Source organism: Helianthus annuus, chromosome 16, assembly GCF_002127325.2.
Source record: "Helianthus annuus cultivar XRQ/B chromosome 16, HanXRQr2.0-SUNRISE, whole genome shotgun sequence".
Lineage (NCBI taxonomy): Eukaryota > Viridiplantae > Streptophyta > Magnoliopsida > Asterales > Asteraceae > Helianthus > Helianthus annuus.
The window spans coordinates 184332247-184404335 of NC_035448.2; the positions used below are offsets into that span (position 1 = coordinate 184332247).

The window sequence follows — 72089 nt, forward strand, 5'->3', positions numbered from 1 at the left end:
TGGGGGTCGATTCAAACTTCCTGTTTCGCTTTCGCTTAATAAGATACTTTGTACACTCGGAGTTTGACCCGTTACTAATGCCCATTGATTTGATGGTAAAGCATTTACTTGTGAAGATGTAGATACTGGAGATTCGGCCCATGATGGTGATAGACTTGTACACGTATACTTTCCACTATCAGGAGCCGGTGTACCCCACCATGAAGGAGTAACACCAGAACTGGTATATTTTCCACTGTCTGGAGCCGGAGTTCCCCACCAACTCGGATTCATCTTTGATAAGAAAAATAAATTCTATGTCAAAGTCACGAAGGATGATGGCCACCCGAAAGATCACACAGCCGAAGGATCCTGTCCGAAAGATCTCAAATCACAGAAACTTGTTAACAATAAACTGACCACAATTGAAAGATCAACTCTTGTTCGAAGGATCAACAGTACTCGAAAGATCACTGTTGTATCTCGAACAATGGTTTCGAAAGATTCAAGAGCTCGAATGATTCCCTTTTGAAAGATCCTTATCTTTCGAATTAAATATCCTTATCTTTCGTATAGCTGACTTTCGAAAGATCACACTTGTTCGAATGATCAACAGTGTTCGAAGGATCACTGTTGACTTTCGAGCACTGGCTTCGAAAGATTCAAAATCTCGAAAGATTCACACTTGAAAGATCCTTATCTTTCGAGATAAATCCCTATCTTTCGGACACTTATCTTTCGAAAAGATTCCTTTATCGAAAGATATGTTTCAAACTTCGAAGGATGGGTCGAAGGATGATGATCTTTCGTGCCTTCCTTGATCGAAAGATGGTCTTTCGATGTCGAAGGATATCTTTCGAGAGATTCTGACACAACTGATGTTGATGTGATAGGTTGGTGAAAAGGTGATGGGTTGGTAAGTCAACTTTCGGCAAAGAGTATGGCAGGCTGACAACTTTCCCACCAACTTTGAAAAGATTGCCCAAAAAGGAAAAACCTTATCTTCAAACCAGTCACAGGAATATTGACCGGAATATGGCCGGAAATTACCAACACACTCAAAAACAAGTTTTTAAGTTACCCAACCCACTTACGAACACTCCCGGTAAGTTTAAAACACGTTTTCCAGTTTAAAAGGGTAGAAAAACCAACAAAAACGGGTGTTAAACCAAGTGTTCAAACACACACCAAGAACTTGAATAACCCGGTTTTAAACAAGGTAAAGAGCCAAGCTCTGATACCACTTGTAGGTCCCTATCCGGTGGATGACGAACCTCAAACCTTGTTATACTAACCCACTAGCGAGTGCGGAATCCAAGCTAGCAAGCAAACCGGGATTAAACAAGTATGAACACAAGCACACACGGGTTCACCGATTAACACAACTTGTATTAATGCCAATGAAGGTTTCGGTTACAAGCACAATGTTTACAAACCTAACTTGTAAACTCTCAAAGTGTGTGTGTGTTTTCTGGACAGAATGCTCTCAACAATATCTCTCGGATGTGTGTGTTCTGTCTGTGTGCCTCTGCTGAACTCAACACAATGCATGGGTATTTATACCCAGCTCATGATGTGCAGTCCGAAGGATCCGATAGATGGTCCGAAGGATCATCTATCGAAGACAAGTCACTCGAAAGATCAGCAGGGACCTCGAAAGATCATCTTTCGAGGTCTAATCATTCGAAGCATATCTTTCGATGAGATCGAAGGATCCACATCATCCTTCGATCTCTTATCCTTCGAGACAGTACATCTTTCAACTTTTACCAACTGTTGTCCAAGTCAAACCGGAGGATGGTTGACTTGGTCAACTTACAACACAAGAACAGGACATCGTTTACATCGTGACCGAATACAGACAAAGTACAGACACAAGTGCACCAACAACAACCACATGTGATGATGAGGAGGGAGAAGGCTATTTGCTAGCTCCTGCTTCTCGGTTGCTTCTTAAGGATGAGCCATTAAGCGTTAGGCCCTTTTTGCTACTCGTGTTGGATCCAATCTTGGTAGACCCATGGCAGCACATAAGCAAATGGTTCCAAAACAATGATGTCACCCCCTTTCACACAGCCCATGGGAGGATGTTTTGGGATCTAGCAGGCCAAGAGCCGAAGCTTAATCAGTTATTCAATGAAGCAATGGCTAGCGATGCAAGGCTTGTTACAAGTGTTATTCTCAAACATTGTGGAGGTGTTTTTGAGGGGATAGAATCCATTATCGATGTTGGCGGTGGTACTGGGACTGTTGCCGAAGCTATTGCCAAAGCATTTCCCAATATTAGGTGCATCAGCTTTGATCTTCCTCACGTAGTTAATGGTTTGGTTGGAAGTAAAAACTTGAGTTATATTGGTGGAGACATGTTTGAAGCCATTCCTAAAGCTGATGCACTTTTGCTCAAGGTATTCTTAATATTTCACATTTTTTTCTACTTTCATGTAAGCGTTAGTTCCTTTTTGACAAATAATCTCAACCTTTTGAACCAAACTTTTAACAATTACTAATGGTGTACAACAACTTTTTATTATGATTTATGAAAAAAAAAAAAAACTATAAAACAGTCGATCTTACACGATAGGAGTGATGAAGAATGCATAAAGATACTAAAGCAATGCAAAGAAGCGATTCCAAGCAAAGATAATGGAGGAAAATTAATCATCATAGACATGGTCGTAAATGTCAACAAAGAAGAGAATGAATTACTTGAGACTCAACTGTTGTTTGATATGCTTATGATGAGTTTAGTGACCGGAAGAGAGAGGAACGAAAAAGATTGGGCAAAGCTCTTCGATGACGCAGGCTATACAGATTACAAAATAACACCGATATTGGGGTTTAGATCTGTTATCGAAGTTTATCCCTAAGTAAGTTACATTTCTTCTTAGCATGTTCTTGTTAATCTGTGGTTCTTTATCAACTTCGTCGTTCTTCATCATGTTTCATCTTATTACTATTAAACTCTTGACAATATTTGAGGGTATGTGATTTATGCTTGTGCACAAGGCCTCAAAATTTTAAGTAAATTGTTAGCAGAGAGCCAGAGAAAGAGCTTGGTGGCCGGTTTAGAGATTGTTGTCAATGTCATTTGGTATGAGATATCATCTATAATGAATTTTCTTTCCAAGCATTTAGAATCAAACGATATGATAATTGATGATTTTATTGAAAAATCAGATAGTTTTATTTCTTGATTTAATACTTTAGGCAGTGTTAAGGAGATAATATATATCACCAGTGGGCGGCAGACTCATAATTTTGTTCTTGGGTCTAAAACTTTTGAGGGTTGTTTATCTCTAAATATTATTTTTCCCAGTCTAAGTTGGGTTGGGTCGTAATAAAAAAATAAGATCAAATCTAAAAGTACATAATAGGAATATGTCAATTTTACTTGGAAAACGTATCGCATTTCCTTCCTGAGAGGGTATTTCTTTTGTTCCGTTAAGGAATAGAAGGAAATCTTCAACAAAAATAACAATAACAATAATTGTTGTTGTTATTACAATAATAATAATAATAATAATAATAATAATAATAATAATAATAATAATAATATTATTATTATTATAATTATTATTATTTGTATTACATTACTTCATTTTTTTTTTCAATCTAGCAAACTATACAAAGTAATAATTTATTCTATTCACATATGGATAACCAATCAACAAACGTTGTGCTTGTTTTCCGTATGTTTATCAACTGTTTCGATATTTTTAGGTTCTGATTTACTTAAAAGAATTAGTAATAACCATAGGTAATTTGGTAGAAACCAAGACAAGCCTAGTTATTTTTTACCAAATTTTAACATTTTCCATTCTACAAGGAGGTGGGTGATTTTATATGATAATGTGACGTTATAGTCATATGATTTTTATCGATTCTTTTAAGCCTAACTAGTGACTTTTCCCTCGCGCTTCGCGATGGAATTCAGTTGTTCGTTACGGTACCAGTACTCGCTATAGTAATTAAAAGAGAAAACCTTACATCGATCGAAAAATAATAAAAATAAATATGATGTTGTTTAGTTGATATCCGTTCGGTTGTTTGCGTTTTTAGTTTTGTCAACATTGACCGAAAAAACATGTGTATTAGTATCGGTATTTATTTTTATTGTTTTGGCTTTCGATAGACTGACGTCGTATCGCTACCGTACGGTGTTAAACTGAACAACATCGGTACCGGTATGTTTCTTGTTTGAAAATTAATATCGTATCGCTACCGCAGTGAACCGGAACGAAACCAAACGAACAATGTTGAACATTAGTTCGGTACCGATATTTGTTTATACAATGTTTTCTTTCAATAAAACTGACACTGTATCACTATCCTACCGTACTGTATAAAATCAATACAGATACCTGTATTCATTTTTATGGTTTTCGGTTTTGAAAATAATTCACTTATACGACTCCGTATGCGATGATAAATGAATATATGTACATGTACCGTGACAATCTGAACCAATCGATATCATTCGAACAACATCGTTGCAGCTACTGGTGTTTGTTTTTATACATTCGACAGATGTAAAACACGTGTTGAATTCATACCTAGTGCATGTGTTGTACCGCTACTGTAACAATTAGTATCCATACAGATCTAATGCCCGCGGAATGTTAAAAAAATAAACATAGACACGGATTTAGATTTTTTTAAATTAACAAACGCAAGTTGTTATTGTACCACTACTGAAAGGAATCGTATCGATACCGATCCAATGCCCTCGGAATTTAAAAAAAATAATAAACATAGATGCAGAAGTGGATTTAAAAAAAAAACAGTTAACAAAATCTGAGTTGTTAATTATACCCTTGGAATGGTATTGGGTTTTGCTTTGTCAATGAGGCTATGATTTTGAGGTTCATTATTTTGAGCCTATGGTTCCCGCTTATAAACCATAATAGCTTGTATATTGTTGAGTTGTAAATTTTGAATGCATTAGGGTATTGTAGCTTATGTTTTTTTGTGGATAATGGAGACATGGTGTTATAATTTTGTATTGTTTTGTTGTATATTACTTGAGTAAACAAGCCTTTCTTTGTCAACGGGCCTGCGATTTTGATGTTCATTGGTCTGAGAATACGTTCCTACTTATAAAACGTAGCAACTTGTATATTGTTGATTTGTATGTTTTGTATGTATTGGGGTGTTGTACATATATAATGGTGTTTCGTTCTTTTATGGTTAATGGTGTTGTACTTTGGTATTCTTTTATTGTACATATGTTGGGTATATAACCCTACAACACTCATTTGTGCCACTTCATGTGTGTCGGTCATCAGATTTTTGGTCATTGTTCTTGAGCATCGTTTTTAGATGTTGTATATTAGTTTGCTTATGTAATGTTAAAGTATATTGGCGATGATGACGTTGTTTCTTGGTGTGGCAACTAAGATGGCTTCAAATAGAAAACCGGTTGTAGCCAAGTTTCTAAGCCTCACTACTGATATTTGCTTTGCTTTTTGGAGTTTCTTATTTGAATTTAGATTTGCCAGCTCAAGGGCGATGATAAATGATTTGTGATAATGGTTCTAGTGGCTAAGGCAACTTGAAATAAGCTTCTAGTTGCACTGATATTGTTTATGAGCCTGTTGATTGAATACTCATAATAATTTTGCTTTATTTTACATTATTAATTGACCTATTATCTTATTTAAATGATTTTTTATCAGAATGTCGACTTCAAATCTTCAAATGAGGATCAACAGGTTTTTAAGCATCTCCAAAAGATATTGGAAGATGTTAAAGAGTCTGATCGTCGGATCACCGCTCAACGAACTGACAGAAAGAATGGCTAGCATTCGGAAAAAAAACTAGCGGAGTTGTAGGTTTCCATTAACACGCTTCACACACATTATGGACATACGCATTACATTAAGAAAATAGACTAGGGCTTTACGTATAATTAACTTTAAGTGTTGGTTGTAAGTTTTTGTACTATATTATTATGCAATCGATGGTATGCTTTTTATTTAACTTAGCATTTTTAGGTTCTCTTCACCACACAGACATGTTCCATCCACTTCCATCCTCTTCCAACCTCTTCTCCTCTTCTCCCTCTTCTCCCTCCGCCACCACCATCTCCACCTCCGACCTCCTCTGCCACCACCATCTCCACTCCGACACCATCTCCACCTCCGACACCATCTGCTCCACCTCCACTCCGCCACCACCTCCGCCGCTCCAGCCCCAAATCGACATCACCTCCGATATCTCTGCTCCACCTCCACTCCGCCACCACCTCCGACATCATCATCAACATCACAAACAAAACCCCCAAATCGAAAACCCTCATCATCATCAACATCGATCGCAAACAAAACCCTAAATCGAAAACCCTCATCATCATCATCATCGACATCTGGAACGAAGAGAAAGAGAGTTCGTAGAGAAAGAGGGGGCGGTGGTGGTAGGTTTTGATGGCGGTGGTGGAACGAAGAGAGAGAGACCGTAGAGAGAGAGAGAGGGGGCGGCATGAGAGAGAGGGAAATAAGAGAGAGATCGGCGGTGGTGGTGGGTTTTGATGGCGGTGGTGGTGGTCGACGTGGTGGTCGACGTGGTGGTGGCGGATGGTTGTGGTGGTGGTGGTAGATGGCAGAGAGAGAGAGAGAGAAGAGAGAGAAGAGACAGGAGAAGGTCTGTGGTTTTCAATGGTGTGAAGAGGTTTTTATGTAAAAAAAAACAAACCCTCTTTTCCTTGCAGACTGCAGACATTTGGTCCACCTCTTCTCTGCAGATGTGGTGCGCAGACTGCAGATCTTTTCCTGCAGAAAAAACAAACACCACCTTAGTATCTACCATAGCTTGAACTTAATACTAGTTAAGTATAAATTTATTTAGCATATGGGTGATGATCTTGCATAAAAAAATAAGAATTCAAACCAAAATTTTATTTTAAATCAGGAAATATATAGATTGGTGCGCATTTTGATATTTTAGCATGAATTGACAAGGTGGTTTGTCCTTTGGTGTACGTGTTGCAATTCACTTGGTCAGGTTTGTTTGTTGCTCTTTTTGACTTTGTAGCAATATATGCTTTAAGAAAGAAGCGTGTTTCCGTCTCTTTAATTTAACTACTAGCAATGTAGCTTATCCTATAGCAATCGTTTTTGTCGAAACATTGTGGCAAATGGAACATAGCGACAGTGTTCCGACACACTACATTGGTGTGAATAACACTGTCACAAATTTAGGTACCAACAACTTTGCAACAAAACTATGACATGAATAAAGCGTCGCTAAATTTGTGACAACCATTTTTAGTTTTCTACAAAATTGCGACAACGTTTTCACAAAACCTGTTTTCTAAACAAATAAGAGCATAACACTTTGTCGTAAATTTGTCATAATCTGCAACTAACTTGCGGCAAATATTTTTTTAATTTTATAATTAATAATTTACAAATATTAACAAATAAAAGATAATAATTGATAGAAACATTGCACTTTGTTGCAAATCTGTCACAACTTGTGACAATTTGGCAGTGATATTTATTGTTTATTTTTTTTAAGTTAACTTACTTATATAACAATTAAGAAAACTGATATATTGTTGTCTGCAAAATTTTCGGAAACTTTTTTAAGCTTGCGACAAACTAGTATTTTGTGGCTAGTTTGCTGGAAAATTGTGGTACATTTTAGGATTTTTGTTTTCTTTTCTTTCTTTCTTTGTTTTTTATTTTTTTTTGTCGCAATGTCATGGATAAATTGTCGCAAATATTGTGGGAAATTTGTTGAAACTTTTAGTTGTGTTCTAATCACCTAGATAACAATACGGTTGAAGGCAATCTTCTTGGGTGTGTTTGTGGTTTTCTTGGCGCGCGCTCGAAATGACAAATTATTTGATAAATAGATCAAAGCCAGCATATAAAGCTATCAAGTTGAACCCATTTGTATAGTAACTTTAATAGTTGGTGGTAATTACAAAAATGTCACCTTGTCTTTTTGAGTTTTCCTTCAATTTGTATGTTTAGTATGTTAAGATTATTTGTATTTGATCTTTTGCCTATTTCTATAATCATCTGCCATATTTTTATTGTTGGCTCCTTGCTAGTAGCTTGTTTTTAGTAAAAATAGGCCGCCGAAAAATAAAAAATCTGAATAATAATATATCAACGTACCGATAGAATGGAATTCCTAAGAAAATCCAAATAACAAAGTAAATAAAATAAATATTAAAGTCGGAAATAACATCATATCATTTGATGAATTAACACAAAAAAGTCTTAGTGTTATCACAATTCAAAGAGAAAGAAAAGGTCGGATCGGACTTGTAACATTATCATAAATTTTAATATACTTTGTTTATAACATTAAAAAACAATGTCCTTCAGAAATTTTTATATAAAGGTATCAAACCAAAGTTTTGTTAAAAAAAAAAAACCTTTGTAGCCCATAAAAAGTTCTAAGCAGATTTTAACTTTTTTACACATAAATGTCACCTAACCTTTTACTTATAAGAATTTTAGTTCACACGACTTTTGTGAAGACCCGGGGCAAACACCATACCTTGTTATGTTATGCAGCAACTTGTGGGAATCCAGAAACCATGTTGATTGATGGGTTATTCTGGTGTACATTCAAAATTAATATAAAACAAATCAAGAGCTTCTTGGAAAATGTAAAATTTGTACAAAAAAAATAGAAGCCTCATATTGAGAACTCAATAGTAAGCAAAATCTATTTTCCCTTTTTAACCAAACTATCACACATTTCTTGGCTTTCTACGGCCCATTGAAGTGAAGTCACTATTGAGCTGATACATTGTTATCAAATCCAACTCAATCTCCTCACATGTTACTCTTTATATGCGGGATCTAATTAAGGTTACACCACATCGATCAATTTGTCCATCACTATTCACATACATTACAAGAGAAGAGAGGTCATGGCATTACAAAATGACGAGCAATCTAGTGTCTTGCTTGATTCTCAAGCTCACATACTGAACTACGCCTATAGCTTTGTAAGGTCCATGTCACTCAAATGTGCAATTGAGCTAGAAATACCTGATATCATACATCGCCATGGTGTACCAATGTCCCTCTCAGAGTTGGTTGATGCCCTCCCCATCAACAAGGAGAGATCTCAATATGTGTATTGATTGATGCGCATACTTGTGCACGCTGCTTTCTTTTCTATACAAAGTTTACCAAGCGTTGATCGTGAGGAAAGAGAAGGCTATTCGCTTACTCCTGCTTCTCGCTTACTTCTAAAGGAAGAGTCATTAAACATTACACCACTTTTCCTAGTCTTTTTGGATCCGATAATGTTGGATCCATGGCAAAACATGAGCAAATGGCTCCGAAATGAAAATGATATCAACCCTTTTCAAACTACCCATGGGAAGATGGCATACGAATTGGCGGTTGAAGATCCGAAGCTTTACCAATCCATCAACGAAGGAATGGCTAGTGATGGAAGGCTTGTTGCAAGTGTCATTCTTAAACACTGTAAGGGTATTTTTGAAGAGTTGGATTCGGTTGTTTATGTTGGAGGTGGGACTGGGACTTTTGCGAAGTGCATTGCGGAAGCTTTTCCCAATCTTAGTTACATAAACTTTGATCTTCCACAAGTTGTTAAGGGTTTGGAAGGAAGTAAGAACTTGAGCTTTGTTGGGGGAGACATGTTTGAGACCATTCCAAAAGCTCAGGCAGTTTTGTTCAAGGTATTCATTCCTTACTACACTTGTCTTCTTACTTTAAAATCATTAATCATCTAGAATGCATACATGTTCTTTAGTTTTGGAGATTCTTTTTCATTCCATGACAACAATAATTAATGTTGATTTTTTTGGGTCTACATATTCACACACCTTAATGCCTATTTCCACACCCTTCAAGACGCCTCGTATAGACCTATACGAGGCGTATAGGGTTTCTTTTCCCGACCAGCTTCTGCACCTCGTACAATGTCACATCAGTCACATCAGACGGGGAGTCTAGGCCTGTACGAGGGACCAATACGAGGGTACTTAGACGCCTCGTATAGGTCAATACGAGGCGTCTTGTTGACCGATTTGACTATGATGAGACTATGTGTCTGACATGACTTAAAGGCATACGGGGAGTAAAGAGCTATACGAGGCGTCTATATCTCACATAAAATGCAACATACAGTGCATTCTTGGTCCACACCCGAGCATTCAACAAACACTCACATTCACACATTCTGTTTCTTCTTGTATTTATTCGAAAGACACTCTTGTTGTTTGTATTTGCATTCTTATCATCCTGGAGTGTTGAAATGCCATCATATTGGGACGGCAACTATATCTTCGGGCAATATTCTAGCGACAACTGGAGGCACGAAAGCGTTCTGGTAACAGTTATTAGCTTAAATGTTTTAATTACTTGTTGTTTTAGTTTATTATTTACTAATGATGATACGGTTGTCTATTTTGGAGGAGTCTGGCGTTCCCGATTCTAATGAGCAAGAGGAGGTTGTGTCTAGTATACAAGGAAAACAAAACAGCCTGTTTCTAGATTTGAACAAGCATCCTCCTGTTGATGAAACAGCCCCTGTAGATGACTCATACCATGCTAGTGGATACGGAGGAAACGGTGGATACGGAGGAGACGGTGGATACGGAGGAGACCGTGGATACGGAGGAGACCGTGGATACGGAGGAGACTGTCACAGCCCCCGATCCCTTTCTCCCGGGAACGGGCGGCCGTGAGCCAGTTTCGGTGGTATCACATTTTATTTATCCAATTTGGCAGCGGAAATTTTCATCAGGATCGTAGTTAGGAAATATTTTAATCAGAGTAAACCACCACATTTTATAACATTAAACATATGGGTAAAAACCCAAGTTTTCAATACACACGTTTCATAGGAATACATCCTATTTATTTGAATAAAAACATCCATTTTATTCTTAGGTAATTTTATTGCCACTTTTCCAAGCCTTCAGTGCTGTCCAGCTGGCTTCTATTTGGCTTTCACATTTTGTTACCTGAAACGCGTTTTAAAAACATTTTGTCAGTGGGAAATACTGGTGAGTGAATCCCAGTTTAATCAAGTTTAAGTAAAACCAATTTGCAGTATTAAGGGCACATCCGCAATTACATTTGTATCCAAGACATCACAATTAACATCAGTGGTACGGTCATACTCAACTTATGGGATGTTACCACGCCAGTAACCCATTTTGTATACAAAACCCCAACATACCCACTATAATTGTATTCTTTACAAATACTCAATAACTGCTTTGTATATATGTAATTAAGTGAGGTTTTGTAAAAACAGTAAACAAAAAGGTTTACAAAAGGTGGATCAACTCACAAAAATGAGTCTATAAAAAGAAGGATCAACTCACATTGCTGTTTTAGGTTTTCGTAAGGGTTTCCTGGAGATAATCTATAAATTACACAAATGCACGTGTGTTAGTATAATAACCCATTTTAACATTAGTAATACCCTCCCCGAGACGGCATTCCAATGACTACGTCGGGCAGAACCACGACAGCCGTTACGGAACCCTAGATCAATCGGGCAGCGTATCTAATACGTCTCCAGGGGTTATAATACTTACATCGTAGCAGAACCTCGCTATTTTAGGGGGTATTGGACTCGGGTATAATGCCCACTATTTAAAAGCTAGAGAGAAAGAAAGAAATTTGAGCGAAACTGACTGAAGGCCGTTGCCCTCTATTTATAGTTGTGAAATCGCGTTCCCACGCGGCCCGCGTGGAGTTTGGCCAGGCCTTACGCGGCCCGCGTTGACCCAAAGTCAACGTATAGCTTGTTCCGGTCATCATCTAGGGTTGACACGAGTTGGACACGTGGCCGCACCGGGTCACGCCACAATTCCGGACACTCGCGGCCCGCATGGACTTAACCCACCATGTACGCGGCCCGCATCAACTTGTGTTTTAGGAAAAGTCTGGTTAAACACTCTCGCGGCCCGCGTTAACTTGAGGTGAGGCCCTACGCGGCCCGCCTCAGCTTAATAATTATTGTTTTTATATAGTATAATCTATCTTGGGGCTCGGTTTTCACATACGGGGTGCATATAAAGACAAGTTGATATATTTACAATATATATTAGAGTGTCAGAAATATTATGAGGATGTCGGTTTTACCGAGGGTTGTTATATCCTCCCCACCTTGTTTTAGAGCTCGTCCTCGAGATCTACTGGAACAAGTGTGGATATTTCTTTTGCATTTCGGATTCAAGCTCCCACGTGTACTCGGGTCCTCTTTTGGAGTCCCACTTTACTTTGACCAGAACCAATCTCTTATGCTTGAGATTTTTAACTTTCCTATCTTTAATTTGTAGAGGCTTCTCCACAAACTTGAGTTGCTCATTAACCTCTATATCCTTAAGAGGTACTACGAGTGATTCATCAGCTAAACACTTTTTAAGATTGGATACATGAAACACATCATGTATTCCTGCCATTTCCTCTGGCAGTCGTAGCTGATAAGCTACAGGTCCTATTCTTCGGATAATTTCAAAAGGTCCAATATACCTGGGACTAAGCTTTCCTCTTTTGATGAATCTTACCACTCCTTTCCAGGGAGAGACTTTCAATAACACTTTATCTCCCACTTGAAATTCTAATGGTTTGCGTCTGTTATCAGCATAGCTCTTTTGGCGATCACGTGCTGTTTTCAGTCGTTCCTTGACTTGAATGATTTTATCAGTTGTTTCTTGTACTATCTCAGGTCCAGATAATTGTTTTTCCCCAATTTCTGCCCAACAGACTGGGGTTCTGCACTTTCGTCCATAAAGTGCTTCGAATGGTGCAGCATTGATACTTGTGTGATAACTGTTATTATAAGAAAATTCTATTAAAGGTAAGTGTTCGTCCCAGTTACCTCCAAAATCAATTACACAAGCTCTAAGCATGTCCTCCATTGTCTGAATTGTCCTTTCGCTTTGTCCGTCCGTTTGAGGATGATAAGCTGTGCTTAGATTTAACCTGGTTCCCATTGCTTTTTGGAAACTTGACCAAAAATGAGAAGTAAAACGGCTATCTCTATCAGAAACAATTGATAAAGGAATGCCATGTAATGAAACAATTTTATTTACATATAATTTGGCTAATTGTTCCATACTAAAGGTTTCCTTCATTGGTAAGAAATGAGCTGACTTGGTTAATCTATCTACAATCACCCAGATTGTATCATTACCTTTCCTTGTTTTAGGCAATTTGGTAACAAAATCCATTGTTATCCATTCCCATTTCCAAACTGGTATTTCTAATTGTTGTAACAATCCTGAGGGTTTCTGATGTTCAGCTTTAACTTGTGAGCAAGTTAAACATTTAGAAACATAAGCTGCTACGTCCTTTTTCATTCCTATCCACCAGAAATTTTTCCTTAAATCCTGGTACATTTTATCACTTCCTGGATGCATCGTATATTTAGACTTATGGGCTTCTTCTAATATACGGTGACGTAAATTTCCTAATTTAGGTATCCACATTCTCTTTTTATGGAACCTCCAAATTCTATCTGTTCCTTGTTCTAATTCCTTAATCATTCCCTTTAACTTTTCAGTATCTTCCTTGATTACTGATTTTTGTGCTTTTCTAATCTGATTGTTTAAATCTACTTGTAGATTTAATTTAAGAGAACGTACCCTTTTTGGTTTTTCGTGATATTTTCGACTTAAAGCATCAGCCACCACATTGGCTTTTCCTGCATGATACTGGATATCACAATCATAATCACTAAGCAATTCCATCCAGCGTCTCTGTCTCATATTCAACTCTTTTTGCCCGAAGACATATCTTAAACTCTTATGATCTGTGAATATGGTAAACTTACTACCATAAAGATAATGTCTCCAAATCTTTAAGGGCAAAAATTATGGCTCCTAGTTCCAAATCATGGGTTGAATAATTTCCTTCATGACTCTTAAGCTGTCTAGATGCATAAGCTATAACCTTTTGACGTTGCATCAATACGCATCCATAACCTAATTTAGAAGCGTCACAAAAGACTACAAAGTCTTCAGTTCCTTCTGGTAACGCTAGTATGGGTGTATGGGTTAATCTTTGCTTAAGGATTCTAAAGGCTTCTTCTTGTTTTGGTCCCCATTCAAACTTAACAGATTTACAGGTTAGCTTAGTTAAAGGAATGGCTATTCTAGAAAAATCTCGAATAAATCTTCTATAATAACCGGCCAATCCTAAGAAACTTCTAACTTCAGTTGGTGATTCTGGGGTTTTCCATTTGGTAATTGCCTCGATTTTCGTTGGATCTACATGAATTCCTTCATGGTTAACTAAATGTCCGAGAAATTGTACCTGTTCTAACCAAAACTCGCACTTTGAAAACTTAGCATAAAGCTTTTCCTTTCTTAATAAACTTAAAAGTAAGTGCAAGTGCTTTGCATGCTCATCTTTACTTTTAGAGTAAATTAGAATATCATCTATGAAGACAATTATGAATTTATCCAAATATGGCTTACATATTCGGTTCATCATGTCCATAAATGCGGCTGGGGCATTGGTTAAACCAAATGGCATGACAGTAAATTCATAATGACCATACCTTGTTCTGAATGCGGTTTTAGGAATAACCTCTTCCTGTACCTTTAATTGATGATATCCTGATCTTAAATCGATTTTAGAGAAAAATCGAGCTCCTTGAAGTTGATCAAACAAATCATCGATCCTCGGTAATGGGTACCGATTCTTAATCGTGACTTTGTTCAATTCACGGTAGTCAATGCACATACGCATTGATCCGTCCTTCTTTTTAACAAATAAAATCGGCGCTCCCCATGGCGATGAGCTTGGCTGTATGAATCCCTTTTCCAACAACTCGTCTAGTTGTTTCTTCAGTTCTTGCATTTCAGCGGGTGCTAAACGGTAAGGTGCTTTGGCAATCGGTGCTGTTCCGGGTAACAGATGAATTCTAAATTCAACTTCCCTGTCTGGCGGTAGTCCTGGCAATTCTTCTGGAAAGATATCTGAAAATTGGGATACTACTGGGATATCTTTTACTTCTTTTCCTTTAGTGTTAGTAATTATTGAAATCAAATACACTATAAATCCTTTTCTTATACAACTTGCAGTTTTCATCACAGAGATGAATTTAGTGAATCTAAAAGGTTTATCTCCTTTAATTGAGATCTTTTCACCTCTTGGTGATTTTAATTGAATTGTCTTTTGATCACATAAAATACTGGCTTTATTGGCTATTAACCAATCCATTCCTAATACTACATCAAATCCAACCAGATTCATTGGGTAAAGGTTTGCCATAAATTTTTGATTAAAAATTTCTATTCTTGCTCCCTGCAAGATTTCAGAAATCTTAACAGTTTCTCCATTTGCGGTTTCCACCAGACATTCTTGTGGTAGTTTAGTTAATGATTGATTTAGGAGTTTGCAAAACGAAGTATTAATAAAACTTTGGTTTGCACCAGAGTCAAATAATACTTTAGCAAAAATATCATTAACTAAAAACGTACCAGCAATAACGTCTGGAATCATCCTGGCTTCCTCTGTAGTTAGCACGAATGCTCTGGCATTTTTAGGATTTTTGTTGGTTGCAGCTGGAGCCAATTTCGGACAGTTTGTCCTAATGTGACCTTTTTCCCCACAATTGAAACACATTCCATTACTGGATTTCTTCTTGCAATTCTCTTCCTTGTGTCCTGGGGCCTTGCAAAAATTACAGTAAGTAGAGCATCTTCCAGAATGCTTCTTTCTGCAGGCTTTGCAGTAGGGTGCAGAGGTAGAACCTACATTCCTACGATTGGAATTCCCAGAACGGAATTCTTGAGTAAGCCTTTGGGTTAGGTTTCTCCTCTGATCTTCTTCTCTAGTACGGATTAACTCATCTGTCAAGGTATTAGCTAGTTCTACAGCTTCCTCTATGGTTTGGGGTCTAGCTGCCTTGACTACATGTCTAATTTCTCCAATTAATCCCCAGATGTAACGGGAGATTAACACTGGTTCAGGTGATGCAAGGGTAGGTACTATTCTAGCATATTCAAAGAATGTGGTAGTGTAACCCTTACTATCTACCCCGGTCATTCTTAGATTCAGAAACTTATTTGCTATCTGTTCTTTTTCATTGGGAGGGCAGAATTTCCTTTCTACCATGTTCTTGAATTCTTCCCATTCCATATTATAAATCCTATCACTTCCTCTGGATTGGAGGATAGTGTTCCACCATTCTAAGGCTGCATTTTTAAACAGATTTGAAGCAAACATTATTTTATCTTCTTCAGCACACTTGCTTATTTTCAGAACTGCCTCAGTTTTTTCTATCCAGCGTAAAGCTGCAATGGGTCCTTCATTGCCCGAGAATTCTATTGGTTTGCAGGACCAGAATTCTTTGTAAGAACAACCATGTGGCATGGTTCTTCTTCTTTTGGGAACGGGCGCTTGAAGTATGGGTCCATTGTTCACGCTGTTTTCGGGTTCAGTTGGTCGCTTACTGCTATGCTTACTTTTATTATTCGCTTCCTGAACTGTTTGAATAATAAATGGCATCGCATCTATGATTCCCTGTGCCACAATATGCTGAACGGCACTATTATCCATTTGATTTCCGTTGTTATTATTGTCCGAATTATCATTAACCACGTTAATGTTACTCTGGTTATCGTTATTCAGATTTTCTTGATTTCCCGCGTCGGCCATCTGAATTTTAGACATTTACCAAATATTAATATCACAAATAATACTTATATATAGCCAATCACATGACACGCACTTTTTAACCAAAAGCGTCGAGCATTGCGACTTTTACTCTTTTTATATAGTATGCATCAGTACACACCAGTACAGAAATAAAAATTACAGTACCGACTGAAATGTAAAGCTACAATACTAATAGTATGCATCCGTAGTTTTTTTTTTTTTCTAACACATACACACATATATATTATTATATTATTATTATTATTACTGTTTCTACCATCACCTTCACTGATATGGATTCATCCAAAAATCCATATTACGCTCATCGTATTTCCATACGAGGCGTTCTCCCACCTGTCGCATTCTATCACTGCTTTCTAAAATTTCCTCCCCAAAAGTCCTAAGTTCCTGGACATTTTCTGCACTCATTGGGGGTGCAGGTTCTAGGACTGGGTTTGGAAACTGAGGTACGGGTTCCTGATACGGAGGCATAGGGGCTTGGTACGGGTATGGATTTTCTAAAATTTCCCTAACATATGCGTCACTAATGTTGTAGGGATCTTGAGGATCTAACCCTGGATAAGCTCCTAAGTTGGGTATTGGCACATTTTCCTGAATTGGGTTTTGTTGCACGTAGTCCCGAACATCGTCCCACCAGGGGTCGTAGTTGTTTGGGTCTAAAGGATCAGGTGCAGGTACCCTAGGTATCTCCTCCGGGTTGTACTCAGGTATTTCTATCTGATCTTCTATTTCCATGGGTTGATCAGGATTTTGTGGTTGTGGTGCTAGCATTTGTTCCAGGTTTGGGTCAGCAGCAGTGGTTGCTAAAATATGGATATTAGCGATACCCCTATTGAGCATATCCTGATTATAAGCATCAGTTTCTCTTTTTGCTGCGGCTAACACTCGCTGTTCCTACAACTTTTTCATTCTTTTCCTACGTTCGTGCGCTCCCCTACTGAACCATCCCCTCTTTTTCTGAGGAAATGGCTCTTCAGACTGAGCCTTAAACACAAAGATCCCTTCTTCTGTGTCAGCAGAATACCCTGAGAGGGCAGGCTGAGAAGAGGAGGTGCCTTCGCTCCTAGGCGAACCAGACAGTTGACGATAGGCGTCAGAAGGTCCTTGGTCACTCATACTGTAAACTAACAAATAGTCAGATAACACATAGCAAGAAATACAATTATACCCGTATTTCCATAATTTATTTCCTAACACTTTGAATTTTGATGTCAGCAGAACACTTCTGTGGCTGAATCAGTGGCATAGCTCTGATACCACCTTCTGTCACAGCCCCCGATCCCTTTCTCCCGGGAACGGGCGGCCGTGAGCCAGTTTCGGTGGTATCACATTTTATTTATCCAATTTGGCAGCGGAAATTTTCATCAGGATCGTAGTTAGGAAATATTTTAATCAGAGTAAACCACCACATTTTATAACATTAAACATATGGGTAAAAACCCAAGTTTTCAATACACACGTTTCATAGGAATACATCCTATTTATTTGAATAAAAACATCCATTTTATTCTTAGGTAATTTTATTGCCACTTTTCCAAGCCTTCAGTGCTGTCCAGCTGGCTTCTATTTGGCTTTCACATTTTGTTACCTGAAACGCGTTTTAAAAACATTTTGTCAGTGGGAAATACTGGTGAGTGAATCCCAGTTTAATCAAGTTTAAGTAAAACCAATTTGCAGTATTGAGGGCACATCCGCAATTACATTTGTATCCAAGACATCACAATTAACATCAGTGGTACGGTCGTACTCAACTTATGGGATGTTACCACGCCAGTAACCCATTTTGTATACAAAACCCCAACATACCCACTATAATTGTATTCTTTACAAATACTCAATAACTGCTTTGTATATATGTAATTAAGTGAGGTTTTGTAAAAACAGTAAACAAAAAGGTTTACAAAAGGTGGATCAACTCACAAAAATGAGTCTATAAAAAGAAGGATCAACTCACATTGCTGTTTTAGGTTTTCGTAAGGGTTTCCTGGAGATAATCTATAAATTACACAAATGCACGTGTGTTAGTATAATAACCCATTTTAACATTAGTAATACCCTCCCCGAGACGGCATTCCAACGACTACGTCGGGCAGAACCACGACAGCCGTTACGGAACCCTAGATCAATCGGGCAGCGTATCTAATACGTCTCCAGGGGTTATAATACTTACATCGTAGCAGAACCTCGCTATTTTAGGGGGTATTGGACTCGGGTATAATGCCCACTATTTAAAAGCTAGAGAGAAAGAAAGAAATTTGAGCGAAACTGACTGAAGGCCGTTGCCCTCTATTTATAGTTGTGAAATCGCGTTCCCACGCGGCCCGCGTGGAGTTTGGCCAGGCCTTACGCGGCCCGCGTTGACCCAAAGTCAACGTATAGCTTGTTCTGGTCATCATCTAGGGTTGACACGAGTTGGACACGTGGCCGCACCGGGTCACGCCACAATTCCGGACACTCGCGGCCCGCATGGACTTAACCCACCATGTACGCGGCCCGCATCAACTTGTGTTTTAGGAAAAGTCTGGTTAAACACTCTCGCGGCCCGCGTTAACTTGAGGTGAGGCCCTACGCGGCCCGCCTCAGCTTAATAATTATTGTTTTTATATAGTATAATCTATCTTGGGGCTCGGTTTTCACATACGGGGTGCATATAAAGACAAGTTGATATATTTACAATATATATTAGAGTGTCAGAAATATTATGAGGATGTCGGTTTTACCGAGGGTTGTTATAGAGACCGTGGATACGGAGGAGACCGTGGATACGGAGGAGACCGTGGATACGGAGGAGACGGTGGATACGGAGGAGACGGTGGATACGGAGGAGACATTGGACATGGTGGATATGGTGGATACGGTGGATACGGTGGATACGGAAGAGACGATGATCATCAGCAATTCATTTCCACGGGCACTCCTTACGTTCATCAAAACAATCCGGACGTTGGAGGATATGGTGGATATGGTGGTTATGGTGGATATGGTAGATATGGTGGTGAGGCACCTCCCATTCTGGACAGTCCGTACTTAAAAAAGCAGGTATAAATTCCTATTTTGTTATTAATATTTTATTATTATTATTATTACTTTATTATTATTATTATTATTTTATTATTATTATTATTTATTATTATTATTATTATTTTATTATTATTATTATTATTTTATTAATATTGTCGATGTTACAGGTTTTCAACTCTTTAGATGAACTAAAGAAACGGATACAAGACCTAGCAAACGCGGATGGTTTCGTTATTGTCACCCGTCGATCAAAGAAAATCGGGGGAAGAACCGGGAGGGTATGGCTTGAATGTGATCGTGGTGGTGAGCACCAGACTACAGCAACACTTAGAAAAGCTAGAAGCAAAAAAAACGGTTGCCCGTTTTACCTGCTGGCTGTCCGAAACCACCCGTATGAAACCTGGGAGATAAAAGACGGAACAATTGAACATAACCACGAACTTTGTGAGGACCTGTCGGCCCACGCGTTTGTGCGAAGGTTTACTCCAAGCGAAATGAAACTGATCGAGCAGCTGACAGCTCAAAACATGGAGTCGCGCAAAATATTTCAAACGATAAGGAAGCAGGACCCCAACAGGTTTCATGTTCAGAAAGACGTTCAAAACGTTGTAGCGAAGATTAGAGCCGAACAAAGACAAGGATTGACTCCCATGCAGTCACTAGAAAACGTGCTGATAAACAACGACTTTATTTACGAGACACGGGAGGAACCCGGAACAGAGATCGTAACAGAGATCTTCTTTCTTCATCGGGACTTGAGAGTCATGTGGCGTGCATTCCCCCACGTCATGCTGATCGATGCGACGTACAAGACAAACATATACAATATGCCCTTTATCCAGATTGTTGGTATGACGCCTACCAACAAATCGTTTATTATTGCGCATGCCGTTGTTAGTAAAGAACGGGGTGATAACTTTGTGTGGGTGCTTGAGAGGGTTAAATCAATGTTGGATGAATGTATGGAGCCACATGTGATTTTAACAGATAGAGACCTAGCCCTTATGGGCGCGTGTGCTAAAGTATTTCCAGACGCCTCCAGGCTTCTTTGCAGGTGGCACATACAACAGAGTGTTATGAAGCACTGCAAGGGTGCCTTCACAGACGAAACTGGAAGAAATTTTTGTCATTCTGGGGGACATTGATTGAGTCTCCATCCATACCCATCTACGAGTACCACTTGCGCAACATGCGAAAGCGACTTGTGGAGTGCAAACGTTCTAGTAAGTTTTTCTAATAACATACGACTCACCTATGCAAATTTTATTAAATTATTTTTACTTTTTAGGAGTCTTCAAATACGTGTACGATAACTGGCTAAAAGACTATAAGGAGATGTTCGTCTTTGCGTGGACTGATAAGAGGCGCAACTTTGGTAATCGTACCACAAACAGAGTTGAGAGCCAACACGCCAACTTAAAGAGATACGTCCTAGATAGGAGCTCGCTGGACCGTGTAGTTGGTTGTGTCCGGGATATAGTTGAGACACAGTTCGGTGAAATAAGGAAGACTTTTCGGGAAAGCATCGAAAAAACAATGAAACACCACAAACACCCGATGTTTCAACACCTACTTGGAAAAGTATCCCATACAACCCTTGACTTGTTGCATGGAGAGGCAATTAGGAAACGAGATGTCTTGGAGCGCTTTCATTCATCATGTGGTTGCCAAATGTGGCACAGCTGTGGGTTGCCCTGTGCTTGTAGGATAGAAAAGTACATGCGTGAAGGTAATAATTGTTAAACGTACAACACTTGTGTGATATATTTCCTTTTTTTCATTTTACTTAAACAATGTTGTTTTTAACCGTGCAGAGTGTCCGATTCAACTCGAAGACATAGACGTCTTCTGGCGGAAACTCAACTTCCAAAGTTGTAAATTGATAGACGATGACGTTGACGTGGTCGAAGAGCTAAATATTGTTAGACAACAATTACAGTCGCACCCCCCAGCTCAGCAAAAAAGCCTGATGTCAAAGATTAAAGCGGTGTTGACTCCAACGAAATCTACCAAGAAACCACCGGTTGTCCAACAAAATACTCGTGGCCGACCAACAACAAAGCAGGTACAACAAAGGTTGGACGAGGCCTCTCGTATAGATGAAGAATTGAGGAGAAGCTCCTTCGGTGATGCAAACACGTTCATGACAAAGTAAGTACGATAAACCTCGCCACAGCTTGTACGTTCCATCACAGGTCTCTCAACAGTCGGTTATAAGGTCCCAAAAACCCAAAGCGAGCCTAAGTCGTTCAAAGAGTTCTAAGAAGAAAGAGACACGAGATGATCACGGTTTTCCTTTAATCATTAGGGACGAGTACGTGGGAATCATCGAACGGTTTGTCACAACCCAACCGATGGCGGAAACATCGGGATGAAACGAAGTGTGTATAGATTGCTAGAGACTTCATAACACTATGTGACAATATTTAATTAAATTCAAATTTCATTGCAATAGCTAAATTGTCATACAACATTTAAAATAGAAATAACAACATTGTTTCAACAAATGACATAACAACAAAAGATAGATAAATTTAGGTGTGTATCTAGTCCACCCTAAACTTGTTCCATCAATCATCCATACTTCAATAATCAACCTGCAACATGTATTAAAATAGAGTTTCAATGCAAAAGCAAAGAGCGAGTATACAAGTTTGTCTACTTAGCATAATAGAATAAAAACTCATATCCAATATGAACATATTAAAATAGTTTCAACCATGCTAGTTTACGCAGTCCAAGTGATAGCCCAAGTTTCCAATGCGTTAAAGTACCTAACCCAAAGTTTCACGGGAGGTTAATATGTCTCCTCCTAACAATACCCCAAAGACTAACGGGGAGGTGCATTACCCCTATAGCGCTACCATTGTTAAGGCGGAACTACACACAAGGATTAAACGTTCACATAGCACAAAATAGTCTCAAGTATCACAAGTTTCATGTTTCATGTTTAAAAGGATAGAGCATGTTTCAAATAAGTTTCAAGTGTCACGTGCGTTTAATATAGAATACATGTTGCACCCAAAGTGTTTAAAAGTAAAATGGGTTCGAGTATACTCACGGTGGTTGCAAGCTTTCCTACTTGAAATCCCGCGAGCGAGTTTGGTGGATGGATTAAGTTGGAGCACCTAGTCCTTCTACACAAGGAAACGTAGGTGTGTGAGTTTGGGGAAATCAGAAGGTTATAGATTCAGAGTCTAAAATGTATAGAAAATAACATAGGTGAAAATAATCGTCTTGTACACATAACCCTTGTTCTTGACACTATTAAACTCAAAAGAGTTGGTATGATTTCATGGATCCAAAGGTCCATTAGAGTCGTAACAAGAGCATGGTCATAGATGATGTAACATATTCTTAACAAGTAACTATTTAGTTATCATTAAGTTTAGTTACTTAGGTATTTACATATAGAATAATTTAGATAATATATAGATTACAAGTCATATGATTCAAGCATGAGGTAGGAGATTAATGTCTCCATTTAGGCACCTCTTTGTGACATAGAGTTCATACATGAGGTAGGAAGAACAAGCTTCCATTTAGGCCCCTCTATTGTTCACCACTACACTTGTTGTCATAAACAACAAGGAGGGTCATGAACATACAAGTATTAAGGTAATAACAACAACTAATCTATGGAAAAACATCAAGTAGTGAGTGGATTTCTATGAAGGATAGCCCAAGCTAGTCCAACCATCACACATTCAACAAGTTTCATACTTGTACACTACTTGTGGGTAAAACCCTAATTAAAACAGAAAGTTTGTGAGGTTTTAACCTCTGATTTAAGTGTCTCAACCATGTTTTTAAGCCTAACCAACCATAAGAGAGGTTTTAAGAATTAGGACATTGGTATGAGATGTGTTAAACACAAGTTGGATGAAGTTTAAACAAGTATGTAACAAAACAGAAAGTTTATGGTCAATTTCAGAGCAATTCCAGGTCTGATTTCTCCAAGGAGAAGTCAAGGAATCAAACTCCATGATTAACCAAGCAAGTAGGAAGAAGAATCAAGTGATTTCATCAAGAAATGAGCAAGTTATGCCAAGTTTTGTGCAAGAGTATGAATCTGTCCGAAAATGCAGATTCTTGCTTGAATTTGAGAGTGTTTTGGTGAGATTAGAGAGTGATGAAAGTGTCCAAGTGCTTGGAGGCCCTTGGGTACTTATAGGGAAGTGATTAGGGTTGATTAGAAGGGTTTACAAGTGCCAAAACTCGGTTTAAACAAGGAAATCCCGCTCAAAATTGAAGCTGGTCGCGACTGTCCACATTTTCTGCAGATATGAGGTCCAGGCGGCCCGCTTGAGGTTTCAGGGTAAGTCCACGCGGGCCGCGCGGGCTTGTTTATTTGGAATAAGTTTCAAAATTTACAATTTGGCCCCTGGAGTTATGTATTTGATGCTTTTAAGGTAATTTAAGGGCCGTATTTGCCACAAAGGCATAGTTTAAGACATGATTAAGTATGAGGAGTATAAACCAAGTATAATCAAGCGTATAAGTATCAAATCAGGTGTCATTCTTGTTCAAAATACGTTCAATGCATAAGTTTAGTTTAATTACAAGTTTCACACATAGTTTCCAAGAATAACGATTAAACATCGATTGATTCACGAAGTCGAACATACGAGCATACATAGAATGCGTATAACATAAATGTAACAAAATACAAGCTTCATTAATGATCCAAGTCTCGATTTGATAATGATTACAAAGAAAGGAACGATTACAAGAACACAAAGTTTCCAAAAATAGAAATACGAACAAAACTTTCTATAAATGGAAAGCACAAAAGAGCCGGGCGTTACAGTCTCCCCTCCTTTAGGAAATTTCGTCCCGAAATTTAGGAAGACGTAGGCTTGAAAAAGTTTCGTCAATAAGGTTATTATTAAGAAATGAGACTTTAAAAGTTTGAAATGTTTCGAAAAGTATGAAGTTTTGGAGAACGACAAGGCCTAATACTTTGAATAAAGTGATAATGGTCTACTAAGTACGTCTATATAAGAAAATAAGAATAGGACGACGGTTTAACAGACTTGATTGCCAACGAGGTTCATATAAAAGACAAAAATAATGAAGAATACTAGAAGTATAGAAGTGGACGATTGATTCTTAATAAACGAATGCATGTATAAGAATGATATAAGTAGTAGATAGACGAAAGTAGCGTGTTAAAGATGAAGTCTTGTCATAGATAATCGGATATAACGTGTTTGTGAGTTGTCTAAGGTTGTAATAGGTCTAAATGGTCTGTAAAACACTTAATTTCTCATAGCACACTTTATGAAATTTTGGTAACATGGTGAAAACACTTATATATAGGAAGTACCAGCGGCGTATCCACCACGTTTTGACTACGTTGCATCTGTTTCATATTTCATGCAATGTTACGTTCTGTGCCTTACCATACACCGTAGTACACTCTATGGTTCTCATACTGCCATTACTATAATCCCGTGTACACCCACGATTATACCAATCGTCGCATGATCCGCATATCTTGTACTAGTTGCGTATGAATCAAGGTATGCATAAATTTTGAAAATAAGATTGCGAGTGTATAGGAATGTAGCATATAAGTACGTTTGTGTTCCAAATAGTATAAGACCACCGTAAGCGAATCCCTTCGGTTTCGCTCGCGTATAGGTGCGAAAGTATAAATTTTAAGTATGAATAAATCATGAGCATAGTATAAGTTTAAATATGAGTACGCATGTGAGCATAAACACCAAAACGTATGACAAGAGTACGAGCACAAGCACAACGTGTGTAAAAGCAGGTATAATTGTGAGTACAAAAATGAGTGAACGTGAGCCCAAACATAAATCGTATAAATGAGAGTATATATATAAGTACGAGTATACCATAAATTATATAAGTGCGAGTATCACTGTGAATATAAGTGTAGTCATAATCAATTTAGTAGGAATAAAATATATATGAGAGTGAAGTTAGGTTTAAGCATAGTTGTACAGATATAGGTATAAGTAGGATGTATGAGTATAAGCATTAATATGAATATTAGTGTAGACGTAGTTGTATAAATGTGAGTGTAAGTATAATTGTATTAGTATGAACATAAATTTGGATAAAAGTGTAGTGTAAATGTATAATTTGGGAACACGAGTATAATATAAAACGTATGGATATGGATATGATTATGAAATTTAACATAAATGTGTAAATACAAATATAAGTGTAGACATAAGATGTAGAAATACGAATATGGATATGAGTGTAATACGTAATGATTTTGTTTATGGTAGGAACCGTAATATACGTATTTAAACATGAAAAGAAAAGGCCAAGAAGTTTTGAGCATGAAGGTAAAAATGAGGGTATAAGTGGAATTGTCACAAGATATAAACAAAAGCACATAAAATGATATACATATATAGTTGTTTGAGCAAAGCGTGACGTTTAATTAAATCAAAATAGATTGAGTTGACATGAAATATAGAATCTAGTTTATAAATGCAAAAGAGAGTATAAAATATTTATTGGTTATGTGTGTTGTACTTTGCGAAAGAAAGGAAATGCTACTCTTGTTTTAAAAAGGATTTACATACGTTGAAGATGGTTGGTTATTATGAAGTTTCCTTGCCCACACATTTTAAATTGTATTGACGTATTGAATAATGGTTGAAAAGGTTCTAGAAGTAAATAAGTTTGTATCGTTTTAAATGATCTTGCATTAAAGAAGAATTTCGAAGTTTAGAGATTTTTGTGACAACGTTGATTCGTAGGAAAAAAAAATTTGGCATACGATCTTAGTGATTGTTGAAAAGGCGTCTCTAATAAAACATTTTACTGATCTTGAAAGAAATTTTAGTAAATGATCGAACAAAATTGGTAGTATTTCATAGATGTGTGTGAAAAAAAATTTGGTTTGGTTCCTAATTAAAAATAGAAATCTCTAGTTTAAGGACATAAGGTGAGTCTAATAGTTACGTTGAATACAAAATTTCGTGGGCAATGGATTTATTAAACCAACTAGGTTGATAAGTCGTATTTCGTAAATTTTGAAAATCGAGGAATAAGCGTTTGTGGTGAAGGTTAAGAATTTCGTGTGTGTGAGCTATATAAAAAATATATATTGTAGGATAAGGAATTCGTTCATATAAACAATGCATGCTGAAATAAATAGAGATTTGGCTAATGATAAACGATTTAGATATAAACGTGATCATGTTTACGTAATATAGTCTATTAAGGAAAATATTGGTAACGACTACCTAAGTAAGGGAATTACCCCTAATTCGTTGGCGAGGTCGTTGTAAGATGGGAAAAGAAACGGAGTTAGTCGTCAGGGTAAGGAAATCACTCCCACCTTGATGATATGTCTCCATTTATTGTTACAAGGGGTATAAATAAAATTATGTGAAATCATGTATGTGAATAGTGTATAAATGTATGATAAAGTATTTGTACGATATATGTGTAAAAGTGAAATTTCAGAAACAATTCGAATTCGAAAAGAGGGAATAGTTGAGACTTGGTCATATTGTTTATTTAAGAAAATGAAATTGATCACATAGCATAAAGGTTCACATAGCATAAAAGGTTCAACTTGATTTACATAGCATAAAAGGTTCAATTTGATTCACATAGCATAAAAGTTTAAACGTTTCATATAGCATAGTCATGAATTCCACATAGCATAACATGAATAAACGAAAGCGTTGTAAATTTAATTTGTTCACGAGGGGTTATTATTGTTTGTGATTGCGATAACGTGCGAAATGATTAAAACGACATTTGAAATGAATGAACGTTCAAGTATAAAATCACATGTAAATTGAGATACATAAAAGAAAGGCTCAATAAAATATTGGATTGTTTCGGGTAGAGAAACGTCGACTATTCCAAAGTGGGTCGAAAGTTCTTTCGAATTAGAGATATTGTGCTTTAGCCTATAAGTAAGATACTCTCGTCGAGAAGCGATTAACGGTATCTTACCCTTCTGGTTACTACACATCTCTAAATGATTGAAACATTCGGGACTTTGGCGAGAATAAAAATCGAGGAATGGGACTTAATCGACGAGATGCGGGTTTCACCCCTAACTTGACGATTTTGTACCCTAAATGTGGTTGGTACTCGTCGATCAAAATAAAATTTTGACACTTTGACGAGGGTCCACTAGAGTTGAAATGGAAATTACCATTAAGTTGTGGATGTCACTCCTAGCTCAATGGTGAAATTTCGTGCAAAATAGATTAAAGGTAGAATGAGAGTCGTTTACCAAATTGTGGGTTTCACGCCTATTTTGGTAAATTCTTCTCGTTGGTGTTACAAGAGTAAAAAAATAGCATAAGTGTATTAGTGTTAGCCTTAGGAAAGGCACGTAAATTTAATCAAAAGTATAGCTAGGAAGCATGCATGGTAGAGCACAAAAGTTTTAAACAACAAATAAGAGGCAAAACTCCTAGAACTATAGATTAGGGCAAAAGCATGGCAATTTTCCTAATTCCCTATAGTTATGGCTCTGATACCAATCTGTCACACCCCAACTGATGGCTGAAACATCGGGATGAGACGAAGTGTGTATAGATTGCTAGAGACTTCATAACACTATGTGACAATATTTAATTAAATTCAAATTTCATTGCAATAGCTAAATTGTCATACAACATTTAAAATAGAAATAACAACATTGTTTCAACAAATGACATAACAACAAAAGATAGATAAATTTAGGTGTGTATCTAGTCCACCCTAAACTTGTTCCATCAATCATCCATACTTCAATAATCAACCTGCAACATGTATTAAAATAGAGTTTCAATGCAAAAGCAAAGAGCGAGTATACAAGTTTGTCTACTTAGCATAATAGAATAAAAACTCATATCCAACATGAACATATTAAAATAGTTTCAACCATGCTAGTTTACGCAGTCCAAGTGATAGCCCAAGTTTCCAATGCGTTAAAGTACCTAACCCAAAGTTTCACGGGACTAACGGGGAGGTGCATTACCCCTATAACGCTACCATTGTTAAGGCGGAACTACACACAAGGATTAAACGTTCACATAGCAGAAAATAGTCTCAAGTATCACAAGTATCATGTTTCATGTTTAAAAGGATAGAGCATGTTTCAAATAAGTTTCAAGTGTCACGTGCGTTTAATATAGAATGCATGTTGCACCCAAAGTGTTTAAAAGTAAAATGGGTTCGAGTATACTCACGGTGGTTGCAAGCTTTCCTACTTGAAATCCCGCGAGCGAGTTTGGTGGATGGATTAAGTTGGAGCACCTAGTCCTTCTACACAAGGAAACGTAGGTGTGTGAGTTTGGGGAAATCGGAAGGTTATAGATTCTGATTTCTCCAAGGAGAAGTCAAGGAATCAAACTCCATGATTAACCAAGCAAGTAGGAAGAAGAATCAAGTGATTTCATCAAGAAATGAGCAAGTTATGCCAAGTTTTGTGCAAGAGTATGAATCTGTCCGAAAATGCAGATTCTTGCTTGAATTTGAGAGTGTTTTGGTGAGATTAGAGAGTGATGAAAGTGTCCAAGTGCTTGGAGGCCCTTGGGTACTTATAGGGAAGTGATTAGGGTTGATTAGAGGGGTTTACAAGTGCCAAAACTCGGTTTAAACAAGGAAATCCCGCTCAAAATTGAAGCTGGTCGCGACTGTCCACATTTTCTGCAGATATGAGGTCCAGGCGGCCCGCTTGAGGTTTCAGGGTAAGTCCACGCGGGCCGCGCGGGCTTGTTTATTTGGAATAAGTTTCAAAATTTACAATTTGGCCCCTGGAGTTGTGTATTTGATGCTTTTAAGGTAATTTAAGGGCCGTATTTGCCACAAAGGCATAGTTTAAGACATGATTAAGTATGAGGAGTATAAAACAAGTATAATCAAGCGTACAAGTATCAAATCAGGTGTCATTCTCGTTCAAAATACGTTCAATGCATAAGTTTAGTTTAATTACAAGTTTCACACATAGTTTCCAAGAATAACGATTAAACATCGATTGATTCACGAAGTCGAACATACGAGCATACATAGAATGCGTATAACATAAATGTAACAAAATACTAGCTTCATTAATGATCCAAGTCTCGATTTGATAATGGTTACAAAGAAAGGAACGATTACAAGAACACAAAGTTTCCAAAAATAGAAATACGAACAAAACTTTCTATAAATGGAAAGCACAAAAGAGCCGGGCGTTACACAGTTTAAGTCTGCCATTCCGCCAGTGTTCCATCCGTACGTCTCGTGCATACGAGATGTGATGCCGGACGGTCATTGTGGGTTTCGGTCTGTGGCTGTGGGCTTAGGTATGGATCAGAGTTCATGGGGGCTCATTCGAAGGGACCTTGTCCAAGAAATGGATCAGAACGAATCGATCTGGTTCCCAATATTTGAAGCATGGGATGAAGGTTATTTTTACACGCATCGTCAGGGCCTAATTTGGGATTCAGTGGCCGGTTGTGGGGAAGATCACTGGATGGACTTCCCCTTAACAGGACCTCTTATTGCACAAACGTACGGTATCGGGGTGCACCTGTTAACGACAACCATGGGTGCGAGTTCCACTTACTTCCCGATACTAAGTCCTCCGGCTAATCAACAACCATTATTCATAACGCTTACACATGTTAACGAGAACCACTTCATACATGTTAAGCTGGAAGGGGATTATCCTATGCCACCAGCACACGGGCTTTGGTTGACCCACCGAAGACCCCATACAGAACAATGGGAAGATATGTACTTGCCACGTCTAGAATGGTATACATCGATAATGAATCCTCCGCCAAGATCAAACCCTAGTCTTAATTACATAGATAGTTATACGGAAGAATGATTTTTGTAATTAATAGTATTTTTTGTAATTAATAGTATTTTTTTGTAATTAAGAGTATTTTTGTAATTAATAGTATTTTTTGTAATTAATAGTATTTTTTTTGTAATTAATAGTATTTTTTGTAATTAATAGTATTTTTTTGTATTAATTCCTATAATTTTCTACAAATTCTATAATTTTTATTATAATTTCTATCATTATTCTATAATTAGAATTCATTAAAACAGGTTAATAAAATTTTTATAAAAAAAATACAAATATACGACTCGTATAGAGCTAGACGGGTCGTATATGATTGACAAAAAGACCATTTAGCCCCTCAATCTAGGCTTATTTCAGGGGCTAAAAAGTCATTCTACTTTCACCAGACGCCTCGTATAGAGCTATAAGGGTCGTCTATTTGAGCGGGTTTTTGAAAATTTGAATTTTGAATATTTGAATATCAAAATTTGAATTTTTTGAAAAAGGACGATTCGTATAGACCTATACGTGTAGTCTATTGGGGCGACAACAATTCTTTTTTTTAAATTTGAATTTTGAAAATATTTTAGTTAATTACTAATATACCCCTGAAAGTCCCCAGTATAGCCCTTTAACAGGGGCTTAAAGGTAATTTAACATCCTAGACGACTCGTATAGGTCTGTACGACCCATACAACTGAGGCGGCAATAGGGCTGGCAATTTTGACACGAACACGATAACACGACACGAACCTATACGAAGTTAACAGGTTTCGTGTTTGACCTTAACAGGTTTCGTGTCTAAACAGGTCGACACGATAAGACCTGTTTAAATTCCGTGTCTAAACAGGTTGAAACCCGTTAACCTGTTAAGACCCGTTAGTGACCTGTTTATAATTTTAAATTAAAAAAGTATATCAAATATGTGGCCATGTGGGGTGGGGATGTGTAGAGTCAGAAGGGGGTAAACCAAAATTTTGAAATCCATATTCCTTTCAATACGCTCCATTCTCCAATTAACAAAGTATGGAGTACGAATATCAAACCCTAAATTCCTTGAATCGCCGCTCATCTCTTCGACATCATCGGCCATCGCCGTCGAGTTTATTTCGGCCATCGCTCATCTCTCGACATCATCGGACATCGCCGCTCATCTCTTCGAGACCGCCGGAGATTCTGTGACGCTAGATACTGGCGTCGGAACTTCACGGCTAGCTAGTACTGATCTTGATTTGACGCCGTTGTGCATTGTTCATCGGACATCGCTCACTTTCGTCACCAGACATTGGCCATCGTTCATCTATTCCGGACACCGGCCATCGTTCATCTTTCATCACTTCAGTGTAAAGCCCCCAGTATAGGCATTATTCAGGGGCAAGATGGTAATTAACCACTCCAGAAATATCTTTTTGGTTTGGTTAATTACCATTTTGCCCCTGAAAAATGCCTATACTGTGGGCTATACAGGGGCAAAACAGTCATTTAATAAAAGGCTAGACGACTCGTATAGGTCTATACGAGTCGTCTATGCCTCATATAAGACGGGGGGGGGGGGGCTAGACGACACTGGTTATCACCCCCAAACAAAAAAAACACACATATGCAGAGCAGACTCACCTATACGCCTCGTACGTATTTCGACCGTATTTTTGAAGATTTGAAGCATCACTAGTACGTATTTCATCCCGTAGTTTAGTATTTTTGCCTCGTTTTTGCCTTTAGACCGTAGGTTTGCCCTAAAATTTGTTTTTTGTTGGGTTTTGGGGTTTGAATAAAATGTTGAAGATGAAGCAGTAGAACAGGATGCCGAGTATAGCCCTATACGAGGCTCTGAATTTTTTTTTTGTAATGTTATTATTATTGTTATTATTATTCTTTTTATTATTATTATTATTATTATTATTATTATTATTATTATTATTAATATTGTTTATTCATCATTATTATTATTATTATTATTATTATTATTATTATTATTATTGTTATTATTATTATTATTATTTATTGTTATTAATATTATCATTATTAATATTATTATTATTTTTATTATTATTGTTATTATTATTATTGTTAATATTATTATTATTATTATTAATATTATTATTATTATTGTTATTATTATTGTTAATATTATTATTATTTATTAATTATTATTATTATAAATATTATTATTTATTAATTATTATTATTATTAATATTATTATTGTTTATGTTATTATTATTATTGTTATTATAATTATTATTATTATTATTATTATTATTATTATTGTTATTATTATTATTGTTAATATTATTATTATTATTATTATTAATATTATTATTTATATTGTTATTAATATTATCATTATTAATATTATTATTATTTTTATTATTATTGTTATTATTTTTATTGTTAATATTATTATTATTATTAATATTATTATTATTATTGTTAATATTATTATTATTATTTATTAATTATTATTATTATAATTATTATTATTATTTATTAATTATTATTATTATTAATATTATTATTAATGTTATTATTATTATTGTTATTATTATTATTTATTTATTTATTTATTATTGTTTTTATACGTATATTGTATTTATTTGCAGATTGATTATGGAGGACGATCTGATTCAGGTCGTTGACATTCACGTAGAGCCGGTTCAGTAGGGTCCACGACGAAGACGGCGGCCGCCTGTGGATTCGCAGCAGGGGCATCCGTATCTAGAGTTTCCCGACGGCACCGATGCCTCCCGTCATTGCCAGAAGCTTAGGAGGATGCACATTGGATCGCATGCAGCGATCGACTGGGATGCGATAGATGGGATTGTTGAGACGCCGAGAGTGCGTCGGTTTATACCTGTTGATTTGCCGTGGCATCGTCTTTTTGATTTGGCGCACACGCCGACCACAGGGAGCTGCTGGTCGAGTTCCTTTCGTCATTCACATTTCACCCTCCTGGGGTCCCAGTGCCGCTTCCGCACCCAGGTGCTCCCCCTCCGCCTGAAGTTTCTTTCAGGCTTGCTAGCGTTATGCGTTCGATGACGCTAGCAGAGTTTGCGGTGCATTGTGGTTTATACATGCAGGGGGAGATCGAGACTGAGGTTTACACAGCGGGGCTAGTGGTGGTTGACAAACCTACTTTTGTAGGGTTTTTGGCAGGTGATTGCGGGGGAGAATCATTGGGAGCACGACAAGTCGAAGGGGAGGGTGTCGTTTGTTAGGGACCCACTGTACAGGTATGTACGTTTATTATGGCAATTATTGTGATTATATGCATTGTTTATTAATCTCTGTTTCTGTATTTCGCTAACACTATCTGCAGGTATCTGCACCATTTGCTCGCTACTTCTATTTCAGCGCGCGGCTACAGCCGTGAGTGGTGTACGACCACAAATCTTTTTTTTCCTTTATTGTTTGTTGTATAGGAGGCCGTGCGCGCTAGCACACGGTCTAGCCCAGTATTACGCCTCCGCCCATCACCGGCAGGAGCGCGGATTTTTGTATGGCGGGGCGTACGTGACCGTCATTGCCCGTTCATTGGGCCTCGTACTACACCAGGACCCACATCTACGGACGCCGGTAATCGTGCCAACGCGGATGGGTTTTCAGTCGCTGTGGGGGATGAAGGTAATCAAGAGGTTCCCCGTTGGCCCGCGGTTTAAAAACCGCGATGGGGGCGTATGGACAGAGGAGCCCCTACCAGAGCATTTCGAAGCCGTTTATCCTCCTCCAGATCCTGCTGATGCAGTGCCCGTGGAGGACCCTCCGGAGGATGTAGACGGTGCAACGGTGCCACAGCCACCGCCACCTCCCGGTGCGCCTCAGTTTCCACGTCACGTTATTCCAGGTCATGCCCCAGGAGTTGCGCTACATCCGGATGTACGAGCCAAGCTTGATAGGCTCACTGATTTGGTAAGTTGGCTGGTACGGGCCGAGCAGGATAGACGAGAGAGAGAGGGATTACCCCCGATACCGCTTCCACCGGCTCGAGCACCACATCAGCAGCAGCAGCCGCAGCAGCAGCATCAGGATTCGGATTTGGATTTGGATGCATACACCTGTTGTTGTTTTTATTTTGATTATGGATGTACAAACTTATCTTATATATTTTTGTTATGGATGTACAAAGTTATCTTATATATGTCATATTTTATGTTTGTTTTCAGTTATTCGGTTACTTAATTATTGTTGTCTTAAATTGAGATAATACGGAAACAAAATATGTTTTGAATATAATACAGAAACAATATATCCCCTGAATATAATACGGAAACAATATTTGAATGAGATAAAATTTTTATCGGAAGAATAATATTTAATCGATATAATATAGTGTAAAAAACAATAACTTTTTTTAAAATAGTTGATTTTTAAAAAACAATAACTTTTTTATAGTGTAAAAAACAAAAAAAAAACAAAACTTTTTTTAAAACCAAAAAAATTTTCAACCAAAAAACACATCTTCAAAAACTATCCAAAAAACTATACCAAAACCCACCGAAACACCCCTTATTTTAGCCAAAAAAACACCCAAGCTTAAGACGCCTCGTATAGGGGTGTATTCTTCGTATACGGTTTCTTAAACTTTGTGCCTGACACCCTCTGAGACCCCCTTGAATTCAGTGCTTAGACGCCTCGTATAGCCCTATACGAGGCGTCTAGGGCACAAAAAGTGTGAAAATAGGCAGGGAGGGTGTCCAAATAGTTTCAGCCTTTATTAATTACATAAAAAAACAGTGGGTATTACATAATTGGAGCGATGAAGAATGCGCAGAGATATTGAAGCGATGCAAAGAGGCTATTCCGACCAAGGAAAATGGTGGGAAAGTGATCATCATAGAAATTGTGTTGAAGGATGAAGAATTGGGGAACAAAACCCTCGAGACTCGGCTTTTCTATGATATGTTTGAGTTCACGACGGCAAAGGGAAGACAGAGGAGTGAAAAAGATTGGGCAAAGCTCTTCCATGATGCTTGCTTTAGCCGTTATCAAATATACTCCCTCTATCCTATTAAAAGTGTCATATTTTGAATTTTCAAAGTCTTTGTTTATAAACTTTGACCTTAAATAATTTTGTTTGTGTTAGGTAATACTTGATGAAAGTTATATGATTTGAGTGTGTTTTACAAGTGTTTTTATCGGGTTAATTTTCATCAAGTTTTATATAACACAAAAATATATAATTAAAATCGAAGTTATAAATAAAGACTTTGAAAATTCAAAATATGACACTTTTAGTGGGACAGAGGTAGTATCCAGTTTTGGGAATAAGGTCTGTTATCGAAGTCTACCCCTAGTTAATATATATCATACTAGGTTAGAACCCCGTTAAATAAATGTAATTTTATATATTAAATAATAAAAAAAAGTTATATCTTTGAGAAACCCGTGTATTGTACGGGTTGAGTAAATTTAATTTTATATATCAAATAATGAAAAAAGTTACATTTTTAAGAATCTCATGTGTTGTACTGGTTGAGCACAAGTAATTTTATATACCAATCAATAAAAAGTTATATCTTTATAAACCCTATGTATTATATGGATCGAATAAATCTAATTTTATATACTACATAATAAAAAGTTATGTTTTTTTAAAAACCCCGTATATTGAATAAATCTAATTTTATATACTACATAATAAAAAAAGTTATATTTTTTAAAAACCCCGTGTATTACACGAGTTGCATAAATGTAATTTTGTGTAGTAATATCTTTAAAAAAACTAACGGATGTACTCGATATACGATGGACGGGGTGATTGCGGTGATGGTTTTTGTAAATGTCGCGTAAAAATAGTGATTACCGTATTTGAGTTGAGAATTGAACACGGAAATAAAAGTATAGAACCAATAAACATTGATTAATAACGTAAAAATAGTGATTACCTTATTTGAGTTGAGAATTGAACACGGAAATAAAAGTATAGAACCAGTAAACATTGATTAATATTTTTGTTTACCCCTTATAAACATTTTTGAAATAGATTATATCCTTAACTACTTTAGTTTAATAAAATAAATAAATCATTTACATTATATTAATTTATATCGAAGGGATTAGTCCAATCGTTATGTGATGTGTTAACCATATGAAAACGCATGTTTTGACGTATCCGATTGAACTCAATATATCATGTACTTGCATTGCGATTAGATCAAAATGTAACGTAAATCGAATTTATATCGTACAATCATAACGTATTATACGTGACCCGACTAACTCGAATTTATATCGTCGAGGCAAAAACTCTTGAGGGGGTCAAAGTGGCATTTACAAAGTTTATAAAAAGTTAAATGGTTAAAAATTGCATTTCCTGAACTTAAGGGCTAAGAAAGGATAAAAATAAAATTTGATAAAGTTTTGGTGTAAGAAGGAAACTATAACAAAGTTATAAATATTATAAAATATTATATTATCTCCTATACAAATTGTTTAAATTTATATTAAATTTAATTTTTATAATTATTTTTTAATTGATATTAATTACCTACAAAAATAGATGACTTCAATGAATGACATGTGTCGTTTTATTGGTTTCTTTTATTATATAGTATAGATAGATAGGCAAAAGATCAAATAGGAAGTTAATTTTGGCTAGAAATGATAGGAAGCCATAAGATTATGACATATGGCAAATTTTAAAATAAAGAGAAAGGGTATTTTAGTCAATGTCATCCTTTCTTCTTCCTTCTTCTCCCTAGTTACTTCAAAACCCACCATTTTCAAAACCCACCATCTCCAACCTTTTCTTCACTTACTATCTCAATAATCACTACATTATAGTGCGATTTTCGTCATCAATCAATGATTCAAACACCCAATCAACGTGTTCTTCAGCTTTTTTTTTTTTAAGAAAACCCAGTTTAATTTCATTAAAAATCTCATTTTTTCCCGTGATTTTGAAGATAATCACTCGATCCGTTCGATTTAATCGCTGATAAGTGTTTATATCATTCAAATTTCGTCAATTGATGAAGAAATCGGCTTCGATCCATGTAAGAAATTCTTTAATTTCATTTTCACGATCTGGGTTTTTATTTAGTCATTGCGTTTTAGAAAAAAACACATTTTTAAGTGTCTTTAGTCATTGCGTTTTAGGTAAAACATATTTTTGAAGTGTTTTTAGTCATTGTGTTTTAGGTAAAACACATTTTTAGGTGTTTTCAGTCCATTGCGTTTTACAGAGAACACTTTCTTTTGTTTTTTTAGGTCATTGCGTTTTAGAAATGAGACATTTTTAAGTGTTTTCTGGCCATTGCGTTTTACAAATAAAACATTTCTTTGTGTTTTCTGGCCATTGCGTTTTACAAATAAGACATTTCTTTGTGTTTTTTGTGCATTGCGTTTTAGGTAAAACATATTTTTAAAGTGTTTTTAGTCATTGCGTTTTAGGTAAAACACATTTTTAGGTGTTTTCAGTCCATTGCGTTTTACAAATAAAACATTTCTTTGTGTTTTCTGGGCATTGCGTTTTACAAATAAGACATTTCTTTGTGTTTTTTGTGCATTGCGTTTTAGGTAAAACATTTTTTTATGTGTTTTCAGTCCATTGCGTTTTAGAAATAAGACATTTCTTTGTGTTTTCTGGCCATTGCGTTTTAAAAAAAAGACATTTCTTTGTGTTTTTGGTGCATTACGTTTTAGAAAAATGTCATTTTTTAGATTTTTTTTCATTGCGTTTTACGTAACTGGGGGTTTTTCTATTGCGTTTTACGCAACTGGGTTTAAATTTTTTTTTAAATATAGCAATAGTATACTCGTTTTAAAGATAAAAAAACGCTCGTTTTTGTGGTGCCATTTTTATAAAAAAATAATGTCGTATGAAAGAGTTATTAACGTTTAAAAAATGGGGGGGGGGGGAATTGGAGGAGAGAGAAACCATTGGCTTAGATTGACTAGAATACCCCTAAACAAACTCACGCGCCTCTTTTTCTTCCCTTTAATTTTCATCATTTAATCTTAGCCCTTGATTAACTAAATGGATGGTCAAGATCACTTCCTAGCCTTCCTAGCGAAATAAACTTCCTATTGTATCTCCACCCTAGATAGATATGGTTTCTACACAAATAAATGTTGAGTGATCGAATTACTAGTCAGTTATGACTTATAAGCTTGTTTGCATGTTTTTTCTGTCAGTGTTGTCAAAATAAATCATGTTTTTTAATAATAGGTGTGCTTGAATTAGTCAACTTCTATTATTTTCAAAGAACTCAATACAGTTGAAGAAAACCAATTGTAAGACGACTCCGAGCTCGTCAAAGATGGTCACAAAGGGCGATTTTTTTGGGAAAGTTTTGAGGGTAGGATTGGGATTTTTAAAAAATAGCATGAATAATTATGAAGGTATACACCCCCTCTTTAATTAGTTAGTCAAACGAGATTAAATTAAACAATTATTATTTTATTTATTTTTTATTATTTTACCTTTCATCACATTGCCATATCCTTTTGTGTATATTACGAATTTATTTCTGTGATTTTTTTCGATCACTATACTAGGTCTTAACACTATACCGTACCGTACTGTAATGAACCAAACCACTAACAATAAAAACTGAATTCCTGCTACGTCGAATGGGGGATCCCACTAGTTTATTAAAAACGTCCTTTTTCGTAATACCAACTCCATCGTAGAGAAAGAATAGAATGAACCCCCAAAAAAAATCTCTCATAATCAATTAACGAGCACCTTTATACTCCCAAATATTACAACTTAACAACACAACTTTTTACTATTACATTTTATCATTGTTCAATTTCATATATACAAGATAAGCGCGCCGCCCGCCTGCTAGTTAGGCGAATCTAAGTTCTCTTTTGGTCAACTGTCCACCCAGTCAAGTGCAAAAAAACAGAGTAGAATCACGGAATGCACGCTACTGGTGTGCTTCCTGCTCGCAAGGAAAGAAAGAAGAGCGACAAGGTTAAGTTCAGATTTGACTGTTTGCAGCATGGGAGCAGATTACTCAAAAAAATACATGGGAACAACAAAAAGAAGATATCTCGGTAACGAAAACTATAGGGGGCTGTATTGGCGAGATCCAACGGTGAACAGCTGCCCAAAAGAAAAACCGCCTGGAAGTCCGAGGACCTTTAGTATTGTACTCTACCACCGAACCAGCAGCCTTTGCGCCAAGCAAGACCGCCCGTGTCCCTTTCCTTTCTCCATTCTGCCTCCTTCTTTGCTTTGTTCCAATAGAGTCTAAGGCAAAGCTAAAGTGGTCCGTATGGCTACTTTACCTACTTGACGAAAGGGAACGAACTTAGTCGGGTTTATGGATTGGATTCAGTCAGCCTCAATCCTTCCTTTTTATGTTGTCGTGATGGTTACCGGCGAACGCTCCCAAAGGCGACCCTCTCAAGTTTCCAGTTGTTTTCTATATTGAAGTAGCCTTTCGTCGCCCCGAAAGAAGTCACTATCAAAGTGCTCACCCTACTGAAGTACCAAAGGTGCACTCAGCTCGATGACTAGAAATGGGTTTGCGCTTGAATTTCAGTGACGAGGTTTTTCAAGGGAAGTAGGGCTCTTATTGACTAAAAGTGGGTTCTTCGCTTTCCTTTAGAATAAAAGTTGCTATGAAGCCCCTACTACGTACTTTGTTTGATTATCTGTTACTATTTATTACTAAAAAAATCAAATAAATAAAGCAAATCTATTCCTTTATTCAGAATCCGCCTCACAGCCTCGACTAAATATTCCCCTGAAGCCTGTCCGATCCAGGTCCATTTATCACTTTGATTGTTCAACGAAACTGCATCCAATCTTTCTAGCCAGTTGAGCTCAGATATTTCCAAGAAACTTGTTGGGCCTTTTTTTTCCAATTCCAAACATAACACAAGTGCTATCTTTGATGTTGCTGGAAATTCTACTTTCCACTGAGCATTCGTTATTAGCTTCCAATTTGAAGATATTAGGATAAATGTCTTTTAATGGTTCATTGAAAATCTATGGATCCAACCAAAAAAATATGTTGTCCGTTTCCTAGAATGCCTTTGAAAAATCTTCTTAACGGGGTTCCGTCAATAGTTGCTCTTTCAAACATTTTAACTATATTATTACAAACCTCGTTTAAACTTTTTTGCCGGAATAGAATCCCAATTACCTCTACTCGTGTGAAGTGATTCAACCACCTTTTTTCCACAATTAATTCCTTCCATTTTGAACCGCCATCCCCATTTTGTAAGTAACACGGTGTTGATATGCTTCAGTTAACTCAACCCAAGCCCCTCGTCTCCATTCGGAATATTCACCCGATCCCAAGAGACCTAGTGCATCTTCCTAGAATCCCCCGACCCTCCCCGTAGGAACCTTCTCATAAGAGACTCTAATCTTTAATCATCTTAATCAGCGTCTTATATAAAGAAAAGTAATAGTTTGGAAGGCTCTCTAGCATAAACTTAATCAAAGTGATTCACCCACCAATGGAAAGAATATTAGTTTTCCATAAAGAGAGTCTAGATTCAAAAGTATCATATACCGGTTTCCAATTGTTGATTTGGTTCATGTTGGCCCCCACCATCAGTCCAAGGTCCTTAAACGGGGGGCTACCCGTCTTACACTTGACCACCCTAGCTTTGTCTTTAACTTCCGCTAGCTCCACTACTATACCATAAAGATTAGACTTGGATAGGTTAATTTTCAGCCCTGAAAACATGTGAAAAACCTGAAGAATCCTAACAACATTGACAATATTTAGAGCTGACCAATCCCCAAGAATGATAGCATCATCCGTATACAAAAGATGAAAAATCTTTGGGCCACCGTTTGGAGTTTGGACGCCTTGAATCGCTCCCGCTTCATTACAATTTTCAAACATACAAGACGAACCTTCCATAATAATTAGAAATAAAAAAAAGGAGATAAAGGATCACCTTGTCTCATACGTTTGTGACTTTCAAATCTTTACTATGGCAAAATGAGTGCAAGTGTTTTTATTTAGGGGCATTAGTCTTTATATATGCTTGAATCTCAATGTATTTTTTAAGTCAACGAGAAATTAATCTATATCTATATATCTATATACTATATTAAAAAGGAGAAGTGATGTACTGAAATGTAATTTTACATCGTGTACAAGTTTTGAAACAATATGTACAAAGAAATACAGCATGTTTTAGAGGGGTAGAATGGGAAAGGGCTCAACATTTTAAGACACCTGAGGGTTATAAAGGTAAATTTACATGGGAAAACCCTCTCCTGCGTTAATTGTCCAAAGCTTTTCAGGTACTCAAGGAAAGGAAAGGAAAGGAAAGGAAAGGAAAGGAAAGGAAAGAGATTAGGAGAGAAATCGATAAGAGAGAAATAATTGGTCATAATTGTAATAGTTCAGAAATCACCAAAAACACCGGTGAATCCCAAATGACGTTCCCAACCGGCGAATCCCAATGGATTTGAATGCAATTGATGATTTGGCGATGCATTTCTGGATTCAACAGGAAAAAAGAACGATTTTAGTTTTCTGCAAAACTAGGGTTTGTTGCTTTATCATCCTTATTCCTTTGTTTGATGTTACTTTTTTAACTATTGTAGAAAATTTGGGGAAGAACTGCTGAATTTTATTCCTATTTGGGGAATCGGTGGTCTAGGGTTTCATTTTTCTTCTTCAATCTCTGTATTCCAATGGATTCTTCATCATATCCTCACAAACATCCGATACTCCATTCGCCCTTCTAGGCATATGATTGATCAAGGGTTCCTTTGGTTTGAGCTCAAGTAGTGGCGGCTTCAACTAGGGTTCTATTGCAGAACCGATCTGATTTGAATACCGGCTGCTAAGGTAACGATCAACGAACCCCATCTGTTTCGTTTTCAGCAATAATGTTTTGTTTGGATTTGAAGTTTTGTTGATTTCGTTTTTTTTTTTAACTTTGATCAGAGGTGTTTGATGATCCTATGAAAAATTTAGCAAACCAGGGAAGAAAAGAAGTTTTGAAAATTCACAATAGATAGCATTAACCATTTTCATAAGTCGGGTGAGCATTCTTGACTTAAGAACCCTTTATCCATATGATCCTTTAGTAAATGAGGATTTTAAGATTTTGATAATATAAGATATTGAGGATTGATATGTGGACACCGGCATAACAGAAGAAAAGTGGAGATAATTATATCTGGAGCTTCTAACCATAAGATTTATCATTACTATTTAGTAAGTGATCGTAACCTAGCTTTAGAGAGTTCCTGTTCAAATTTTATGTTCTTAAGCATCTTCAATGTGTATTGGTGTAACTTTTAGAAATTGTAGCTAATCCGGTATTGTATATTCAAGGGGAGTGGGAGCTACATGGCCTATGAGAAGCACATGGAATACATGGAGAGAATTACATCCAACTATCAGGTAAATTTTGAGGTGTCCCTATAGCTTATATTTATTTGAAATGAGATATATTTTAGGAGTACCGTTAAATTATTTCAATAGGTTCAAGGTGAAAAAGAATTATTTTTTCCACAATTTCATGGCCATTACTTCTATTGGAGTAGTTGGTACTTTAATTTCGTTCGCCATCATAGCGTTCACTATGTTATATGCTTACAATTAAACATCACATGTGCAGGATGGCGATACTAAAAGATGTTTGGTCTGTTTGTGTAAGGTAACCCAAATCTATTGCTCATGTTGAGTTGAGTTCGAGATCTTTTTAAGTTGTGGTCATGTTGAGACGAATGATGGATGTAGTGGGTGACAAAGTAAGTTTGAGCCTAAGCACCCTTCACTTTAATCTTTGTTTTGAGTTCTGTACCAATTATGAATTGTTAGTTTTAGATCTTTTTTCACTAATGTTATTTAAACATGACTTTATATGTTCTTTACTTTGACCCGAATCAACAGTGACTTCAGTAAAAAGCATAAAAGATAGACCGATTTCAGGGGCGTTGACCGAAGATGAGTTGAAACAGTTTTCGGGTTTGTCTTGTACACCACCAAGGAAGTCACCTGGCAAAAGCCCTAATGATATGCCAATAAATGGTAGTGTTGGTAGCTACTGGAGCCACACGAGCTCAGCACAATTTTCGAGCCCATGTTCATCGTATAAAGGCATACCGAATGCCACCAGCAAGTACAGAGAGGTATATATATAAATTTAAATTCTTTGTGATTAAAAGGTCTCATGTTTGAGTCTAACGGGCCCACTTTATATTTTTTTGTGTGAAATCTACAAATTACATAGGAGGCAAGACGGGCTCGTCAGGTAACGGGTTAGAATTGGCTTGGATTGAAATTAGTCATTTTTGTAGAGTTCGAAACGGGTTGGTTCGGGCTGGGTTGCTCTGTAGCCTGCTTGTTTGTCCTTTTCTACAAAAAAGTTCTATGTATATACTTGTAACTATGATTTGATTACAAAAACAACTTTATTACAGTAATAGTCAAAACTTTTTGGACATAACAATTTAGAAAGTTCGGGTCAAACCACATCTGGGTTCAAAGGGGTCCGTACGAATCAAAATGGGCCGAGTGAAAACACATCAGAACTCCATACGCTTTATAAAAACCAAATCTTGTGTACATGGTGCGTGTGTATTGCGCATCATACATCGGCTTTTGGGATGAAAACGCATCAGAACTCCACATGCTTTATAAAAACCAAATGTTGTTATCATGAAATTTGCATTTTGTAGGCTTCAGCAAAGAGATTCATAGTAACAGGAACAGGGAAGATTGTGAGGAGGAGAACTGGGAACATTTTCTTAGAAAGAAAAATGCTAAGAGAACACGTCTCTTAAAACGGTTAGTGTTCAAAACTAAGAAATTATAGATTTGTTTTCTCAGAAACTGTTATCATATGTTGCATTTTAGGCATAGGTTCGAGCTCCGTATTTGATTTGGGTACATAAAATGACCACATTTGAAGGGTGTTTGATCAATTGTCGGATGCAGGTTCAAGTCGACCGCAGTGACTACAACAATGTCATAGGGGCATTGCCCTATCTGAAGGTTTACCGGGCCAATTAGTCCGGACCGTTAAACCGTTTTGACTCAGCTTGCAAGCTGTGTACAGAGCTAATAGGTTTGTTGTATTTATGGTCAAGTGTTTTTACTCCTTTGCCTTGTTCATGTAATTCATAGCCACCGCAGATACAAAATTTATTATGTAATGTGCTTTGAGAGGCACCATCTTTTATGAAGCATTACATGTATATTTTCACCGGCTTCTGACTTTTGAAAAGCCACATATAGTGAAGAATGTAGCGCCGCAATGGATTATCTTTCCAGTCAGTTACGGATACACATCCATTCAGTGTCATAGCGCATGGTCTAACCATTGACTACTCACTTGTACAAAAAAGAAGCTATTGTATGTTACAAGCTTACAACCAAATATGTAGAAATTTAATGTCCAAGGTTAGCCACTTAGGTTACAGCCATATATAGTTATGTAGAAATTTTAGTATAATTTTTATGTTATTATACATATATACACTTTTTAGCCATGGCTTTGTGGTTTAGTGACATTGGTGATTGTTACCCTCTCACAAATGTGACGTTGGTTCAAATCCCTCTAAGTGCAACTTAATTAAGTAATAGTTAAGAGTAAAAAGAAAATATCTTTAAATAAATTCTTTTTGATGGATATTCATTTCAGGTACCAAAAGAGAAATTTCTCAAATGCTAAGAATAAATATGAAAGATTAACGTGTATCCTTGTGGTTTACTCTTTTTTATGATAGTTACAACCTAATTAATGAGTAAATTTTACTATAGCAATTTATTAAGTCTTTAGTTATGTATTTTCATGATATCTAACACCCTCCCAAAACTTGTTTCGCAATGGACTAGATAAGAATAAACATGGTTTCTTTTTCTAGAAATTAACGAAACTTGTAACATATTTTTTTCATACTGTTGTTTGTAGGGGAGGTGAGTATTGGTCAAAAATTGTTTACAAATATACCCTTGCGTCTCACTTTAATCTTTGTTTTGAGTTTTGTACCAATTATGAATTGTTAGTTTTAGATCTTTTTTTTTACTAATGTTATTTTAACATGACTTTATATGTTCTTTACTTTGATCAAGTCGCAAGTTCACTGAAACGAGAGAAAGAAAACGAGAAACTTTCTGTTGTAAAACATAATGTATAACCAAACCACAGGAGTCATACACACACCACAAATCCTAACAACTATGAGGCGACAAAACAAACGCACCCGCCGCAACGCGCGGGCATTCCCACTAGTTAAGAATATATATTCTTTTATAAGCATGCATTATGAAGTTTATAAATTAGTTTATAAAACAAGCTAAGAATTACTAAATAAAAAAACCCGATAAAGCTTAATTCCACCATGTATCATTATTTACATTTAGAGTTATTTGATAATTATAAACCACACATACATCTCTATTTTTCATCAGCCAAAGCCAAATGATTTAACCCAAAAGATTTGACTAAATATTGTTTGCGTGTCATCCTTGGTAGAGGCTTTGGCTCTTAGTAGGAGTCTTGGGTTCAATTCCAAGTAAAAATAGATTAAAATTTATTTAATATAATTTAGGAGTATATAAGCATTCTCATTAAAAAAAATCTTGTTTACACAATTGCTAATCTGTGTTAGTTATGTTTGTGTGATACTCTTTAACACCTAAAAAACTTTTAATTGTGTCCCTTTTCGTTATTCTTCAAACTATATTAATGAAACTGTTGCGAAAAACATACATTGATCAAGATTTGTAGGCATTGCCAACCCATAATCAAATATGGTAAGTTCCACACTTACACTATTAATTACAGTATTTAATAGGTTGTAATTTATATGTATAAAAGTCAAAACTATTTAGATTCAAACATTTTTTTTGAACGGCAAATTTGAATCACTAACGGATCACTAGAGTATCATCGTGCCACCATCTGAACTACCTGATCATATCCATCTCCACTTGGCATAATGCATATACACCAATTTAGGAGGAAACCCAATAAATATGGAGAAACCCCCTTGTGGGAATCAAACCCAGAACCTATTGGTCCCAAAGACTTATCTCACTCCCAATATACCACTAGACTATAAAGCGATGGAAAATTTAGATCAAACATGATATGCAAGTGTTTTTATGTAGGGGTGTTCAAAAAACTCGTGGCTCGCAGCTCGCTCGAAAAAAGTTCGAAAAAAGCTCGGCTCGAAATTGGCTCGATTGTTCGAAAAAAGCTCGGCTCGAAATTGGCTCGGTTGTAAACGAGCCAGCTCGGCTCGGCTTGGTTTGTAAACGAGCCGAGCTCGAGTTTCGCTTGGCTTGGCTCGTAAGCTCATGAGCAGGCTCGATAAGGTTTATATCCTTCATTTTTTGTCACACATCGCTCATAAGACAAAAAATAAGGGAGTATCTCCCCTGTAAAAGAAGGTAAAGACATTGTACAAAGTGAGCTAACTATTTATACTTGCATATCTAGCCATTTGGTTAAATTAAATTGCAATTATGGTCCTTAGTCTATGAAGAGATTCATTTTTAGGGCTTTTTAAGTATTAAATTTTGTGACTCTTTGTTAGTTCAAGCTAGATCGAGCCGAACTCGAGCCTCAAATCTCAGCTGGATTTGAAATTCGAGCTCGAGCCGAGCCAGCTCGAATTGAGTTCGAGCCGAGCTCGAGCTGGGTCGAGCTCGGTTCGACTTGGCTCGTTTACAGCCCTATTTTTATGTGTGTGTATATGTAGAAAAAGAGAGGCAGGCAAAGGGAGGGGTGGGGAGGGAGCACCACTACCACCACCACTATCTAAGTGTCATCGCGACAACACCCCAATTGGAGAGATTATTAGAGTGCATTTTGTCTTTGAAAATAAACCTCTAAAGTATAATATATTAAAAATTACAGCCTATGGTTTGTATATAATTATTAACCTATATATTAATATTCAAATGAAATGAATAGTGATACATTCACATGGGGTAAGGATAGTGTAAAAAGGACCTAAAGTGTGAGAAGTGTATTATAACACTATATATAATACTATATAACACCATATAAACACCGTATAACAATATGTAACACCATATAACACTATGTAACACTATATAACATTATATAACAAATATAACACTATACATCTATCATAGACATGCTATCAGACAAACTATAGTGTTATATTTTATATATAATGATATATAGTGTTACATAGTGTTATATGATATTATATGGTGTTACATATTGTTATACGGTGTTTATATGGTATTATATAGTATTATATATAGTGTTATAATACACTTCTCACACTTTGAGCACTTTTTACAGGATCCTCTACCCATCCACATGTACCATACTTTTTTACGATTTCGATGAGAGACGAGATGAGAGAGAGCCACCTGATGTGCCATTTTCATTTTCAATATCTACAAACAAAAGTGTAGGCGGCAATAGTTGTTGCCCTTTATTGGGTGACATGGGCGGCAAGGGAACAGTGCCAGGCAACTGTCTAACTTTAAAATTACGTTTTTGCCACCAGTTTAAAATTACGTTTTCGACCCCAACTCACAATAAAATTATGCTTTTGCCCTCTTCTCAAAATTATGAATTTGCCCCCGGGTTCCGCATCAACTAATTAATTATCTTCTCACCACTACTTTTAAAAACCTACATCAGAACTAAATTAAAAAAAAAAAGTTAATTTTGGTATACACACATAAAAAAACTTGTAACAGTTGCGTACAAATGTTTTGTCGTCACTTACTTTTACTATATTTCTATGGGGAAATAGCCAAAATGGCCAAGAATGGGTCAACTTTTCCAAACTAGCAAACTGAGACGTTTCACGAAGTCCCACACGTCTCAAAGACGTTTCCTCATCAGCCATCCACCGAAAGACACGTGTCCAATCCTATCATTTTTTTTTTGAAGAGTGTCCAATCCTATCATAATCAGCTTTTGCTTTTTGTTGTCAGTCAAAGTCAAAGACGTTTCCTCCCCTTTCTCTCTCTACAAATCCACCCACCCCTCCCTTTTCTCTCTCTACAATATTTAAAGCAAAACAAAAAGAAAGCTGAAACATTTACACACACAAACACAACTTCTCTTTCTTTCTTTCTCTCTCTCATTCGCCATTTTCACCTTCTTTTCGTACTATTTATTAGATTCATTTTCTTTCTCTTCTTCCAATTAATTATTATTATGCAGATGCTTATGTTCATATGAAACAACAATAACCCATCTAATTTCCCTTTTTTTTCTCCATTATTTTACTCGGGTTTTCAACAAATTAAACCCCTTTTTTATTTTTGTTTTGGGGTGAAACGTCTCAGGTGAATTCCCACATGTGGTGACGTTAGTCGTCGTAGAAGAAGAGGTGTCGTCGTAGAGGAGTTGCAGGTTAACGGAGGTGGTGGAGGGGTTGGATGACGAAGGTGATGGTGGCCGGAGGACTCGTCGGAGAAGATGAAGGAATTACAGGTTGGGAAACGTCTCAGCAAAGTTCTGAAACGTCTCAGCTTGGGAAACGTCTCTCCAAAGTTCTGAAACTTCTCAGCAGCACTTGTGGACACGTGGCTTTCGGTGGGTGGCTATTCTTTGAGACGTTTCAGGCTTGAGGAAACGTCTTATGGAGCCGTTTGAATTTGCTATTCTTGAAACTTTGACCAAGTCTTGGCTATTTTGGCTATTTCCCCTATTTCTCTTTTTCTGATGTTGGCGTGTCTTTTTGCTTCCGTTTGGTACATTTTGATACCTTTTTTACTGTCTCTGTGCTGCCCTCCTGAACATTATCTGAATAATACATAAAAAAACTGAATCTGAGTATCTTAGATACACTATAAGCATTTAAACGTTAATTGTATCTTGTGAACACATAAAACACTTGGATAGATTCATTACGCTTTCCATAAATAGAGATAATAACGACGTAAATGGGATATTAGTAAACTACCAATTTTTGCATGTTTCGAACGCACACCATCCATTATAGAATTAGATTGCGTCGACCTTCTATCTCCACTTTTCTCGTTGCCGACATCTCCTATAATAGCACAAAAAAACTCAGCAACGTATACTTTGCATACTAAATTCACTCATGTGTTCTAGGTTTTCGAAAAAAGGAACACGCACCACATTTACTAATTCTCGACTCGCCAACCTAACAGCTTTTCGTTTTCTACTCTTAGGTCGATCTCTTTCGTTTGTTGCCCCAACAACTTATTACACATGGATAACAAGGGTTACACAGTTGTTCTATACATTAGATAATAAAAAAAATACTAACAAAGCCATACCTTTGCTAAGTTTAATGTCTTTGCTACTTTTTTGGTCAACGCCAAGTTCAACATAAAGCGTCGCACCATCAATAAACGATACTTTCCCATCTTTTCCCACTTGCCATCTCAACACCTGCTTTATTTTATGATACATGAGTTAATGAACACAGGGGTACACCCAAATTTTGCATACACATGTCAATGAACGTCTTGGATAAATAAAAAACCAACACTGTATACACAAGTGTACACCCAATTTACACAGGTGTATACACAGTTTATACCTACAACCAAATTTGCATACATATGTGTACACCAAATGTACAAACATTGTATACACAGGTGTACACCCAATTTACAGAAACAACAGACAATGTATTAAACACTAAAATGAACGCTATACACAAGTGTACATTACCAAGGATAAATCACATTACCAAAAACCACAGCATAACATCGCGACAAACATAATGCCTAAAAAACAGAGAAAGATCAACAATATTGTTTAATTAACCCTATCCTTAGTGACATTTACTCATTCAATCGAACAATTGTTGATTAACACACAACATCGCAGCAAGCACTTGTGATTCAATAACTATTATAGCAGATTAAACAAACCCTAGCTTCTAATTTCATCTATAGAAGAACAGAAGAAAACATACACAAGCGGAAAAGATGTACTGAATCACATAAGTATTTATAGTTCAGCATTGTGTACCTTGCTTGTTGATTGTCGTAAGAGGGTTCCGACGACTAGTGAAATTCAAAGGGAGATCCTCTATGTTTCTTGATGACGACAATCAGGGGCGGATTCAGGCTGGTTCACCGGTTCCCGGGAACCCAGTCGATTTGGAAAAAAAAAAACGTTTTTTTTGTAGTGTAAATCTTGTATGATTTGGAAAAAGGAACCCAGTGAAAAAACTGGCTGGATCCGCCACTGACGACAATGATAGAGAAAGAGAAACAAATATGTTTTTTGCCATAGAGAAAGAGAAACAAATATGTTTTTTGCCCGGTTTTACGCACCGTTTTTTGCCACGCCGTTTTTTATGCCCGGTTTTACGCACCGTTTTTTGCCACACCGTTTTTTACGTCATATTTTTACAAGCCGTTTTTACGCCCCATTTTTACGTCCCGTTTTTACGCGCCGTTTTAGCGTCCCGTTTTTATGTCCCGTTTTTACGCGCCGTTTATACGACCCGTTTTACGCGCCGTTTTTTTCACGCTGTTTTTGCGACCGGGTTTTTACGTGCGGTTTTTTATTCCCGGTTTTACGCGCCGTTTTTTAGCGCGCCGTGTTTTACGTCCCGTTTTTACGCGTCGTTTTTTTGCCCTGTTTTTTACGCCCCGTTTTTACGTCCCGTTTTTACGTACCGTTTTTACGCGCCGTGTTTACGACCCGTTTTACACGCTGTTTTTTTACGCCCCCGTTTTTTACGTGCGTTTTTTTACGACCCGTTTTACGCACTGTTTTTTCACGCCGTTTTGGCGACCGTGTTTTTACGCGCTGTTTTTTATGCCCGCTTTTACGCGCCGTTTTATACCGCGCCGTTTTTTACGTCCCCGTTTTTACGTTTTACGTTTTACAATTTACATAAAAAAGTTTACGTTTTACAATTGACATAAAAAAGTTTTACGTTTTACATAGAAGCTTATATTTTACGTTTTAGGTTTTACGTTTAAACTTTACGTTTTACGTTGTACGTTTTACAAGTTACATAAATAAAAATTTACGTTTTACGTTAAAAAGTTTTTACATAAAAAAGTTTTACATTTTACGTTAAAAAGTTTTTACATAAAAGTTTTCGTTTTACGTTTTACGTTAAAAAGTTTACATTTTACGTTTTACGTTAAAAAGTTTACGCTTTACGTTTTACGTTAAAAAGTTTACGTTTTACGTTTTATGTTAAAAAGTTTACGTTTTACGTTAAAAAGTTTACGTTTTACGTTAAAAAGTTTACGTTTTACGTTAAAAAGTTTTATATAAAAGTTTACCTTTTATGTAAAATTTTTATAGTTTTATGTTAAAAAAATTTAGAAATTGTTTTTACAGTTGTAAAAAAAACATTTTTTACAAACACTTTTTTACAATTGTAAAAAAAACATTTTTCAAAATACAGCAATAAACCAATCACAGTTATCAATTATCAAACAACCCCAAACCCACATAATCGCCGTCAAAACCCACCACCTCCGACACCGACGACACCACCACTGACCCGTCGAACCACACCCAAATCGCGGCTGACCAGCTTTGACCGAGACCCGAAACCGAGCCGAAATCCTGACAAAATCTAAAGTGAACCCGAAACCAAAACTCAAACCACATCAGAATCTGAGCAAGAAATCTGAGCGGAACTTGAACCAAACACACTCACCTCTACTGCAGTCGTCGCCGGTGCAGCTCCGGCGCCAGCCGGCTGCCGTCGTCACCATCAACATCGTCATCTTCAACATTAAGACCATCCATCTTCACTGACCCTTCATGATCAACACGTAATCGAACTGAATACCTCCTGAAACATCACGTGACAATCCCGAAGAACGAAAGAAAAATAAATGGATCTGAGAAAGAAAGAGGATAAAAACTCAGGCTTACCGGGAAGGAAACCGTCGCCGGGCTCCACTGCCGTCAAAACCCACCACCACAGTCACCGTCAAAACCCACCACCACCATCGCCAGAGAAGGAGGGGGTCGCCGGAGAAGGAGGTGGGTCGCCGGTGTGCTCCTAACGTCTGTTTAAGAAAGTCGTTCCTTCCAAATATAGAAGTCAAAATAATCGAAATTAAGTGCTCCTGCAACTAAATTTTTGTATACAAATCTTGTTGTTTTTTATTCTTTGGTGCTATGGAAACCGTGTTTTTCATTGAGAAAATAAAGATTTAGTTGGAATATAATGAAACCACCAGTTCGGGTAACTTCCACTTGATGTATAAGTTATAACTTAAGGAAACCTTTTCAAGTTACTTGGGCATTTATACAAACAGGTTGTGTGAACAGTGAATATCAAGGTTGCCCTTTGTGTTGATCAAAAGAGACGGTGGGTGTGTTGAAGAAATGAGAAGAGAGAAAGATGAAATGAAATAAAAATGAGGAGAGAGACAATCTCTGTTTGCATTAAATATGGAGAGAGAAAGGGGGATTTGACATTTGGGATAAAAGACCAAAATACCCTTTTAGTTGGCATAATCTGATTGGTTGAGAGTGGTTCTCGCGGTTCTTACAACTGGAGGTGGTTTCTATTTTAGCGGCTCCCTATACATACATACATATATATATATAATATAATAAAATGATTTTTTTAAATATGACCGTTGCTCAACGGTCAACCCATTGAAATCATCATAATGTTAGTGGGTTCCGGAGCTGGCCATCGTTACCCGCCCAACCTACCCATGGGGGTGGCGACGGTGTGTTGGCTCGGGTTCATACCCGTGAGCCCTCACTTATACTTTTGCTTATTCTAAAATTATAAGGATATATATGGTTAGGTTCATCAGTGGACATACCCCTTGTTTGTGAACACTAGTGAACTAATCCTAGCCCTTGATTATCAATACACAAGTGTAAATTAATTGCCAAGATTTGATTATGAAAATACATTAGTGTAATTTACGATTGGATGATGTAAATCAATGGTTAGGATTTGTTCACTCAGTTCACAATTATGCTAGTGTTCACTCTAGACCTCACCCTATATATATATATATATATATATATATATATATATATACATACAAGTGAAGTATAGGAAGAAAATTCACTTGAGTTAAAAATTAATCACCCATTTTTTCAATCCTAAAAACCTCAAAAGTAAATAAAAATGTTAAAAATATAAGATTTATTGTTTCTTATACTTGAAATCAAAAACAAAATATGAAAAATTTTCAGTTTCATATAGCCTACACATATGTAGGCTATGCATATTCCACCCCCATTTTTTAAACATTAATAATTTTATTATTCGATATTATTTTTTCATAAAAACTTCACCATATTTTTATCTTTAATTTAAGTATCTCCAAAATCCATTCCTTGGATATGATTTTAATCATCATGGATTTTCTTTTAGCTATGACTGTCACACATGTGGCACTTACATCTCTTGATGTGTCACCTTACCTGAAGAAACAATGACCTTCATGGTAGTATCCAACGAGGACCTCAACACTTGGCAATCCGAACAGCTTAACTGCAAAACTGAACACCGTTAGGACTCGTTACAGGAATGGGGTTATTCCTATAACCACCCTCCGGCGTGAGAATAAGTCTCGGTTGTGGGAGTAAAGAAATATGTGTATGGAAGAAAGTTGTGCGAGAGTAAGAAGATCCATACCTTAGATGTTTACCTCTATTTATAGTTTACCATTAGGGTTTCCCTTAACTTAGGATGGGCTCCGATAAGTTAGGGATTTGCATAATCTTCCCAAAAAGTTGGAGATTTGGTTGCGTGACCTATCCATGCAAGATGGAATATTCTAGAACGAATGTCTATGACTATTTATTTATAATAAAATAATAGGTAATGACCGGGTTGGGTTAGCCGATTCGGGTCATACCTCGTCATGTCCCCCAGTCCGAAGTTATGAAATAAAATTCATGGGATCGGACTAAAAGAAGGAAAAGTCATAATACCCTGTTTAAGGCAAAGTTTATCGATTGAAGTGCCGTTATGTGTTGTGAGAAAAGGGCGGCGATGGGATAGGATGTGACAGTTAAGTCATCATTGGGATGACAACTGTATTTACCCTGCTCTGACGCGTATTTCCGTCCGTTCGGCTTTTTGAATTTGAAAAGTTACCTATTTATATAAATAGTACCCCAGTTAGTAAGATTCGAATTCCATTTCCATTTCCTCACAACTCTTTCTTTCACCTCCCTATTTCAAACAAATGGCCTCTAAGACCGGTGAATCTTCTTCCTCTGCCTCAGCTAGTTCTGATGTCCTGTTCTGCAAATGGGGAGTTGTGTCTTACAACAATCTTGTGCAAGATTATGGGATCAGGGCTGAGTGGAATCCTGTGTTACCATCAAGGACGGATACAACATTTCCGTTGAAAGAGGGTAAAATCACGTTGTTTAGTGAGTTCTTCAAATTTTGCAATTTCCGACTGCTTATTACCAAGTTTTACAAATAGGTTCTTGATCATTACCATATCCACATTTCCCAACTTCATCCACTAGGATTAGTGAAGCTTCGTCAGTTCGAATTTGCTTGTGCAGCCCTAGGGCACATTCCGGAGCTTATTGTGTTTAGGGCTTTCTTTGTTCTTGTGTGGAAATCCCCCTTTTTCACCTTTGACCGGAGAGATACCGATGTGTCTTGTCTGAGGGATATTCCTGCCAGTTCCAAGGACAAAGATTGGAAGAAAAAAAATTTCTATATCGATGTCTGTGTGATTCCTGGCGAGATGCACTGGAGAGATATGGGACCAAAAGACAAGGTTAAGGACGATGGTCCTTCTGAAGATGCTTACGCCCTGTATACGAGGTTTTGTGGCCGCCCTTTCGAGTGCACAGTAATCCCAGAAGGGGCGCTGGTAATGGCGGGATGAGTCTGCTGTGGCGCGACATCAAGCAGTATCCTTCCTTCCGAAGAGATGATGAAGGTATGCATATTTCTTGCTAGACTTGTATGCTACCATTTTGAAAATAATATGTATGCATGTTTCAGGGGAATGGAGCTTGTTTGACTTTATTGACCCTCCGCGGCATCTTGTGTTGAGGGCCGCGGACCGCGTGCTCGACGAACAAGAGCCAGATGTGTTCAGAGTTCACCTTGAGCAGTTTTTGTTACCCACTTTGTCGGCGGATCCCGCCGCTTACGTATCCCCCCCTTTCCCCCAGCGGGGGTGGTAGCATTGCCGCCCTGGAGAAGAGACCAACCCGGATTAAGGTTACTGGGAGGAAATACATGGTAGCTGGCTCGGCCACGTCTTCCGCTGGTAGGGCGTCGTTCACCAAGGGTGATACCTCTACTACTACTGAGATGACAAGCCCTACCCATGTGTCGAAGAAACGAAAAAACGTTTGTTGCTCCTACTCTAACCGCGTTCGAGGCTGTGCAAGCCGCCTATGCCCTGCCGCTTGGTATGCACTCTTTATCTTCAAATGTTATAATTAATTATGAGCTTTGTGTAACTGAAGCTTGTCTTCGATACAGGTACTACTGGCGGGGCTCAAGCTGAAAATGTGATACCTACCCCTTGTCATCTGCGGCAATAGTGTTTCCCCTTGCTGCAGCAGCAGCCTTCCAGAGCTTATACCTCAGGCCAGTGTTACCGCTGCCGTTAGTTGTGCCATGCCGCCGCCTACACTCACCGCTGCTGTGACTGTAACAGCTAGTCCAGTTTCAACGCCACTGACCTCCAGTGTCGCTCCTTCCTCTTTGTTTGATTCGCCGTTGAGTATATTTTCCGTTATCGAGAAAGACATGCCTGCCGTATCCCTTGCTCACGAGGCGACTAGTGCTGGAGATCATGCTGCTGGCGATACAAGGGGGTCCAGCAGTGGCATTGCTGATGATGGGGCCCGCCTGGGTGATGATCTGTACTTACCTACCATTAACTAGGATCCCAACACTCGCGATAAACGCTACCAGCCCTAGTGGAAAATTGTAGAGTCTTCTAGGTTGATCTTTCCCCAAGTGGTTCAGCATTGGGTTGAGCGGGCTTACCCCCCGGCCGAAGCGGCGTATGTTGAAGGTCTGAACAACGAGAATTTGATGAACTCCGCGATTGTGGATTCTTTTAGTCAGCCCCGGAGGCTTACAGAGATCCGGCGCAGGTGGATGCATGATAACAATGAGTTCCACCAAGCGCGGGCCATTATTGAAGAACTTAAAGATGAGAAGTACCGCCTGGAGAGTCAGCTCCAAGCCGCTGGGTTAAGGGAGAGCCGGTTTTTGTCAGAGAAAAACAAAGCTGAAGACGACTTGAAGAGGGTGACTGCCCAGCTTGCTGAGGAGCGGTTCATATGGGCTCGCGATATAGCGGAGAAGGACCGGGTCCTTGCTCACGCTAAAAGCGTGCAGGAGGAGTTGGAGCGTAAAGCTATTACTGAGGCCCAGAAGGTGAGATCTAAAATATCTGCGTAAGTGGAAAAATTCCGAATTGACACTGACTTTGTGTCTCAGGTGCAGGAGCGCTATCAGGCTTTGACCGTTGAGGTGGAAGCTTCAAATGCTAAAGCCCGGGTGAAACAAACGGAATTGGAGGAACGGGAGGGGCATGTTAGGGAACTTCAGCAACGTTGTGATTCCCTTCTTTTTGAAAGAAATGCACTTACCCAATCCTCCGCCGCGCGCCTGAAGGAGGTGGAAAGTGCCTTGGAGCAAGCAAACGCTGAAGTGGATAGCTTAACCAGTCAACTGGCTGCTTTGCGGGGTGATAGGAACTGGTTAATAACAAACGGATTAGTAGGGGCGTTCGAATATCTTTGCCAATCGGCGCCTTTTACAGCGCTAATAGATCGCGTCTCTGCTGCCGCGTATCAGTCTGGTCACCATGATGGTGTTTACAAAGGATACTTTGACTGTCAGCAGTCGGAAAAGATTGCTTCTGATTTTCATACGACAAGGGGTAAATTTCAAGGTGACATGGCTGATGCATTGGAGGCGGCGTACAACGAGCCATTGCCTGGGTATGCCAACCTGATGAATAAGGTGAATGAAGAGGGCATCGAGTCCCTGCGTTTAATGTTGGACCCCGCGGAGGAGTCAGAGGAGGAATAAGTAATTTGTTTTGTTTAACATGTATGCTACAACACTTGTAATGATACTGTTTGACTTGGTTTTTGTGAAAGCATCTGAATGGTTTGTCAGACATTTAATGCTAATGTCATGATGAGCAGCGCCGCCGTTCTTCTGAAATGTGGCGACGTGACGTGTAATGATTATTTTCCATTAATGTTGCTATCGTCATCTCTGTCAAAACTGTTTGCCCCAATATAAATTGGGTTTCTTTTTCCTAATTTGGTAACTTGAAAAAAATGAGTCCGAAAAGTTATAGACAGAGGCTTTCTGACATTTTCCGGCGCTTAGATGCCACCGACGGTCTGGTTTAACTGCAAATTCCGGTAACGAGGTCGATGCTCCGGAAGAGAGGGTCGCCTTCCCCTACTATCCCATCTCGGGCGAACCGGGCGTGTAAGAGCATCATTTATGAGGACCCTTTGCCAGCTGACACGAATGTGACATCACTATCAGCTGACACCTTGACGGAGGTCATCTCGGTTGATCATGTTCGTCGTTGCCATTTGGTGTATGAACGTCGCCGTGGTGGTTGTTCTGTTAGGAATCCCGTTGGTGACCCGGGGATGGTAGCTCCACCGGTGATTAGGGGACCAACCGATGACTTGGCTGTTGATCCCTGTGTATTGGGCTGTAATAGTAAGGTGTTGCATACCCCTGCAGAGGTGATGGCAACCCGTTCCCAGAAGTAGGTATTAGAACATTTTCTTTTTTGTTTCCCATATGTTGGTTTTTAACAACAGGGACAAGTACTTGGTTTGCAGCGGTTATCGTATCTATTACCAAGATACCCGCTTTCAGCGCTGTATGTGTTGACCCTATGACTTATATGGATGAAAATATTTCTTGTTTAAGGGTACTTTTGTTGTTTACCGTTATGTGCAGTTAAAATGCGATGGTAAATTTTATTGTATGTTTATGTAATGAGAGAAAACAAAAGGAAATAACTTTTATTAAGCTCAAAACTTAGATGAAAAGAAGCGACATCACTGTGGATGGATTACACTTGTTTGTTAGGAAAAGAAAAGTCTAGTGTTGCTGTTAGGAGCAAGACATTACAGATAACATTTTTTCAATTGAGCTATATTCCAGCTACGGGGTACAACGGTACCATCTAGCCTGGACAAGCGGTAGGCCCCTTTTCCCAGATCTTCTTGAATGACATAGGGGCCCTCCCAGTTGGGTCCCAGTTTGCCTGAGGGTTCCGCCCTACTGGCTTCATTGTCGTGCATGACGTAGTCGCCTTCTTTGAAAGTATGTTGTGCCACGCGTTTGTTGTAATACTTTTCCAATGTCCTTCTTGTATCCAACGAGGACTTCAACACTAGTCGCCTTCTTGAAAGTCTTGTTGTTGCTACTTATCTGGTCCCACGGATGGCACCAATGAAGAAACACTGACCTTCACGGTAGTATCCAACGAGGACTTCAACACTTGGCGATCCGAACAGCTTAACTGCAAAACAGAACACTGTTAGGACTCGTTACAGGAATGGGGTTATTCCTATAACCACCCTCCGGCATGAGAATAAGTTTCGGTTGTGGGAGTAAAGAAATATGTGTATGGAAGAAAGTTGTGCGAGAGTAAGAAGATCCATACCTTAGATGTTTACCTCTATTTATAGTTTACCATTAGGGTTTCCCTTAACTTAGGATGGGCTCCGATAAGTTAGGGATTTGCATAATCTTCCCAAAAAGTTGGAGATTTGATTGCGTGACCTATCCATGCAAGATGGAATATTCTAGAACGAATGTCTATGATTATTTATTTATAATAAAATAATAGGTAATGACCGGGTCGGGTTAGCCGATTCGGGTCATACCTCGTCATTACCTTTCATGAGACCATCTTCTCTTTACCTTCCCCTACCAACACCCTTACACCATCCACTATTGTCATACCCCCTCCCCCTTCTCCATCGTACCTTGACCCAGTCGGATTTGTGCACTTCATATTCGCTCCACCTAACTCGACCAAGTTTTCTTCCACCACACCTTAGCGTAGTGATAAGTAAGGTATTATATATTTGGGGAGGATTAGGTCACAAATACGGGATAAGAAACCAACAATAACATTGAGATTAAGGTTTGATATATAGCAATAGCACTACATATAATCTGACTTAATTAACTTGGATACAGATTCTTTTAAAACTAGTAAGTGATGGATGAAGGGTTATTGGATTTTATCACCCTTAACTATTGGCTATTTGCCACTGCTACCCCCAACTATCACTTTGACGTCCGTCACCCCCAACTTAACACTTAGTGTGTTCTATCACCACGTCGTTAACTGATCACTAACTTTTAATCTTGGTACTATACTTTTGGGGGTGTCATAGGGATCTTAGGAAGGTTTTAGGAATCTTAGGACACCCCAAAAGTATAGTAACAAGATCAAAAGTTAGTGATTAGTTAACGGTATGGCGACAGAACACACTAAGTGTTAAGTTGGGGTTGACGGATGTCAAAGTGATAGTTGAGAGTGGCAGCGGTCAATAGCTAATAGTTGAAGGTGATAAAATCCAATAAGCCATGGATGAATGATGGGAGATTGCAATTGTATAGCTCATTTTGTAACACATGAAACTAACGAAGTTAGACTACACGAAGTGATCATTAACAATATTTTATTTCAATACAACATGACTCCAACTTTATTTCTAAAAGAAGAGTGTGATTTTATATAATATTTATTTCAACATAACATGACTTCAACTTTATTTCAAATTTATTTCTAAAAGAAGAGTGTGATTTTATACAATATTTATTTCAATATAACACGACTCCAACTTTATTTCTAAAAGAACAAATTTCTCGAACTAAAAGACTATCAAATTTAATCCGGTATCGACTTTTGACGTTTTATGTACCAAGCTAGTGCTGGTTTTTACCTTCATATACCGATAACGAACGGATATTTTCGATACAAGTACCGGTTGATACCAAATTTATTAAACTTAAAAAGTAAAGAAAATAACAATTATTATAATATTAAAATAATAAAACTATAAAAAAATCTGTATATAATATTCTATTATATGATAATATATTTGTATTATAATATATTAAAAATACGGGGGGGGGGGGATATTGCACGGTCCTCCCAACCGCCGGAGTGATCTCACTCCAGAAGCCGCTACCCGACCAAGGTAGCTCCGCGGTGACTTCCCCATGCCGAGTTCTTGCCCTGGGCGACATATGCCACTCCCAAGACTCGAACCCAGTACCTCTGGGAAGAGGTGGGTGTCGGTGGCCAACTGGGCTACCCCAGTTGGTTAATATATTAAAAATACTGTTCATTCATTTGTGTTTTTTAATATATATAATAATATATTTGTATGATAATATATTAAAAATATTGTTCATTCATTTTTGTTTTTAATATATAGATATTCATTTGTGTTTTTAATATATATAATAATATATTTGTATTATAATATATTAAAAATACTGTTCATTCATTTGTATTTTTAATATATAGATAATAGTGTGGTTTTATATAATATTTATTTATAGAAGAAGAGTGTGATTTAAAAAAATAATAATAAAACATGACCCAACTTTATTTCTAAAAGAAGAGTGTGATTTTAATATAGCATAATTCCAACTCCCAATTGGGAAAAGAAATCTTATAAAAAATTAGAATATTTATTTTTTAAAAAGTGGGTGTTTTTAATATAGTACAAGTCCAAATAGAAAAACAAACCATTAAAAAAAGAAATGACAACCAAGAACGCATGTGATTAAAATACAATACAACTTAAATGGAAAAACAAATCTCTTAAAAGGAAATGGCAATCAATTGTAAACTACTGGTTTAGCAAAATATAAGATTTTCGTCTGATAATATATATAATATTTAATTGTACTAAATTTATTTAAACAATATTAAAAGCTAAATTGGTTGATGACGAAAAAGAAATATGACCACGTTTTTAGGTAGAGATGTTTCTAAATATAGAAATTTGTCTATATTTTTAATACAAAAATGATATGTTACAGATTATCAAGTCTATCTCAAGCATATCTCTTCATACTTTCTTCTATATATTGACAAGGCCTGTACGCTCACTACATGTCAAATTGTCTATGAGATATACATAGATCATAAGAAAAGAGATGGCGTTGCAAAATTCTGAGCTATCTAGAGATCAGTTGCTTCATTCTCAAGCTCACATATGGAATCATCTATTCGGCTTTATACACTCCATGTCACTTAAATGTGCAATTCAGCTTGAAATACCTGATATCATCGATCGCCATGGTTCACCAATGTTGCTTTCCGAGTTAGTCGAAGCCCTCGGCATAAACCAGGAGAGAACTCCATTTGTCTATCGGCTTATGCGCATCCTTGTTCACTCTGGTTTCTTTGTTAAACAAAGTGTGTCATGCAATGATGAGGAGGGAGAAGGCTATTTGCTAGCTCCTCCTTCTCGGTTGCTTCTTAAGGATGAGCCATTAAGCGTTAGGCCCTTTTTGCTACTCGTGTTGGATCCAATCATAGTAGACCCATGGCAACACATGAGCACGTGGTTCCAAAATGATGATGTCACCCCCTTTCACACAACCCATGGGATGATGTTTTGGGATCTGGCAGGCCAAGAGCCGAAGCTTAATCAGTTATTCAATGAAGCGATGTCTAGTAGTTCAAGGCTTGATACAAGTATTATTCTCAAACATTGTGGAGGTGTTTTTGAGGGGATAGAATCCATTATCGATGTTGGCGGTGGTACTGGGACTTTAGCCGTAGCTATTGCCAAAGCATTTCCCAATATTAGGTGCATCAGCTTTGATCTTCCTCATGTAGTTAATGGTTTGGTTGGAAGTGAAAACGTGAGTTATGTTGGTGGAGACATGTTTGAAGCCATTCCTAAAGCTGGTGCAGTTTTGCTCAAGGTATTCTTAATATTTCACCTTTTTTTCTACTTTCATGTAATCGTTAGTTCCTTTTTGACAAATAATCTCAACCTTTTGAACAAAACTTTTGACGATCATTTATTGTGTACAATAACTTTTTATATTTATTTATGAAAAAAAAAAAGAGTATCTTACACGATTGGGGTGATGAAGAATGCATAAAGATACTAAAGCGATGCAAAGAAGCGATTCCAAGCAAAGACAATGGAGGAAAGTTAATCATCATAGACATGGTCGTGAAGGTCAGCAAAGAAGAGAATGAATTACTTAAGACTCAACTGTTGTTTGATATGCTTATGATGAGTTTAGTGACCGGGAGAGAGAGGAGCGAAAAAGATTGGGCAAAGCTTTTCCTTGACACAGGCTACACAGATTACAAAATAACACCGATATTTGGGTTTACATATGTTATCGAAGTTTATCCCTAAGTAAGTTTAATTTCTTCTTCGCATGTTCTTGATAATCTGTGGTTCCTTATCAACTTCGTTGTTCTTCATCGTGCTTAGTAGTATTAAATTGTCGACAATAATTGAGGGTATGTGATTTATGCTTGTGCACAAGGCCTCAAAATTTTAAATAAATATGAAAGAGCTTGGTGGCCGGTTTAGAGTTTCTTGTCAATGTCATTTGGTAATGAATTTTCTTTCCAAACATTTAGATAGCTTTATTTCTTGATTTAATGACAAATTTCCAAACGGTATGATAATTGACAATGTTAGGCTACACGGTATGGGGTCGGCCCCGGCCCGTCGCGGGTCGGTGACGGTCCAAACACCGTGCCGCCCCCATCCGTCCCCGTCCTCTCCGTCCCATTCTAGCCGTTTGCGACGTACCGAGATGGTGGGCCCCCTTGTGATTATGACCGCTAAAAATAAAAAAAATAAAAAAAGAAAATTTTTAAAATTTGAATAATTACAAACGGCTATATTAATAAAATATATAAATATTACTTCCATTTTCACTATCAAACACCAAATTAACCTCAACAATTCACCTCTTTCTCATATAATTTTTACACTCCTTCCACTATTCTCTCAACCTTCTTCCACATAATTTTCATGGATCCGTTCAACAACCCGGAGAACCCGAACACTTCGAACAACCCGAATACTCCCAACAATCCGACCAAACCAAATGTTTTTTCGGTTCCGGGATATTATCCAACGCTAGAACCGAACCAATTCTCCCAATATTCATCGAACGCGTTTGCTTCATTCCAACAATCGCCAAACCAATTCACTCAAATCTCCCAAAATCAAGCTCTTCAACAAATGATGATGCGGGGTGCTTGGAACTTCCCACCCGTTCAACCTCAACCGATCCCCACACATCCCGTTCAACGTCAACCGATCCCCACACCCCCCCCGTTCAACCTCAACCGATCTCGACCCAATCCGAACCCGAAGACGATGTGGAGATTGTGCCTGAAACCCAACCGCCTAAAGGGAAAGGAAAACGAAACAAAGGCAAACAAGTAGTGGGTGATCAAACGTCGAAACCGAAGGCGATTAAGTGGACCCCAATCGAAGAAGAAGCCTTAGCCAAGGCTTTCATTGGCACTTCCGACAACCCGGTAAAAGGTTCGTACTTTTTTAAAGTTTACATCTTTTTAAAGTTTACATCTTTTTAAAGTTTACATTTTTTAAAGTTTAAATTTTTAAAGTTTAAATTTTTAAAATTTTATTTTTTTTCCTTAACAGTGGGTTTATATTTTAGTTTTAAAGTTTATTTTTTGTTTAAGTTTATTAGTTTTTAAGTTTAGTTTTTTATTAGGCTTAACAGTTTTAAATTTTTTATTTTTTTTCTTAACAGTAAGTTTTTTTTTTTATTTTGTTTGTTTTAAAGTTTGTTTTGTTTTTTTAATTTTCTTTGTTTGTTTTTTTATAGGTAATAACCAACCGGGTGACGGGTTTTGGTCCAAGGTATTGGCCAAGTTTCTCGCCATGATGGACCAAGGCCCGTATAGAGATATCGACTTGGTTTCCTCGAAGTGGCGAAAATTGAACTCGGCCATTAATCGGTTTTGCGAGGAGTATAACAAATTATATACAAGTGACCGTCGTAGCGGGTGGAACGACGAGGATGTGTTCAAAATGGCATTGGAAAAGTATAAGCAAAATAATCATGGTTCCAACTTTCCTCACGTTCGCGCGTGGATGGTTGTAAAAGACGACCCAAAATGGGCGCCCATTCCTAACGAGGTGGCGATGGCGAAACGTCAAAAAACATCGGAAACGGGTAGTTTAAGCGCCGGTGGATCGGACGCGAGGTGTCACATTAACTTAAATGATGACGCCGACTATGAGGAAGACGAGTATAACGTACGTGAACCCGAGCGTCCACCGGGCCGAGACAAAACAAAGAAGGAGCGGGCCAAGGGAAAAGAAAAGGAAAAGGTGGACCCGAACATGGTTGAGTTTATGGAACACCTAAAAGTGTACAACGACATCTCGGCCCAAAAGACGAAGACGAAGGAGCGGGCCATAGAAGAAAAAAGTCGTGCATCGGACGAAAAGTTAAAAGAGAAGGTCCGATTGTCGAATGAGAAAATCCGAATCTCCGATGAAAAAATTCGGCTTAAGGAACGGGAAATAATGATGATGAATGTCGAGGACGAACCCGAGCCGAAACGTTCGATGTTGAAAAAATTACAACACGACATCATGAGAAAACATCAAATTATTTAACTTTATGTTTATTATTAAGTCTTTTTTTTAAGTTGATGTATTTTTTTTTAATATTTATGTAATGTGGATTTAATATTAATGAAAATATTTTATTAGTATATTTGTTAAATGTTAAAAAAAAATAGAATACTAAAAAAATTAAAAAAAACATAAAAAGTGGTGGAGGACTATGACTAGGATCATCCTACCATGCCTTCTAGTTTTGGAGGATAGACCATCTTAGAGAGGAATGTAACATGGCGCCTACGTGGCGGATCATCCTCCAAAGATGGTCCATCACGATACCATGTAGTCTTATTAAAAAATCAGATAGCTTTATTTCTTGATTTAATACTTGAGGCAGTACTATATCTCACCAGTGAGCGTCGGACTCTAAATATTATTTTTCCAAGTTGGGTCATAATAAAAAAATAAGATCAAATCTAAAATACAGAAATTTGTCAATACGTATCGCATTTCCTTGGTGAGAGTGTATTTCTTTTATTGATCTTTTTCCTTGGTTAACAATAACAATAACAATAATAATAATAATAATAATAATAATAATAATAATAATAACAATAATTGTTGTTAGTGATAAGACCATGCGCAGTGGTTTGATAAATAATGCCTTCACCTTTGGGCGTTTTCTGTCATGTGACAGTCCAGTTAGCAAAGGGGTATTATTGGACGTTTTTACAAAAGGGGCGTAGTGGAATAATGTCCAATAACGTCTCATCCAATCATTACACAATTATTATTTTTTTTAAATTAAAAACTTAAAATACTTCATTAAATTAAAAAAAATTACAATACTAGAAATAAAAAAAAAACGACTAAAGTTTTAAAAAAAAAACAGAAATAAAATAAGAAATAAACTTAAAAAAAAAGATGATGATCTAAAGTCCGTATTCGGGTTCGGGTTGTTGTTGGGATGGTTGCGAGGCGCCGGGTTGGGCAAAACCGTGTGTGGCGTGTAAGGAGTAGAGCCGCTCAAGTAAGCCGCACACGATAACATGTTCGGGTCCATGTCTTGAAGGTTAAAGTTTTGTTGCGGTTGGGTGGTATTCGGGTTCCCGAGTCTTGACGGAACACCAAAAGGGGGTCGAAATGGATTCATGGTTAATAAGTTTATAAAATTTGAAAGAAGTAGAGAGAAAGTTTGATTGAGAGTGAGATTTTTTATATAAAGTTGGATGTCAAGTAAGGTTTTTATACATTTAAATGGGAATAAAAATATAAAACATTAAAGAATATTACCGTTTGTAATTGTAAACTCTCAACCCAATGCACAAAATTGGCGTGTTTTAAACCATGCTGCTCAATTTTTTTTTGATAAAAAACGCCACATAGCGCCGAGGGGGTGGGAGTCGGGCGAGATTGGGCGTGTTTGGTGAAGGATTTTGAAAAAACCATGCCCATTACAAGTGGTCTACTGATAATATATTATTACTATAATACTTTTATATTTAAACTGTTTCATGTTGCTAAAGTGATAATGTTTGTAATGTTGGTAAAATCAAGAAATTTGTGTGGTGATTGAGGAAAGGGAAGATGAGGTCGATAGTGATGTCTATAGGGCATGGCAGGGTTTTGATAAGATTTTTTTTATTTATTTTGTTTTTTAAATAAAAGGGTAATATGATCGATTCATAAAAATTTAAAATAAAAAATAGACAAGGACGAAGGTTATTATTATTATTATTATTATTATTATTATTATTATTAGTAGTAGTAGCAGCAGTAGTATTATTAGTGTTGGTGATGGTGGTGTTATTATTATTATTATTATTATTATTATTATTATTATTATTATTATTATTATTATTATTATTATTGAGCCAATAAAACTTTTGTCGTTTTTAATATATTGTACTAGGTTATAACCCCGTGTATTATAGGAGGTTGAATAAATAAATTTTATATACTAAATAATAAAGCAATACATCTTTAAAATCCCATTTATTGTACGGGTTGAATAAATATAATTTTATATATTAAATAATAAAAAGTTATATCTATAAGAACCAAATTGTACGGGTTGAATACATGTAATTTTATATATACCAAATAAAAAAGTTATATCTTTAAAACCAGTGTATTACACGGGTTGAATAAATGTAATATTGTTTACCAAATAATAAAATAATACTTCTTTAAAAAGCCTCATTTATTACAGGGGTTGAATAAATGTAATTTTATATACCAAACAATAAAAAATTACATCTTAAAAAATATGCGCATTACACGGTTTGAATAAATATAATTTTCTGTACTAAATGATAAAAAATATATATCCTTAAAAAACCTCGTGTATTGTACGAATTGAATAAATCTAATTTTATATATCAAATAATAAAAATTTATATCTTAAAAAACCTTACTTGGGTCGAATAAATGTAATTGTGTATAGTGAAAATAAAAATATTTAATGTATTAATACAAAGTTTGGTTTTCGTGATAAAATAGATTATTCTATTGTTGCAAAATTTGTTAAGGAAGTCTCAATAAATTTAACCCTTTTATTTAAAACTCCGTAAATGTATAAATGATAAAAAAATATTAGTTAATTTTAGAGTAAATTACAAGTTTTGTCCTTTATGTTTACATCAAATTGCAGGCGCTGTCCTTTAGTGCAAAAGTTGACAAGTTATGTCCTTAATGTTTCAAAATCTTGCACGTTATGTCCTTTGAGCCTAACATAGTTAAAATTTTCTTTTAAATCAAGGTATTTTTGTAATTTTAGTAAGTACATGAGGGTACTATTGTAATTTTATCTGTTTAATTAAAATATATGCTAATTAAAAAAACAAAAAATTAAAAAATATATAAACTCAAACCCCAGCTCTATCTTCATATCTCTCTTCAATATAGGCCCAAATCTGTTATCATCTTCTTGATCGGTTTCAAAAGATATGAAGAAACTGTATTATTTAAAGCTTCCATAACCTTCTTCATTTGTTAACTTATGCTTAACCTAAAACTGTAATTAACAACATCTACTGTAAACCAAATAACCAAACAAACACAAATCTACAACAAATTAACAACACCTACTCTTGTTAACTTATGCTTAACCTAAAACTGTAATTATGAGGTCAAATTTGAGTTGTTAAACAGTTTATACAAAAATTAAACAACTGATCAACAATACCTACCAAAAGCCTTAAGATGTCAAACAATCTGATCGCAAAACTGAGAGCAGTCAACACGGATATATTGAAAAGCGTTCAAACGGAAGAATCTAAAAATCGTAAGAATCTTAAGTACTTCACAACCTCACCAGACGTCATCATCATTCTTCTTCGCCGGCCGGAGTTACCAAATCTCGTCGGCGCCGCCGTTTGACTTCTAGACATCGAAGCAGGCTGTAAATTTAACCAAATCGCAACAACCATGAACTACTCCGAGAGGGTTTATAGCTGCAATCGATCTCAATAAATTCAATAAATCTACAGCTACGATTCATAGGCCCGTTAGGAGTAATTTGTTCTTGAATCTTCAGTTATGTCTTAGAGGCCAATTTGATAGTTCAAAAGAATTTCTGGAAGAAGATTGTGTTGCATATGATTATAGATCACTGTTTCTCGAAGTTCTAGATGTAGATTCTGGTGTCGATGAAAATTTTGTAAGCCCATAACCTGATTCTGTGGCAGATGAGGGATGAAGAAAACCCTAATTTGATTGACAATTGAAGAGATGATTTTGGTCTAAATTAAGGGTTGGTGTGGGATATAAATAGAGAATTAAATGACTTGAGAGGGAATGACCATTTTACCCTCATGTGCCTTGCACATGACATATTTTAACTGAGATTTCTAACCAGTTTTGGCCTAAAGGACAAAACGTGCAAGATTTTAAAAGGTAAAGAACACCGCCTATCAACTTTTGGCCTAAAGGACAGCGCCTAAAATTTGATGTAAACATAAAGGACAAAACTTATAATTTACTCTTAATTTTATTTTAAGTTTTTTAAAATTTATTTGATACCAAACTAAACAAAACGTTCAAATATAATTAATTCAAATAAATAATATTATAAATGAGGAGGAGATTAAACTAAATAATAATTATCCATACGATATTAAACTAATAATACTTAGTAGGAGGGTTATCTATAATATAAGATATTAAATTAAATAATATTTGAGATTAAACTAAATAATAATTATCCATAAGATATTAAACTAATAATATTTAGTAGAAGGGTTATCTATAATATAAGATATTAAATTAAATAATATATCGTAGGAGGGTTATCTATAATTAATTAGAAGAGATTAGATTAAAATAATAATTATCTATAAAAGATGGTCTAATATGATGACAAGTGTCCCTAAAATGGTTTCTTTTAATATATAGTAAGATAAGATTACATTACTTCGTTTTTTCATCTAGCAAACTAGAGAAAGTAATAATAATTTATTCTATTCACATATGGGTAATCAAAAATCACATTTGCATTGTTTAGTAAATTAAAAATTAAAACATTTTTTTAAATTACTCGACGCTTTTTGTGTTTTTTTTGCTCAAAACGCGTGCGTGTCTGTGTATACTGGTCGAAAACCTGCGTGTTGTGACGGAGTTGACAAACATTGTGCTTGTTTTCCATTTGTTTATCAATTGTTTCAATTTTTTTAGGTTCTGGTTTACTTAAAAGAATTAGTAACTATAGGTATTTTTTGTAGAAACAAATACAAGCCGAGTTATTTTTTTTTTCAAAGTTTGTACCAAATTTTAACATTTTCTATTCTACAAGGAGGTGGGTGTTTTTACATGATAATGTGACATTATAGTCATACGATTTTTATCGATTCTTTTAAGCCTAACTAGTGACATTTTCCTCGCGGTCCGTGACGGAATTCAGTCGTAATTTGTTCGGTCCGTTACGATACCAACACTCGCTATAGTAATCAAAAGAGAAAACCTTACATCAATCGAAAAATAATAAAAATGAATATGATGTTGTTTAGTTGATATTGGTTCTATGTTTTGTGTTTTTATTTTTGTCAACATTGACTAAACAACATGTGTATTAGTACCAGTATTTATTTTTATTGTTTTGGCTTTGGATAAACTGACATCGTATCGCTACCGTACGGTGTTAAACCGAACAACACCGGTACCAGTATGTTTCATGTTTGAAAATGAATATCGCATCACTACCGCAGTGAACTGGAACGAAACCACACGAACAACATTTGTTCGGTACCGATATTTGTTTATACGGTGTTTTCTTTAAATAAACTGACGCTGTATCACTATCCTACCTAGGGCTGTTCATGAGCCGAGCCGAGCTAGGGTAAGCTCGGGCTCGGCTCGATTATAAATTGAGCCGGCTCGGCTCGGCTCGGATTTGTAACCGAGCTGAAAATCTAAGCTCGGGCTCGACTTGGTTTTAAACCGAGTTGGCTCGGCTCGACTTGGTTTTAAACCGAGTTGGCTCGGCTCGGCTTGGTTTAGCTCGATTTTAAAAATAAAAATCAATACATAGCTCTCAAAATTCAGTATTCTAAAATATTATTCAATACTTCAAAAGAACATATTCAAAATAAGTTCAACGTAATACATTACAAGCCAAAATCACGTTCAACAACACAAAATAAGTTTTATATTTCAAGTAAATACAATATTTGTTCATTAGCACGACAATCAACCTTTAAATATGTCATAGATATCAAACTACAAGTCTAAATACATGTAAACAATAAACATTTTTTTGTAATATATTAAGTCTAAATACATGTAAATAATAAACATTTTTTTGTAATATATTATATCTATGTAAAAATAAAATATATTATAAGTAAAATAACTCGAGCTAAGCCGAGCCGAGTGATGTGCGTGAAGTGTGTTATATTTTTGATGAGTATTTAAGCCCCTTTTTTTACACTTTTAGCCAAGTTTTAAATTTATAAAATACGATATTCACTAACACTAAACACACATATGGGCAAGTGCACCCATCGTGGACGTAGTATAGTGTTGGTAAGATACCGAGGTCGTCCAAGGACACAAGAGCTTTTAATACCGGTTTATCCTCAACGTCTAATCAAATCAAAAGATAGAAAAATGTTTTAAACTATGAAAAAAATAAAAACTAACTAAATGCTGAAAAATAAAAATAATAAAAACAGATAGACAAGATGAATCACTTGGATCCGACACGTGTATTAGTATAACCTTTGATTATTTTTGCATTTTTGCACTTGTTTAAGAGATTATCTTAGTTATTGTAGTAGGCCCCTCTTTTGAAGGCGACGTTACCCTCAACCAAGTAGTTTGAGTCAGCAAGGATACAATCCTAAAGGGTCGGATTATTGAAAGATAATGAATTAAGTTATTAATGCAAATTGTGGTAGGCCCCGCTTTTGGCGGTGACGTTACCCTCGGCTAAGTAGTCTGAGTCAGCAGGGATACAGTCCTAAATAGCCGGGTTATAGTATTAATAGTAGTTAACTTATGAGGGGGTCAAAGAGTTTGGATCCCCGCCATCCAATACCTATGGGCATTGAAGGAGATCCTACTAAATTTGACCCAGGTCCCAAGCAGGACCTCTAAACGCTGAACAAGGGCAAGACCCTTGCCAAACCGTTCCCTTAACCCCCGACCAGGTAGCCAACATATCTCCATATAGACCGTGGAGATATGAATGGTGAAAATCTTTTATTTTATATAGACAGTAAAATAATGCCAAGACACCACGGACAAACGATAAGGAAAGATCACCTTCAACATAAGTAACTAGTTATTAAAGTCATTAATACAAAACCAAATAAAAAGTGCAAAAGATTAAAAATAAAAAGTATTATACTAAACACTTGTCTTCACCAAGTGATGTAAGAGACTTAGGCAAACATGGCCTTGATTGTCAAGAACTCTTACGATCAATCTTGGATCCCGAGACGACTCACACACTCTACGATGGACAATGGATGATGGTGGTGGATGATGGTGTTATGGTGGTGGTGGGTGGTGGATGAAGTGTGAGAGAGGTGGTGTGCCAAGGGATGAGAGAGAATGAAACCAAGCTCTTCTATTTATAGGCTGAACAGAAGGCTGGACACGGCCCCGTGTCCGCTGGACACGGCCCCGTGCCCGTCTGACATTCTCTCTCTTCATTAATTGTAATTCGCAATTACAATTAATGCGCCTGCTGTACTTT

General features: G+C 36.9%; 2 protein-coding genes, 3 long non-coding RNA genes and 1 pseudogene across 5 annotated transcripts in view; 5 read left to right on the forward strand and 1 right to left on the reverse strand.

Moving 5' to 3' along the window:
• LOC110918558 (trans-resveratrol di-O-methyltransferase) overlaps positions 1-3099 on the forward strand; it is a 10303-nt gene extending 7204 nt beyond the window's left edge. Inside the window, exons 2-3 of the mRNA XM_035984958.1 lie at positions 1869-2384; positions 2544-3099. Coding sequence (XP_035840851.1) covers positions 1869-2384; positions 2544-2846 — 819 coding nt within the window. The 3' untranslated portion in view covers positions 2847-3099. The remainder of the gene's footprint in view (positions 1-1868; positions 2385-2543) is intronic.
• A 5770-nt stretch (positions 3100-8869) lies between these two features.
• LOC110920180 lies at positions 8870-35443 on the forward strand (annotated as a pseudogene).
• Positions 35444-42434: 6991 nt separating this feature from the next.
• On the forward strand, positions 42435-43835 carry LOC110916824. Its single transcript, XR_002580061.2, has 5 exons — positions 42435-42564; positions 42685-42753; positions 42971-43103; positions 43255-43484; positions 43586-43835. It is a non-coding gene; the product is annotated as an uncharacterized LOC110916824 (long non-coding RNA).
• Positions 43836-44104: 269 nt separating this feature from the next.
• LOC110916823 lies at positions 44105-44624 on the forward strand. The gene is made up of 2 exons (XR_002580059.2): positions 44105-44142; positions 44293-44624. It is a non-coding gene; the product is annotated as an uncharacterized LOC110916823 (long non-coding RNA).
• Positions 44625-61359: 16735 nt separating this feature from the next.
• On the forward strand, positions 61360-65714 carry LOC110918619 (trans-resveratrol di-O-methyltransferase). The gene is made up of 3 exons (XM_022162908.2): positions 61360-62237; positions 62384-63838; positions 64146-65714. The coding sequence occupies exons 1-2, from the start codon at positions 61461-61463 to the stop codon at positions 62684-62686; spliced, it is 1080 nt and encodes a 359-aa protein (XP_022018600.1). The 5' UTR covers positions 61360-61460; the 3' UTR covers positions 62687-63838; positions 64146-65714.
• LOC118487999 lies at positions 63186-66371 on the reverse strand. The gene is made up of 2 exons (XR_004883168.1): positions 66185-66371; positions 63186-63697 (listed from the first exon to the last, which is right to left on the reverse strand). It is a non-coding gene; the product is annotated as an uncharacterized LOC118487999 (long non-coding RNA).
• Between the last annotated feature and the right edge of the window lie 5718 nt (positions 66372-72089).

What these genes read in the sequence shown, in the direction of transcription:
- LOC110918619 (XM_022162908.2), top strand. Translation starts at nt 61,461, where the DNA reads ATGGCGTTGCAAAATTCTGAGCTATCTAGAGATCAGTTGCTTCATTCT. An exon ending in CTGGTGCAGTTTTGCTCAAG is followed by an intron (nt 62,238 to 62,383) that starts GTATTCTTAATA and finishes AAAAAAAAAAAG; the next exon opens with AGTATCTTACACGATTGGGG.